A 72,089-nucleotide genomic window follows, 5' to 3' on the forward strand; every position below is an offset into this window, starting at 1 on the left:
CACGTGGCGGTAGCACGCCAGTAATTCTCTTGAATATTGTTCAGGGTCCTCAGAGGTTTAAAGAGAGAATTATTAGGGTGTTACACATTTACTACCTGTTTAATTTTTTATTTTTTTATTTTGCTACCACCCAAATCTCTAAAATATTTATTTCACTACCAATTGACTTACATTGTTATTATTTCCATTAGTTGGGTTTAGCCACCGTTCAACGAATTTAGGGTTTTGCTTATGGTGGTTTGGGGGTGGTGGTTTAGGGTTAGGGATGGCCGAAAAGGGTAGGGGAAGGGGAGGGGGGTCAATTTCGGTGGGGGGAACGGGGCTGGGGGGCAGATTCCGGTGGGGGGAAGGGGAAAGGGGGGTGGTTTTGGCTCGGGTTGGGGGTCGAGGCAGCAAGAACGTCGGGGAAAGGGAAGGGGGGCTGCGTAGGGTGGGGGAAAGAGAGGGGGGTGGGTTTGCGCCGGCGCCAGCCGAAGCTCTGGGCGTCGGCCGCCGGCAGGGGGGAGGGGGAAGGGGTGGTAGTTGAGGGGAGGGGTGGCAGGGTTACTTTTTTTTTTTTTTTTTTTTTTTGAATAAACATAACGGATTCCGTTAAGTGGTAGTGAAATTTTAATCATTTGATTTTAAGTGGTAGCAAAATAAAATAAAAAATTAAACGGATAGCAAATGTAATACAAGGTAATTTCGCCGGTAGTAAATGTCAATTTTTTCTTTTATTTATTTATTTTTTTAAAAAAGCTTTTTTCTCACTTGAGTGAGCGTAGCATTAGTGAGGCAGTGACCACCAATAAGGCAATAAGGCAGCTCCTCTCCATAAACTGAATAACCCAATAGAATTGCTAGCACCCTTTAACCGTCAGATCACACCTAAGAATTACAGGCGTCGTCTTCTCCGCCTATGATTATACTCTCTTTCATTTTCAATTTCAATTTCTATTTTTTGAATTGAATTGTAAAAACAAACACCCCCTAAATTTATTATTAATGGATGAACTTCAAATCCAGGTTGCACAAGCTGTTAATGTATTGAACCACGATTCTCAATCTTGTAATAGAGTTGCTGCTAATCAATGGCTGATTCAATTTCAACAATCCGATGCTGCTTGGGAGGTTGCCACTTCTCTTCTCACTTCTTCTTCTCACCTCCCGCCTTATTTCTCCGATTTCGAAGTCGAATTCTTTGCTGCCCAGATTCTTAAACGCAAGGTTTGTTTCTTTGTTTTTTTCATTCATTTTTTGGCTTTTTATTTGGTATTTTGATTTGGGTTGCATGGGTATTTTGAGGTATGAATTGGGTGTCTTTTGATTGCTTTTTTGTCAAATGGGTTTTGTGGAATTTGATTGTTTTAGTTACTTTATCAAAGATTTTTTTGATAATGAAGAAATTTTTCATAGCATTTTTGTGGGTGGAAGTAGGTGTAGTTACATTGTGGTTTATTAACTCAGAGTTGTATTTTAGTTAAGTTATTGGAAGAGTTAGGACATGCAGCTTGGTGAATTCGAATTCTTTTGTTATGATTATGGTGTTCTCTAAAGGAGTGGTTAGCTCCCACTTTAGACCTAAGGCAGAAAGAAGCGAATTTTTTGAGTTTGATTGGTGAATTGCTTTGGGTTCTTTCCTCGCCGACTGAAATTAGATGTGTGTCTGCTCTATCTTTACTTGGTGTTGTATTAAGGCCATATAGAAGAATGATTGTTCTTTTTTGTTCTAATTGGACTATTTGTGTGTTAATTGTGTTGTTCCCGTCACAAAAAATAAAAGCAAAATTGGCAGATGCAAAGAACTTTGGCTTGTACTTTATTTGGAGAGGTTTTAATGTTTTATCATAAGTTATAGTTTGCAAAAACATCGTGGCATAAAAGATTGCTTACTTCCCGGTATTTGTGCTTTTTACTAATAGTTGTGAGACGAGGAATACTTATATTGTACAATTGTTTGCTGGAAATGTATTTAGAAAGCATGGGTGCTTATTGGTTCTGTTGACCAATGCTTTACAAGCGCAATCACTTTATGTACTCACTTGGCTCTTTTTTGTGCTACTTCTTTGTATTTTGCGTGGTCTTCAACACACATTTTTGACCAATTATATTTTTAATTACTTACAAATGTAAGTTATGATAATTAGATGTTTGGATCCCAAGCATTGTAATGAATCTAATAAGATGCCAATTGATGATTTTCGTTTTGTGTGTAAGTAGCAATAAAAGGTCAAATCTTTTTAGTTTGACCCAATGAATAGTAAGTGAGTAGAAACAAAAAAAGAAAGGAGGTAATACCTTTAAGGAGGGGTAATATGAAAAACTTTTAGGCGTGCTTTCCTTTTATTTGTAGTTTGTGGCTGTAATGAAATTTATTAACATTCACATTCAGGATCAGAAGTTTAAAACTACATACAAGATACATCTATGCTTTGCTTCTTTTTGGACATACTTTGAAGGTGTGAGCAAAGTGTGGAAGGCAAGCAATGCTCTTTTACAGAGCTTCTCTAAAGGACTCTTTGCCCTCTACTTTTTTATACTCCCTTTCTCTCGGATTACTTACAACACTTTCCTTATAAAGCCATCCCAAATACTTGTAAGCTAACATAAGCTCTACTCAACCATTCAAACAAACTTTTCAATGTAATTTTAAAGGGGTGATAATGATCTATTTCCTCTATTCCAAATTACTACCTCCATTTCTTATTTATGTACAATATTACCTTAATTTGGTGTTTTCATCAATCTGAAGTTGGTCAATTATGGAGGGTGGTTGTATAGATGGTGGTGGTGTAAATTTTGTGGTGGCTGTGCAATCAATGCTGGACTGCAGGTGGGCTTAATTTGTGAAATATATTAATATGGGTAGTGGGTAGTGGGGTGATTTTTGTTTTTTCTTTTTCTTTGCCACCGCTCCTTAAAGGGTGTTCCAAAATAAAGTGTCATCTAATTTTGAATGGAGGAAGTAAAATACTTTAATTTGAGATTTTTACATGGACCAAGCCCCTTTGAGATTTTTGATTGAAGATTAGTTTAGGTGTGATGTTGGAGCCTTGTGGCTGGAATTAAGTCCTTGGAGTATATTGATAGAGTGTACCCTACCCATGGATTTAGCAGAAGTACCCATAGATTTAATCCAGGTTAAAAAGGTTGAAGCTGTTGAGCTGTTCGGGAATACGAGGTTCAATATTTCAGGATAATATACAAAAGGTATTATAATGTAAATAAGCCCACAGCCTTGTAATATCATTCCACTTCTTTCTAGTAAGGATCATAAGTATCCATTTAGCTCAAAATAAACAACTAGAAAGAAATTACGTAATGTCCACAACTTCAAAGTATCTTCCGTAAAGTGTTCACGCTACACTAGAAAGCAATGTCCACTAGAGTACAACTATTAGTGTTATGAGGCTCAATCACTTTCTTAAATTTGTTATGGGCGTAGACAATGCATGAAAAAGCACAAGCCTCACCAAGGTGTTTAGTTCCATGTGCCTTAGGCGTACCTTTGTGTGCTTTGGTGCAACTCCTTGAAGTAAGGCTCATATTATAAAGGATTGAAATTTGTGGAAAAATTGTTGTGCGCTTCAGCAAATTCACTTTCCATAGACCACAAAAAGCGCATGACTTTTAACTCATGGAGCCTTAGTGCCCAAGCGCGCAGCAGGCGTGCTTTTTCAAAACACTAGGCGTAGATAGTAAATGAATTAAGCTAAAGATAATATTTAAATGAACTAGTACTTCTATATAAACCAAATCCTTAATCCAAATAAGGATGGGGTCAACTACATTAATTAAAATTTTTATCTTCACTTCCGATGAGGGTTATATGCTATTTCTAACTCAGTTTCTTCATACCATTTTGATTTTCTTCTATCCAAGTCTTCTTTGACCTTTTTCAACTTCTTCTAAAATCTCTGTATCCTTTGCTCTCCACTTTCCAAACACACTAATCTCTTGTCTCGAATTGGAGATGCTAACGAGGCTACCAATACATTTTATGGTTATTGTTGCATATATCTAAAACCAATGTAGCCGGTTCTATCTTATCTTATCTGCTACATGTTCTACTCCAACCTACCCTAAATATATTCATTTTGATTTCTATACTTTAAGGTGCTCCCTTACCCATCTCAAATTCTCATCATACATTTCTATTATATCTGTGTTCTTTCTTTGATGCCCACATCCATATAGAATACTTTTCCAGTAACTCTAATGGTATTCCATGGTTGCTCATTCATTTGAGCCATCAACTAATATGAATAATTTCTTGGTGACTTTTTCAATCCTTCTACAACATCTACCAAGGGACTTAAACAGGGCTAACTCCCTTACCATCTTATGTCGCTAAATCCTTGTGACGCTTCCTTTCGCTATCTAATTGGCATTCAATGTACTCATATTTTCTTTGGCTCAATTGATCCATCTTAAAATTAACCCTGACTTTAGTCTCATCCATAAAGCAACATATACCAAAATATCTTATGCGGATAGACCATGTTAGTTTGATTTGAATCCACATATATAGAATCTAGAACCTTAAAGTTAGTTTTGCTAAAATTGATTAGACAACAAAAACTTGTAGGCTGGAATTTATGGTGGATCCGAAAGTTTCTGCTGTTTGATTACACTAATTTGAATAGTAATTTTCTTTGGCAGATACACAACGAGGGTTACTACTTACAATCGGGAGCAAAGGATGCGCTGTTGAATGCTCTTTTGGTGGCTGCTAGAAGATTTAGTTCAGGACCTCCACAGGTTTTTCATCTCTCTAGTTTGAATTTGTTTGTCTGTCTTGGTTCTCAAGGAAAATGTTAGGTTTTATCGAACAATTTTTGAAAGTTTCATGTAAATTTGCTCTTGGATATCTCTTATATTTGCTGTAAATATGTTTTTTTTGTCTTTTCTTGGCAATATTATTCACTGTCAGCCCTATTCTTCTTGGCAGCTTTTAACTCAGATATGTTTGGCACTCGCTGCACTTGTGCTCCGTGCAGCAGAGTATAGGCAACCAATTGAACAACTTTTCTACAATCTTCAAAATTTTCAAACACAGGAAAACGGCAATGTTGCTGTTTTGGAAATGCTGACTGTTTTGCCGGAAGAAGTAGTTGAGGATCAAAGTACTGATAGTAGCATAAATTTTGCACAGAGGTCTCAGTATACTAGAGAGGTGTTTCCTCAGTCTGAACTGGCATAGCATTAGCTTTGTGTACTTTCTGTCTTGCCTCTTATGAATTGATGAAATGCAGCTTTTATCACATACTTCAATGGTCCTTGAGTTCCTGAGGCAGCAATCAGAGATAAGGTTCGAAGATACCAACCAGATGCATGAAAGAAATAGGAAGATATTGCGGTGTTTACTCAGCTGGGTAAGATCAATGTTGTGAAATATTCCACCAATGAAACTTTGGTGACCGGACCAAGCTGCTCTATCCATTTTCTATTATATGTAGTTAATCTGACCATTGCTATTAAGCTGGGATTTCATGTCCAATTTCGGATGAGTTATTACTGGTTATTATTACATATAACTTCCATGTAGCTTTGCTTATTCATTGCAGTTAGTCAAATCAAGCCTTTTGTTTTTCACTTTCAGGTCCGAGTTGGATGCTTCTCTGAAATTCCTTCTGGCTCATTGTCTTCTCATCCTCTTCTGAATTTCGTGTTCAATTCTTTACAGGTTGTTAGTCAGCTCCTTAACTTTTCTATGTTTGGTGCTGTTAGATTATGTGCTTATTTATTTCACCTGTCCCTTAAAAAAAGAGGTTGGGGAAAAATAGACTTAACACAGAGGTTTCTACTAACGTCATTTTTCTTTATTTCTTAGGTTTCATCTTCCTTTGATCTGGCTGTTGAAGTTCTTGTTGAGCTTGTGAGTCGCCATGAGGTATTGCACTTGTAACTATGCTTTTTTTTTTTTTTACTTTTTTTTTAGACTGCTGAAAATTGTGTCGAAATCTAACTTGATTTTTTATATTCGAATTGGATATAACTTATTGGTTTTAAGACTATTTTTCTTGTTGAAAAATCTTGTTAAAATAACGTAAAAGTTTTGGTTGAAAATCCCATAGTACATAACTATTGTGTCAGGTTGACTTATAGAGGCTTGGTTTCGTATGTTGAAACCCTTGTTACAAATTTTTAAGTTTTGATCTTAAGTCATTGTAAGCTACTAAGCGGTGGATATAACTTTTGATTATGAATCTGTATCCAGAAGAATTTCATTTAATAAAAAATATTGATGTCCAAGAAAAGAAAAATTCACGAGATAACATGATGGTATTGCATAATATACAGGATAATCCAAGCCTGAAGTTTGTACTTAGGTAACTATGTGTTTTTTTGATGTGCTTACTGTAGGTTAGCATTGCCGTTTCTTATACAAGGGCAACTCTTTGCTTTATTTTAGGTGCTCTTCTGATATTAGTAGTTATCCATATTAAGTTTAATATATTAAAACCTCTATTATGAGAAACTGGGGTACTTAATAATATTTTAAATTTAATAGGGAATTATGGTTCTTATATGATTTGTTTTCTTTTTCCAGCAGTGGAAAAATCAGGTTACCATATCTTTTGAACCCATCATTGGGGTTAGAATTTCTTTGAAAAACGTTTATTGACATATTTTGAGTTAATATATTTCAAATAAGGTTACCCTATGATCTATGCAATACCACATCATTTGCCCATGAATTTCCCCCCTGGAAAATAGAACATGCGTTTTCTTGTAAAATTTCTTCTGAATTTTCCGTGTTCTCTTACATTTGGGAAATAAGTTAGAATGGACTAGAACTAACATTGACAGGCATATATGATGTTTTTGGCTCTCCCTTCTCTGATGGCTGTTGCTGCTTCTTTTGATGAACTCTGTGAAAGACTAGTACCCAGTTTTTGTAATAAACTCCCTTCCTGCCTGATTTTTTTTCCTACCAGCTTTAAAAAAACCTTTTCATGTCAAGAGAAATGGGGGCTCATATCCAACTGTTCACGCATGTGGCTGCTGCTGCCGACTCTCTCTAGTTTTGACAATGCTACTCTGGTTTTTATCATGTCAGTTTCATCCTGTTCTTCTGTCTCATAGGATTTATAATAGAGCTTCAATGTTAGTAAAATACCCCTTGATATATTTTTGATTAAGACTGCTAGGTATAGAGTGCCTAGAATTGTAGAAAGTCACCATTCGAAGATCCTATGTTACTTGGACTCTTCATTTAACCTCTAAGACATGGGTATGACACTTGGATACTTCATTTAGACCAATACTCCCTCCATTTTTAAATACTTGCTCCATTTCTCCACGTGCGGAGTTTAGGAGAAATCGGAGAAAGTAATAAAATATGGAGGTAGTGTGGTTGGTGAAAAAATAAAAAATTATAAAAAGCAAAAGTAGTTGAGAGAATTGGAGGAGAGAGAATATAAATTAATAAAATATGATTTATTTTGGGTCCACTAGTTGAGAGAAATTAATTAAATATTGTAAAAGCTTTCCAAATAAGGAAATGGAGCAAATATTTAAAAACAACCAGAAATGGAAAGTGGAAGTATTTAAAAACGGAGGGAGTATTATGGTATTTTTTTTACATTATAACCGAGTTGGACATTAGCAAAGGTACTAGTGTCAGACATGGGTATCCAAATTCGAGTAATCCTAATGTAGTGCTGTTCTAGCAATCGAAACATTTTTGTATTTTTTTAACGGCAAAATATTTCAGGCTGAAGGATTCAAAATGGAAGTGAAATCCTTACTCTCCCTTTTTTTATCACTAGAAAACATTAAAAAAAAAAACAAAATCCTAGACCTGACCGACCTAATTCTCTCAAGCCTCGCCTTTTTTGATTCTCTGTGTCAGTGGCCATGTTGCGGTCGATTTGCCCGGAAACTAGTCACCAACCTCCACTATTTGGCTGTCATCACTATTGTCAAGTGTACTTCCACAGTGTGTACTCAAACTTGCTGAAATTTTATCTTATCTTGTCATTTTTTGTAGTTCTTGTTTACGAGATTCAGCCTTCCTCTCTTGGGTGAATTTTACCCTCACAATTCTTTGTCTAGTTCTATTCTATATTCTGTACTTATATCTATGTGGTCCACAATAATGCTACACGCTGTAGCAAATAGGTTGGTTGTTAGAGTGTAAGACTATTATTAGCTTTTCTAATATTGGACTAGATATGTAAAGTGGACCATAAGGATTGTTTCTTTCACCTAATGGGCTATGTGCCAGCAATATTAGTTATTACCATAATATAATTGTCTATGTTCATGTATGGGCCTATTAGCGGGCCAATCAATCAAAGCCTTAATCCCATAAGTGGGTCGGCTACATGAACCAAAAATGATTATTCCGTGTAGTCATCGGCGAAAATCTTTCCCCTTCATCCCTTACTTACAATCTGATGCCCCATCCTCATGCAAATCCATATACTTCACGTCCTTCTTAACTCCTTCCAACCAAGTTATTTTCGGTCTCCCTCTCCCTCGTTTAACCCCTCCATGGCCCACTCTTCCACTCTTCGTGCCGGTGCACCATCGGGTCTCCGTCTTACATGTCCAAACCAATGCAGACGATTTTCTCTTAGTTTGTCTGCGATGCCTGCCACCCCTACTTTTATGTGAATAACCTCATTTCTGATTCAATCTCTTAGAGTGTTTCCGTACATCCATCTTAACATGCGCATTTCCATAACCTCCATCTTTTTAATGTGCTCCTTCTTAGAAGCCTAACATTCTGTAACACTAGTCTTATGGTATTCCTGTAAAATTTTCCCTTTAACTGGAAGGGAATGCTTCGGTCACATAACACTCCCGTGGCTGCTCTCCACTTAAGCCACTCTGACTTAATCCCGTGGGCCATGTCTTGATCAATGTCACCTTTTTTTTGGATGATCGACCCAAGATATTTAAAACATTCACTCAATCAGCTGATGAATTTTATTTTTTTGATAGTCAACGTGTGACTTGTATAATTTGCAATAAGCCAATACTGTTTAAAGCCTGCTTTAAGAAAATAAGCATCAGGATTATTAATGTACTTCCTATGATCTATATGTGCGAATATGTATCCTGTTTCCTGTTTTTTGTGATATGTTGGTCTTCTAACCCGCTTACTGATCCCTTGCACCTGGGCTGCAGCCTTAATAGCACAGTACAGATATGGAATTTGAGCAATTTTGCATAGTATCTTTGACAGTTTAATATGCTTATGAGTTATGACTGAAAAGATAATAATAGAATTCAGATTTATATGCTGTACTGCTGTGGATCTGGTTTTGATTGATCAACTTTATGGCTTGTTTTTCTTAATGCCATTGACTGCTGGGGGAGTTCTAAGAAGCCTTTTTGGCTGTCTTACATGCTTATATCTTGGTTCCTCTCGCTTTAATGAGCTTGCTTTTGTTACCTCTTTTTTGTTAAAAGGTCCTGCGGTCCTCCAGAATCGTATCTGTTTCTTTTATCAAGTTGATAGAGGCTTTTGTACTGCAGCTACTAACTATTACTCAACAATCCTTTCATGTCCAGTAATTCTTGGTTATTTTAATTAATTTATTCTTACTTGGCTTTGTAGGATCTACCTCAGGTTTTATTGTGTAGAGTTCAGTTTTTAAAGGATGCTCTACTTTGTCCAGCTCTAGACAACGGAGATGAAAAAATTATTAGTGGAATTGCATGCTTGATGTCAGAAATTGGTCAGGCTGTAAGTTGACAATATCTTAGTTAAAAGTCTAGACTTGTCTAATTCGAATTTTTTGTCTTTTTTTTTTTAAAGGTAATATTGTAGAAAATAACCACTGATACAAATTTTTTTTCTCCTCACCTTGTTTTCTGTTAGGCACCGTCTTTGATCGTAGATGCAAGTTCAGAGTCTCTGATCTTAGCAGATGCACTGTTAAGGTCTGGTATCATTTATTAACTTGTTTCTCTTAGAATCAAAGGAGGTGATTTGCATCTTGCAATTTACTTTTTGTAGTTGCATAATTGTCCCATCAATGACATCACTTGCTTTCTTCTTAAAGTTTACTCTCATCTTATCTTTCCTATCTGTTTTTGAATGCTGCACTTGTAAATCCTCAATTAGCAAAATTGACTAACTATGCCTTCAAATGAAAAAGAGCTTTTATGGTTATTAAGGTGTTGCAAGATAAGGTTATTAACAATTATACTTTATTTGTGTCATTTGTTGTCCTTTCCATTTCTGTATGTTTCAATTAATTATCCTAAGCATTCATTTTTTTATTCATTTAATGCACTGCTTGATCTATAACTATTCGTGATGGATTTTGTCCATTAAACCCCCCCCCCCCTTTTTTTTTAAAGTCAACTATGTTATTATGAAGTTTGAGATGGTGAATGCATAAATGCTAACAATACTGAAAAATTGAAAGGATTCAGCAAATTAGGAACAGGGTTTTAATTTAGGTGCTGTTGCTTTGCAAATTTAATGCTGAGCTTCTTTCTAGAGAAACATTGGGGGGTAGTTTCAGTGCCCTTTCATGATCGTAGTAAGCTCAAAAATCTTTATAATGCAATTGCGATGTGGACATGTGGTCATGCATTCGAGATTTAATTCCTTGGGTTGGAATGAACTAGAGCATGGAATGTCATTTTACTACATTTAGGTTCTGTACCACCAATGTCAATGCACACAAGACCTCTTAAGCTTCTTTCTTATTTTCCTTTTTTTCCCTTCTTAGCATGCATTCATTGTATGGAACAAGCTATAGCTCAAAGGATAATTGCTGAACAATAAGAGATGATAAGATGCTTGTTATGTAAATTACATGAAGAAAGGGAGCTTACTTTTTTTCTATTTCGTGTATATAGTGTCCGTTGGAATTGAAAGATTGTTTGAGGCTTAATACGCTTCTATAAGGGGGCTTATTTCAATTTGTTGTAGAATAAGCTTTTATATGGGTGCTTATTTCAGTTCTTTGTAGAATAAGCTTAATTATATGCAAAGCAATTATTTTTAAATTAGTAAGACATCGTAACCTTAGTCACTTAAATATTCAATCAATCAATCAGAGCCTTAATCCCAGAGTGTCGGCTATATAAACCAAAAGTGAATATTCTGTATAGTCATCCACAAAAATCTTTGTCTTCCATCCCTTACGATCAAATGCTTCATTCTCATGCAAATCCATTTGCTTCATATCCTTCCTAACTCCTGCCAACCAAGTTATTTTAGGTCTCCCTTTACCTCGTTTAAGGTCTCCATGATCCCACTCTTCCACTCTTTGTACCGGTGCACCCTTGGGTCTCCGTCTCACATGCGCAAACCAACACAGATGATTTTCCCTTAGTTTGCCAATAACTTCATTTCTGATTCTATCTCTTAGAGTGTTCCCGCACATCCATCTTAACATGCGCATTTTTATAACCTTCATCTTTTTTATGTGCTCCTTCTTAGAAGCCCCAAAATCCATACCATAAAGCAACACTAGTTTTATGGCAATCTTATAGAATTTCCCCTTCAACTATAAAGGAATGTTTCGGTCACGTAACAATCCCGGGGCCGCTCTCCATTTAAGCCACTCCGACTTAATCTCGTGGGCCACATCTTGATCAATGTCACCATTCTTTTGGAGGATTGACCTAAGATATTTAAAACACTCACTCATGGTCATATCCTTTTCGTCTAACCTCATCATCGCTTGCCCCCCTCTCTGTACCAAAGCGGCATACCAAATATCCAGTCTTACTCCAACTTAGCTTTAACCCACTAGATTCTAACCTTTGCCTCCATTGCTCCAATTTGGCATTAACCCCATCTTTAGTTTCATCTACCAAAACGATATCATTCAAAAACAATATACACCATGGGACCTCATCTTGAATTGGCATGGTTACTTCATCTAGAACTGTTGCAAACAGAAAAGGGCTTTAATGCAGACCCTTGACGCAATCCAAATGTAATAGGAAAATCTTTTGTCAATCCACCACATGTCCTCACATGTGTTGACACATCCCAATACATATCCTTAACCAGGTCCGCATACCTTTGCTGGATACCTTTTTTCAACATTACCCACCAAAGTTCCTCTCTTGGTACCTTGTCATAGGCATTCTCTAAATCAATAAAAACCATATGGAGGTGTGACTGATTGATTGATGTAGCCGACCCCACTTATGGGATTAGGCTTTGATTGATTGGTTGATTGAAGGTCTGTAGCTGTAGCTGCCATTAGTTTGTGGGTGTGACTGTGCGGACTGTGTAAGAAACCCTTTTGTTCAATAATGTAGAAGTTTATGTTTCTACATAGATTTACTAACATCGTTATATATTGCAGCTGTGTGGCTTTTCCTAGTGAAGAATGGGACATTGCGGATTCAACATTGCAGTTCTGGTATAGTCTCTCTCTCTCTCTCTCTCTCTCTCTCTCTCTATATATATATATATATATATATATATATATATATATATATATATATATATATTTCGTGTTTCTTATTTATTTTATTTGGAGGGGGAAGGGTGGGGGTGGGGTGGGTCAGTTTTGTTTGTGTCTAAAAAACTAGTCATTTTCCTTCGATACATTTCAGGGGTAGCCTTGCCAGTTATATACTTGCTATCAATGCGGATGAGAGAAAAAGAAGGGAGCATATAGATAAAATGTTTTTCCCTGTGTTCTCAGCCTTACTTGATGCACTGCTGCTGCGCAATCAGGTTTTATTTTATTTTTTTTACTTTTACATGCTCTCAGCTTATCTTCATCGTTTCATGTATCCCTATTTAGTCTGGATGACATAAAAGAAGGGAACTTTGGGAAATGTTTTTTCTCAGGTTTACTTGATACTCTTTTGCTGGGCTTACTACAAATTTAGTTACTTTCTGGCCTTATGAACCTCATGTTCAGCATGCTAATCACTTCTGTTGTGCTGTATTGAGGCTAGTGACCTGTGTTGCAGTTCACTTTTAGCTTCTTACAGGTTGGATTAATTATAATAATTTGCATGTACGTTATTACATATGCTTGGTTTTCTAGTCTATTCAATAAATCTATTGACACTTGGTTCTACTGCCTTTGGTTGGATGATCTTAATGGTAGTGCTTGACATAGTATGTTTTTGCACACTTAGGTCACGAACACCCCTTCTAGTATATGCTGATTTGGAATTGTCCAACGACTCCAATCAAAAGTGTCTTTTTGTTATCCACAGGTTGATGAATCTACTTATGATGGAGATGGTGGAAGCAGTGAGTTGCCTGATGGTCTTGCAAATTTCAGAATGAACTTGGCTGAACTTCTGATGGAAATTTGTCACTCTTTAGGACCAGCTACATACATACAAAAGGTACTCGAAATCATCTTGGCTCTTCATTTGCGCCTTTACTGTTATGCAACTATGTATAAACATTGTGTGCTTTGCTCTCATTTGTAAGATGCAATTGTTAAAAGGAAGTCTTTTCCTTAGTTAGCTGAAAGTTAAAGAAGTGTATCATATTGACGATTAAATAAGGTCTATTTTGCCTGTATATTCACAGGGAAATTGCAGCCCTACCTTAGATTATAGTTGTCATATGCCTTGTAAATTTTACAAAGTGCTAGTGCTTCAAGGCACAAGGTTCTAGCCAAAGCTGATGTGCAAGGATGCATGTTAAAAATTTCAGGCTCTTTTTTATAAAAATTGGTTTTATGTGTTCTATCAGAATGTGCTTTTGATGTGTGCAGATATGCTTTGGGTGCTTCAACTGTAAGTCATGATTGCGTCTTTGTAATTAGGCAAATGGATGGAGGCACTATACTTTTATATGGTTTGTTTGTGGTACCTGGTAGCTCTTTTTAATAAAATTTCTTTTTGATGCCCAATACGACTGGCTTGCTTGTTCAAAGGAGTATACGTTGTCCTCTTAGCAGTCGTTTGATTAACATAGGAACTAGAAACTCCCATGAAAATCTAATTTATGGGAATTAAATCCACAATCAAATTCATGGGAATTCCTAAGGTAGTGTTTGGTAATCTTAATTTCATCTGAATTCATTAATTTCAATTCTGGGAATTGGAATTAGGAAATTCGACTTTATATGTTGTGTTTGGGAAGCACTTCGATTTGGGATTCCAAAATTTCAAATTACACCCACTGTTTGAAGAGTCCGTGAAATTGAACTATGGAATTGACCATTTTCAATTGCAAATGGGAAAAATATCCCAGCAATTGCATCATTCCCAAATTGTGAAACATAGAATAAAAAGATTTATACTGATATCACACTATTGCATTTTATATTTTGAGCGGAAGTCTTAGATACGTTTGGTTTCATTTAATTACTGACTGAGTGAAACCATCATTGACGGATTTGACGCCATAGTGCCATACTCATTCACTCTTACCAATTTCATGCCTATTACAGGTTTCACCTATTTGTATAATAGATATATCTTTTATTTTATATATGTTTCCAATGTCATTATAGGTTTTCCTCGGTGGTTGGATGTCAGGAAACATGCCCATACCATGGAGGGAGATAGAAGCCAAAATGTTTGCACTTAATGCGGTGAGCAAATATTATATTGACAATGCTTGCATGTGTTTCATTTATGTTCTTTGTGGTTTTTACCTTTCTCTTTTTATTCCTTATATTGCTTTAATGGTGTTACGGAAACCAGAATATTTATAAAGAACCATAAAGGAAAGGTGAAGCAAAGCAAGCCAAAATATTCTAGAACGAGAATTAGTAACAAATTAGCTTAATTGTGGTAACTAGAATATAATTCAAGAACAGTACTGGAAAGTTGAAATAAAACAGACCAAATATTCAGCCAATAAATTAAAGTAAAAAAAAATTTCATTTACATATAATAATAAATTAAAATTTACTAGTCTTGCAGAACAATAAAGGAAAACTTATGTATCATACATTAGCTTAATATGAAGCCTCCAAAAATAAAAGCAATTGATAGGGACACTGTGCCTTATTTCGGATTACGCTAGTATCCAACGCTTAATTGTAAGGAGATAGGTAGCATGCTGATATCCAGTGCTTAATTGAGAGAAGACAGATACCATGCCGATATCCAGCACTTAATTGAGATGAGTTAACAATTATTTATATGAGAATAATTCTAAATCATATATTATCAAATCTGAGGGTTACAATGAGTTCATGTCATTAGTTCTCACCTTTCCCGTGTTGCATGATTTAGTCACTCGTCAATCTTTTTATCAAATTTCTACCTTTCATCTCCCATCTATTTGTTATTCTCGACTTGAATTATTTACCACCATTAATGGTTGCTCTCGACTTGTATTATTTAGTTACATGCGTCATTCATAAGTTCTGCTTCTTTTTCACATCTGTTTCATCAATGAATATTAGCAGCAAGCATCATAACCCACTCGAAATCATTTTTACATAATTTTTTGAAGAGAGATTTTGATAAATTGATTGGAAAAGAAAATAGTTAGATTTCAGGATATGGCAGCGAGAAAAGACGTGTGAGAACTTGGAAGGGAATTAATGTGCGGAGGAGAGAATTTTTTATGCTAGTGTTATAGATTGCTTTTGCAATTGGTTATGGAAATTGGCGATTGTTTCTCATTTTCCTTTTTAGGTTGTCCTTAAAGATTGCCCATAAATTTGAATATGATGTTATGATCATTAGGGACCTCCACTTTAATCTCCCATTCACTTTATTTGGTCTCACCAATTCTGTCTCTTATCAACTTTATTCAACCAAAATAAAAAAAAGTTATCCAACCCCAATGGAGCAAATTAAAGGGGAGAAAGGGAGTATGTACTAATATGTATTTACACTCACAAAGTCATTTTGGCATTTTCCATTCAAGAAAAATTGTTAAGCAGTGTCCCAAGTGCTATTTTTAGCCCATAGAAGTCAGCTTGAAGATAGGAAGGCAAAAATGTCACAAAAAGTTCTTTGTTTTGATGATATTTCTGCTTTATCAAGTCGCTTGATATAGAAAGCCAAAAGGTCTGAAATAGCTCTTTATTTTGCTGATTATTTCAAAATAATAATTTGGCATATGTTTGCCACTAAACTTGCATCCGCCCTAAAGTACCATTTTCGCTAATGAAAAGCAAAAGCACACTACATTCAATGTCAAAGTAGGCTTGGAAAACTTAGCTTGCATTCTGTATGACAGAAGTACAGGTTTCTGTGTAGGATTGGGATCCCATCCCAATCTCATATAACCAACACAGTTGCTTATTGAATTAAGCCTGAGGTGAGTTTAAGTTGACTTTGCCCTTTCTTTCTTTTTCCTCTCTTTTAAGTGCGAGGGTAGAAAGGATTTATTAATTGCTTTACTACCCAGCAAATACTCTCCTTGTCACTCTGCTTCTCTTCATGTATGTTGTCTCCTATCTGGGTATCTTCATCTTCCATCACCACTTTCCCTATATAACCACTGTTTTGCTCATCTTGTTTGAGGAATACACAGCTTCTATAGAGGTTTAACCTCAATAATAAAACGGATTCCAGACTGTTCTAAGGTGGATGCCCATTCGTCTAAAGAATCAAAATTGTGAAACCCAGGAATCATGTTGTTCCCAGATCACTATGTCTTGAACTTATTCCCCCTTATTGGATTTTGAAATCTCAGGAAGTTTTGATGGGTGGTGGTGGAGCGTTTTGTTAGAAAGAAAGTTGGAATTTTTTTTGGAGAATTTTCTATTGTGACAGATGAATCTATGAAGGTATTTTAGTTTTTAAAAAGTAAAGTATATACTTCGTATTAAATAGGCACCAAGGGGGTATCTTCTATATATTATACTTAAGCTGAGTCCATTAATTCAGGTTTCCTTGCCTAAATTTCCCTTCTTAACGCATTAATTAAGCTAGATGAATAGATTATTGTATTGGAATGATAAGCTTGAGTCTTATTGAACCATAATTATTTATCCAAAACGTGATGGCCAATGACAGCATACATTGCTTTTATTAATCTCATCTAAGTCTTGGAAATTGATATAGTATATAATTAAACATATTTTCTAGGCTGAGCCTCTGGTTTCTCATGCTCATGAGCTGGCTCCATTACATTTTCAGGCATCCTTATATGCTGACTATCATACCTAACTTTTTCCAAAGTGATAAAAACTACTTTTTTTCTTCTTCTAGGTTGCTGAAGTGGTCATACAGGAGAGTGTAAAGTTCGATTTCTCTGTTATTATGCACTTGGTGACAATTCTATCCAACAGGACATCTAATGAACCTAAAGGATTCATGTGTATTGTGCGTACAAATATCCTCTCTCTTTAATTTTTAATTTTCAAGGAATACGATGTGTCCTGAGGCTGTCTGCTTTTATAATTATAATTTTCTTAACTCGTGATCTTCTGTTATAGGTGTACAGATCACTTGCTGATGTTATTGGATCCTATTCAAAGTGGATATCCACTCTTCAAACAAATACTAGGCCCCTGCTGTGAGCTCTTTTCCATTACTCTACTGCAGTGTGTTTGATGTTTATTGCTGTGGAGATCTATGTTATACATATATAATGCCGATACCCCGTGGCATTAAAAATTTCATTTCCGTATAATAGCCCCGTTCATTATCACTAAGGAAATAATTATTAAAATTCCTAGCAAATCACTTCCAAAAATAAAAGGTCATGAAAATAAGGAAAATCAAATTTAACCACTTAAGATAAGAGTCATATCATAATTACCTGAAAATACAATGGAAGTAGGGAAAAGAAATAAATATGACTTCACATAAGGAGCTAACTAGTTAACTACTGGAAAAATTTAATTAAGATAATAGTATAAACACTTCATACCTTCCCAAAAAAAAAATACATATGTATTAAATGAATAGAGGGGAATGATACTAAAAATTAGTTCCCTCGCTCCAATTCATGTCACCTAGCTTGAGAAAAAAAAAAAAGCCCAGTGTTCCATATTAATACTGTTTAATCTCTTAACCCCTTTTAGTAGATCTCCTTTCTCACAATTTTTTTTTCCTCGGGCCTACTAACACAAAACCACTATTGCCATTTCCCACAATTCTAACAGTCACACAAAACTCTAACAAACCATGAATTTCCTTTCAGTAAGGCTCTTCAATGCATGGCTGCATCCATATGCTAATACCATCTCAAAAGCTTCTAGGTAAAACTTCCTTCGACATTCACTTTAATTTCATGCAAATAATGGGCTCTATCTATCGTAAAACAAAATATTTAGAGAACCAACAAATTATATCATTGTAATCTAACATGATATAAATTATACAAATTAAATATGCTCTTTAATTGCACACACATAGTGTGTGCTTCTAAGCTTGTGTCACCAATTAGAAATGTGAATCCTAGTACATTGGAGAGGCATACTCTTTTTTTTTTTTTTTTTTTTTTTTTTTTTTTTTATTTTTTTTTATACTTAGTATTAAAGTAAATGCAAAAACTTTTTCTAGTTTATGATGTTGATAGGGTATATAGTTGTGTGATTTTGTTCGAAGAAGCATATATGACTATGAATGTATGAAGTTTTTGATCTTTTTGGCACTTGTGCTCGTTGTTCAGATTGTTTCTTGCAGCTGGGATTTCACAGTCTCTCTCTGCTAGTGCATGTGCATCTGCCTTGCGTAAAATATGTGAAGATGCATCTGCAATAATGTTTGAGCCTTCCAATTTGGAGATATTAATCTGGATTGGAGAGGTGAGTTATCATGCTTTTCAAGGTTGCTCGTATTGCTTACTATTTTTTTTTTTGTTTGTGTGTGTGTGCAGATGAAATGGTGTTGCAATATTTATTAGGATGATATATTAGATAAAGTTGTCAACAACTACATACGAAGTATTAATTTTTGGAAAAATACTTTGTTCTCTATTGAATCACTAGAATCTGTCTTTCAAAGAAAATATCACTAGATCTTGACTTTTGCTATTCATATACTTCCTCCATTCCAATATATGTGACACTTTTCTTTTTGGCACACACATTAAGGAGTTGTGAGATACATTGACAAAAGACCACAATACCCATACCTACCTACCCCACTCCTTGGCCCTTCATCTACTAAAAACCAGTCAGCCACCTCAACCTCACCCCGCCTTCATATACTCCATTGCCACGGGAGACACCACTACCCGCCACCTTCGTTGCTACCTTCTTACTCACCACAAGACCTTTCTCATCTCTGGAAACTTACTACTACAAAACCAAAGAGATCATCCAGATTCTTCATTGCCGCCTTCTACATCTCCACCGTCGAAAACTTTGTTGTATAATATTATCAGCCCCACAAGATGGTGCATCCCCTTTTCATCTGAAAAAGTCTAGATTAACTTCAATGTATCAACATTATCTTTTATTCTTAAAATTTTCAGTTGGTTGAATTGCAACAATTCAGATCCATTTAATAGTAGGATATGAATTAATAATTAGAGTCAAATTCATAGAATTATCCTGACCTAGTAGGAACCAGGGGGTAATATAGCGAAAAATTAGTTTGGTGGTTTTCTTGAGCAGAATCTGTTGCTAGAAAATGACATAATTCATCTTGCATTCTTGCTGGTTGCAAAGTTATGGACATATTGCTGGAAACCTTGCCTATATGATTATGTTACATTCTTTTTTTGAGGTGCACTGTATCTTTTTGAGTTTCCTAATCCACCGTATAGTTTTTGTTCACAATTTTCCAATATGCGATTGCATCAGGGTCTGGAAAAGCAGCATTTACCACTAGAAGATGAGGAAGAAGTTGTTGGTGCTATTGCTCTTGTTGTTGGCTTTCTTCCTAGTAATGAGCTGAAGAACAACGTGTTGACTAGATTACTTTCTTCTTGCTATGATGTCATTGGGAAACTTGTAAGCTTCATATTCCTCATCTATCTATAATGAGTTGCAAAGTAGTTTATAATGAGTTGAGTCTTGCATTGTCTCTGTATGATATACTACCTCTTTATACAATGTATATATAAGTCTTAAAGTTCCACTCAATAAACTTATGATAAAAAACCTTAAAATGGAACAACCTTAATGCATTTTCCTAAAGACATTGTTTTGCAGAAAAACAACCCCGTACTACAAATGATTACTTTTTATTATTGGCCTGTAAAATAAGTAGTAACATTAAATATTTTAATCATAGGGTTCTTGGACTATTACTCTTGCAGTTTATATAGTAGGTCACATGTTAATACCGTGGATTAAAAAAATTGAGCTAATAAGCATATATGTATTCCCTTTGCACCTTTTAGTTAAGATAGGTAAAAAATGATATTCTCTTGGTGTTGGTTTTTTTTTTTTTTTTTTTAAATTTTTTTTTTAATTTTTTAATTAATTTATAAGGATGTTAGATGAGAGAAATAATAATGAAGGTAAGAGTGGGGACCATGGGGAAAGAGAAATAATCTAATACTTCTTATGTGTTTTTTATTTGCAACACTTCTCCTTTCATGGTTGTCGATGCATAATTTTAAGGAAATTTTAGAAAATAACACCACAAAAATCACAGAATTTTGATTATAACACTATAAAATTTTAAACTTTTATTATAACACCACCAAAAATCCCATAAATTAGATTTTACCACCTACTAACGGATTTTTGGATGGAATCCGTTAGTGGGACCACTAGGGACACGTGTCAATCAGGTATTAGTTTAAAAAAAAAATAAAAAAAGAAAAAAGAAAACAACACTAACTCAGCCACTAGCCTACAACCGGCTGCCCAATCCTAGCCGCTGAACGCCAATCCTCAACCGCCGGCACCCTATGTCCCACCATAACCAGTGAAATCAAGCTAACCACCACCCTCATAACCCGGCAACAACCGTCCCAATCCTATCAACCATCGCGAAAACGAAATCCACTGCAAAATTCGCCTCCAAGAAATTGATTTGGTTCTGGGTACGGGTTTAAGTATGGGTGTGGGTTGGGGTTTCGGCGGTTTGGCGACGATTTTGAGTAGGGAAGAGGAGTTCGGCGACAGTGGTGGGTGTGATGTTGTTTCGGCTGGTTTAGGTTAGGGTTACGGTGGTTCGGCGACGGTGTAGGCTGGGGTTTGGCTGGTTTAGGTTGGGGTTATGGTGGTTCGGTGAAGGTGTGGGTTGGGGTTTCGGCTGGTTTAGGTTGGGGGTAGTTCTGGTTTCGGAGCTTCAGCGTCGATTTCGGCGGTTCAGGGGTGTGTATGGCTGACGGCAGTGGGACCGGCGCCGGTGGTGGAGGTGGTGGCTGGGTTAGCATTTTAGTGTTTTCCTTTTTTTTTAATTTCTCTTTTTTTTTTTGTTTTTGTTTTTTTAATCCAATATGTGATTGACACGTGTACAGTGTGGAACCCACTTAACGGTTTTTTTGGACGGCAAAGTTAAGTGGTGGTGAAACCAAATTTTTGGTTTTTTTAATGGTGTTATAATAAGAGTTTTTTTTTTTTGGTGGTGTTATAATCAAAATCGTGACTTTTTTGTGGTGTTATTTTCTATAATTTCCTAATTTTAAGGAAATTTTGATTTTTAACACCACAAAAAAAAAAAAAAAAAAAAAAAAAAAAAAAATTGGATGTTAACACTATAAAAAATAAAAGTTTATTTTAAGACCACCAAAATTTTTAAAAAATTGGCTTTTACCACCACTTAACTGATTCATGGATGGAACCCGTTAGTGGGCCCAACAATGCCTACGTGACAGCATATTATGTTTTCATTCTTAATTACTATCATTTATATGTATGCAAAAACTGAGTGGGGAAAAATTTTCAGGTTAATGATGAGAAGCATGGATTGAGGCACAACCCAGCTGCTTATACACAAATCTTGAATTCTGCCTCCAGGGGATTGCATAGGTTTGTCCTTGTCATTTAGGATTAAAGTGCCATGTTGAATGGAAATATTTTAAAGTTTAGACACAAACTAGTTATTAGGTTTCTGGGCCATTGAGGTTTTGTATTATTATTGAAGAGTGTGAGCTGAAACTTGCTCTTTCCATCTATCATATATATTAATCATCACAGGTTATTTCCCTTTTTCCCTCCTTTTTGTTGGGATGGTTTTGAAATCCACCTCTTTGGGGTGTTGAGGCCGGGGGGGGGGGGGGGGGGTTATGAGTAGCCTTTTTCTCCTCTTGTTTGTAAAAGGATCAGTGGTTCCTGTTTATTGGACTTTTCCTATTTGAATGGATTTGAGGGAAGAAAATAAGCTCACAGTATTGCTTTTGACCTAGTTCTTCAATGACAAGAATCACACAAGTGAGATTCTAATATGAATCCTTACAACATAAGTCTGAAGATCTCAATGTATGCTACCTTGTCCAATACTCCAAATTATAGATTGAAAGTGTGTCTTGGTGCTTGGAGCAAGCCTCATTGCCTCAAGCAACCCTCCACACGTTGAGGACAATGTTGCTCACCCGAGGCATACAGGAGGCACATATTCAACTTAATAAACATCTTTGTCCCCAGTCCTATATGTTTCAACTGTCCTTAGAAGATAACATAACATGCAACTATGTAAAAGTGTGCCTCATGTGCATGATGCACACACCTTTGCTCGTGTCTTGGCACCAGCAAGGCAAAATTATTTTGTCAGTTATAGTGCCATGATCCATTTGAAATTAAAATTCTAATTAATTATAAGTAGGTTTTTTATTAAGTATTTCGTTTTACCTGATGAGCAGGATAGATAAGATTAGAAGCATTTAACAAGTTCCTTTAAAGATGGATTCATTAGGATTTATGTGACTTCTTGGGTAAATCATACGAGGATAGATCTCTGTGTTTGTTCGGGAAAGGTAGATGTAGCTGTCAGCTTTTAGTTTTTTGAGTAGTTATTAACTGTTGGGGTATTGGTTTTCTGTCAACTAGTGGCTGTTAATGGCTAGCTGTCCAAGTAGCCATTGAAGGTATTAGTTTTATTTGTAGAAATAGTGTTTGGAATTCAAAAAAGAGACAAATGTGACTCGCATATTATTTAGCTGTTTGTTAATATTATTGACAATTTTTATTTCCACAAGAACCAAGAAAAGATGAATAAAAGAATAGTATGGGAATCTTACATTATAAACGATTAAAAGGAGCAAACTCACAGGAGCTAAAACCTTCTATTCATATTGAATCTTCAAAGCAGCAAATTAGAGAAGATTTGAGATACGGAGGAACCACAGATCAATCCCATTTGTAACTTTACCTAATTTATTTTCTAAAAGACAGAATTTTCCGTTTTATGCCAAGAACCGTGAAAGAGAGAGAATTTTGCAGAAGCCTGCAGCGTGTTCTTGGAAGAAGAAAATTGATTTATAATTTGGGTAGAATTTTGAAGGATTTTGGGAGTGCTACCCCAGACTATGAACATTGAAGTTTAGATTGTTTGTCAAACACTTTCTATACTGCTAGAAGATACGTCAAACAATACAGTACTAAACACTGCTATTTCTCATCTATTAGAATTTTGACATGGTCAAAACTCTAAATAGATACTACTAGCAAACATGGCCTGTCGATAGAATACGGAATGACCATAGGTGTTCTTATTGTTGTTAAATATCTAAGATATTAATTACTGGTTACATGATTAGTCAGATATAGATCTCATTATTGTGTTGAGTAGTTTTGGTATAAATAGGTGAACTTTAATGTGTATCCTATTTATTGCTATACGGAGTGATATGTGCTCCCTACTCCTTATTTTTATTTACCGTTCTTTAGCCTGTGCATTATTGACATGTCTTACTTTGACCATATTTTCCTATTAATGTATCAAAATAAATGTTATTTTGTGATATGCATTGGAATTGTCTCAATCTATAATTTCAAATTTTCAACTTTTTATAACTTTTACTTTTAGGCAATAAAGATACTAATGGTCAATACTAAACATGATTTTTAAAATGAAAAGAAAAAAAAAATCAAGGGAGTAACAAACATGCCTTTTGTCTTTTAGTATAAATGGTTTATGCTTAGTTTTAAAATATTTCATGTAATACATAGTTGATTGATTAATAAAATTCTTCTACATGTTTGTGCATAGAGAGTGCATTGTGTTTTAGGATAATTCTTAGGCAGGGGTGCAACACTACAACCATTTAAATGCTTTTGCTCCTCTCTTTATTGTTTGTTGATTGCACATCATTGTCCTTTTTTTTCTATTCTTGTGGGTGAGAAGGAAGAGTGGCAAAATCGATTAATGAGGTTTTGGTCCAAGTTTTATCTTCAGTTTTGAATTATTGAAGTTAAAATGAAGATAATTGTTGTGATGGTGGTAACTTTTCTTGGAATTTTCATTTGTGGGACTAACTTTAATCCTAGAATCTATTTCCTTGCAACTCTCATGAAAGGGGAGTGGAGGTATATTGTTGGTGGTTAATTTTGTATTTGGATTGAAATGCTGGGATTTCTGAGATTTGGAATCTTCTGCCGTTACTTTATGGGATTGAGTGGTTTATTTGGCTTTCCTTTGGGCTCATTCTCATGTGGGGCTCTCTTACGTGTCCTTTTTTGATATACTGCATGATTCAAATCCTTTTTCTCTTGCCTTATGGATTCTAGTCCCCCACTCTGTATCATCTCTCATGTTCGAAAAAAAAAAAATGATTCTTCTAAAAAGCTTTTCCACATGATAGCAAAAGCTTGATTTATAACTTTCTTCATTAAACATTGATTATTTGAAATTGTAAATTTTGCAAAAAATCACCTTTTATGAGTGATTTTTTGCAAGAAACCACCTTATAATTTTTTTTTTTTTTTTTTTTTTTTTTTTTTTTTTTTTGGCAATAACACACCTTAATCAAATTTTTTTTTTTTTTTTTTTTTTTTTTGCAATGCCACACCTTTGACTGGAAAAGAGGGTTTGAACTTGTTTCCCGGCGTTGCCCGATCACGTGTGAGGCACGTGACCTCTTAAAACCACTTTGCCACCCACCAGAACGCCACCACAGAGAATGGTTTGGTGGTGGTGGGGTGAGTAAGGCGGTTTCGGTGGCGTTCTGGTGGTTGGCGTAGTTGGAGAGTGGTTTAAGAGGTCATGTGCCTCGCACGTGGTCAGGTCAACGCTGGAAAACAGGGTCGTTTTCCGGCCAAAGTTGTGTCATTGCAAAAAAAAAAAGAAAAATTTGATTAAGGTGTGTCATTGCAAAAAAAAAATTGATTAATGTATGTCATTGCAAAAAAAATTTATAAAGTGGTTTCTTGCAAAAAAAAATCTTATAAAAGGTGGTTTTTTGCAAAATTTCCTTTGAAATTTAAAGTTAATGGCTAGATACAGACTATGGAGTGAAGACTTTTGAGTTATATAGTGAAGAATAAGGAAACCTTAAAGTTTACTACACATATTCAGAGATGAAGTGGTTAATAACTTGCAATGGAAACTTTGAATGATTCTATGTGGTACCTATATGTCACGTACCTTCCTTGTGACATGACATGAACATCCTCACTTGGCTTAATCATAGAGTTTTCTATCATCATCAAACTCGTCATTTTTTATCATTAATATTAATGTTATCTCTCCAGCCTTTTTAATCCTGGTTTGTTTTAAAAAGGCCTTGTGCAAATTTACCTTGTTACTTTCTGCAATGCTGCATTCCTCTAATATGTGCTATTCAAACAGGATTGGAACACTGCTTAGTCATCTGGCTGCACCACTTTCTGCTGGCTCTACTGCAGATGATCCACTTCTTGTAATGTTAAGCATATTTTGGCCAATGATTGAGAAACTATTTAAATCAGAATACATGGAAAATGGCAGCTTGTCAGCAGCTGCTTGCCGAGCACTTTCCCAAGCTATTCATTCATCAGGTAATTGTCTTATTAAGGAACTTCCCATGTTTCCCCCACCACATAGTGGGGAAAAGGGCAGCTTTTTAATTTAAAAGTGAGACACACCTGTTGTCTAAAGTCGCTCTTTCTTTCTTTTGCCAGGCGAACATTTTACGGCGCTGTTGCCCACAGTTTTAGACTGCTTATCTACAAACTTCATCTCTTTCCAGAATCATGAATGTTATATCAGAACAGGTATTCAATATCAAATATGTTTGTTTGTGTATGGCTTGTTTAGAATTGGGAAGTATCCGTGAGCAGTCTACAACAGTGTAACAATTGCTGCATCTAATTGGATCATTGTATTATTGTAAAAGAGAGTTATGTGAGTAGGTCAAACTTCCATTTTGTTTTGACTAATGCTTTTAGTGGCTTGATTTGATAGTTTGATTAAAGTTTATTTAAAACTATGTGTCATAATCCAGTTTGAAAAATTAAATTTTGATGTGTAATGCAGGCTGTTTGTACTTTCAACTTTTAAGTCACCCAAATAATATCTACTCTTATTTACAAACCATAAGTGGGTACACAATTGTAATCTGTCCTTTATCTTTCGTCAACCTAAGACATGGGAAATTGGTAATGGAGTTTATCTGTTCCTGTTTGAGCATCATTGTGTTACACAGACTTGTTTGCAAGTGTCAAACATGGGAAATGTTAATGTAAAATGGAGTTGAGGACGCACTTCATGAAATGCATTTTTTTTCCCCTATGGTGAACTTATGAAGTATGAATGTCCATGTAATTGTTTGAGTTTCAAGTATCATGGATACTAGTGGTTGATGATGAATTTGAATATCAAAAGAGCTCAGCATTAATTGCTCGGCAAGCAGGAATGTGAATAGGTATGATTCTTAAAATTAATTTAGAATATAGTACTCTGTACAAGACTGTTGCTATTAAAAACAACAAATTATAACCCACATTGCCATCAAAAAGTATTCGCGGTCTCCTTGTTTAGTATAAACTTATTGCAAGCTTGGGGTTACTGGGTTATATTTATAAACGCCCTCCATAGTTTTTATGAAACACTTATGGGCTACCTCATTTCCGTATGTGATGACTGTAATCATTATGGACTATGATAAATAATTTCAGCAGTGTCTTATGGATAATGGCGAACTTGAGCTTTTTTCAGTTGCTACTTCTGTTTCTGATGCTTAATGTTTAACCAAGGGGTGTCATCATATTCAAAAGGAGTGATAAGGATTAATATTGCATGCCTTCCGGCAATCACAAAGCTATTTATCCATAATATCCAGACATGTCAAAAGTCACTAAGATTCCATTATATGACTGCAGCTGTACAAAAGCCCTAATAAACTGAACTTGAAGTCTTGGCAAGGCTACTGGTTTCTTTATCTCCACATGCACCGTTAAACTGCTAATGTACCATGTTCTGAAACCGAGCCAGTCTTTCGTCATCCTTCTTTTCCAAGCTACAAGACATCCTTCACAAAACAGGGCTGGACTCAACTCATCCGAAACAAAGCTAAAGATATGAGCCAAAGAGAAAGAACTCAAGTGCAGAAGATTAAAACATGATTAACCGACTCATAATCATTAAGACAGAAACACTTACAAAAATTCCTTCTTTTAAGATTATCATATGCTCAGATCTTTTATTTGGGCAAAAAAGTTTTGGGTGGGGAGAGGGTGGGGGGGGGGGGGGGGGTTGGGAGGGTTGTAGGAGGAACTTGTGTCATCCAAAATTCCAAATATCAATAGCAAAGAAGAATGGGATATTTTTTATTAGGGACATTTTAAAAGGTCATAGTAGAATAGGGAGTCATTCCTTTTTTTCGCCGTACCATGTTGCATCCCCCCCTGTAAATAGACCCTTTTCAACAGGAAGACATCTCCATCATTAGAAAGTCTCCAAAAGAAACATCGCAAAGCTTCTGAATACTATTCTGCTCTAAAACTTATGAATTAGTAGCCTTCTTAAGGTAGGTAAAATATGATAATCGAGCTTTTAGAAATTGATCCCCATGCCAAATGTCAGGCCAAAACAAAGGCCCCTCCTCAATTGGATTTTCTTATGCTTACATTATGAGAAGAAGAGATCTTGCTTCACTAAAGAGGTATATCAGTATATGCACTGCATTTGAGCTTCATGATGTTCATTCTCAATGCTTCACTTTAAATCACAACCCTCCAAACCTGTTTCCTCCTAAAAACTTTGTTCTACTTTAGATGGTCATAATGCCAAGCCCTTCAACATGCTTGAGGCAACACAAATCTTACTACTTCACCCAATGAAATTCTTTATCCAGTTCATCGTGAACCTGTAGGAAGTCATACTCAACATTTTCGTGTTTTGTAGCCACACTGGCCATCAAAGTGAACCAAACATGTAGTAATGTGCTTCTGCTGTACATAGAGATACAAGTGCTGTTTATCGTCTACTTTGCTTTAGGAGGCAGCTGGTGTTTCCTCCCCTTTTTTTTTAGACACAATTGAAGCTTTCTTCATCTGAAAGTGACCTTTTGCCAATGATGAAAGCTGTTAAAATTCCGTGCTTCAATTTCAAGTTAATATATGTTCTGAGTTGCCCCTTGATTCCTCTATCTTGAAGTTCTGTATTATATCTTCCAGCTTCCATCATAGTTGAAGAATTTGGTCATAGGGAGGAATATGGATCTCTATTCATCTGCACACTTGAGAGATTCACCAATGCAGCATCAGTCACTGCACTTAATTCGTCTTACATATGTGATCAGGAGCCCGATCTGGTGGAGGCCTTTGTTAGTTTCACATCTAGTTTTGTTCGTGTATCTCCTAAGGTACAGTCTTCTCCTCTCTCTCTCTCTCTCTCATGTCATTTCTTATTATTTGTTTTTTCTAACAAAAATAATCTAGACAATAATGTTAATGTTATTAAATTTTATATATTCTGCAGAAGGTATTGGCAGCATCTGGTTCCTTACTAGAAGCATCCCTACAAAAAGCAGCAATATGTTGCACAGCCATGCATCGTGGTGCTGCTCTTGCTGCTATGTCGTACATGTCATGTGAGTTAAATTTTGCTGTAACTTTGCCCAAGATTTTGTTACTATTATTGTGTTACTGCATATAAAAAGTTTGTGTTATTGTAACTTTTTTTTATCACCTCTGTTCTGTAGAGAATGTGTAATTCAAATTAAAAATTTTATGGAGTTTAGGCTATTACATAGTTGTGTAGCGCATTCTGATTGGGTCTAGTAATTGGATTTTAGCCATGTTAAATCACTTTGTCCATGTGGAATGAATTCAAGTTTGGGGCACTTCGGGTTTAATTGGGTCGTTCCTGGGTGAGGTCAATTTTTACAGCTCTAAAATTATGTTATATACTTATACTTCCAGTTTATGCCATAATGGCCCATAGCGTAGACTGACCTGCATGTACTTTGTGATGCCTACTTATTGTTGAATCTTTTGAATCTATTGTGCAAGAATTTATTGAAATAGGAATTATCTCCCTAAAGTAACTATTCGTTATAGCGTATATTTTATCTTTGGCACCCTTACTGAGCTCATCTTTATTTCATTTTCATTGCATTTGCTTTTATATATATTTTTCTAATTTGTTCTATTATGTACCCTTTCCCATGGTATGACAGGCTTATTGGAGGCTTCTTTGACCTCATTGTTAGAATCTATGACAAATATGTCTGAAGAAGCTTTCAGTGGTGTGGCCATTCAAGTTATATCCAATAGTGGTGAAGGAATTGTCTCAAATGTGTTGTACGCTTTGCTTGGGACCTCTGCAATGTCAAGGGTAAGAGACTGATTGATATAAGATTGGTAAATCATGTTAACCTTTGATGTAGTTTTAAGGTAAGAATTGCTGGGGTGTGGTTGTTTAGGAACATAAAAGTTGTTTTTATTAAAAAAATTTAGGTGCTAGGTTCATAATTTCGAAACTGGGTATATTTTGGTTGTTTATGCATCTCTTAAAGTAATAGAAAATACTTCAGAAGTAATGTAGGATTTTTGAGGAGGATGAGTTTTGTTCTCCTGATAATAGACTAGCATATTCATCCAAGGGAATTAGCCTGATTTTGTAGATCATGTTAAATTGTCCGGTAACTAAGAGTATCATATCTCAGATAATTCCTCTCCCATGCCATAATGACTCCCTAAAAGGAAATAAAGAAAAATAAAGGGTTTAAGATGAAAAAGTCAAGATTAACATGTAAATTTCTTTTCATATATTGCATGTTTTACAACTTATTGCATCATAATCAAAGGTTAGTAATCCGTTTCATTTTTGGTACAGGTTCACAAATCTGCAACAATTTTACAACAATTAGCTGCAGTTTGTTGTTTAAGTGAGAGAACATCTTTGTCATCAATCCTTTGTTGGGAAACCTTGCATGGATGGCTTCATTCAGCGGTAACTTTTCCCGTTATGCTCTCACATTATCTTGCTTGGGCTGCATACAGAGCGCTCTTTTTTTTTTTTATTTATTTTTTCCCTTTTTGTTCTCCAAATTAAATTAACATTAACATTAAACTGACCTCTTGTACCATTACCCAGAAGCTTTTAAATTTCTTATGACTGTAATGAGGCTTTTATGTTAAATGAATGAGGAGTCTTAGTAGCAGTCTTACCTATATTATTCCATTGAGGATGTTTTATCCTTACCCTATGAGAGGTTTATTTAGAATGAAAAACAATAATCCAAATTATAACCATTCTTCCCGTATTAATCCCAATTATAGGTTTTTATACTATTATCTAAACTATAGGGGACAGCTTCCCAAAATAATCCCTGGTGATTGTGACCAATAACCTATTGAGCCAATTATTATTATTTTTTTTTTAATTGCATCTCTTTTTATATTTCCCTACCTCTCTCGTCCTCTCCAGCCTAGCCAAGCTCCTCCCATGCCACCACCTTAGCCACCATAACCCGACCCCAACCACCACTGCCATCATGAGCACCAGTTACCTGCCACCATAACCCAACCCCTAGCACTAAAATTGGCCTATAAGCCCCATTACTAGCCACCAAATATAACAGAACTTAACAGAATAAAGCACAAGACATGAGATGGATAAAGAGTATCTTGATAACTTTTTTTGTGTGGGTTACTAAAAACAATGAGTTATATTATTGTCCAATATCTTCTAAACAATTTCACCTTTTAATTAATGGTAACTAATCGACTAACTAGTTATTGGCCCGGGCGATGCCTTGGATCACTATAAATTTGTAAGTTTGATCCAAATTAAATTTTAAAGGTTAGTGTTCAACAATACCTATAAGTGAAATAAAAATATAATTATAAATTTAAGATTAATGGGTGCTAGGCTTTTATTCATTTAACTTTACATAATAAAATTAAACTTATGTAAATATTACTGACTTTGTATAATTGCATTGAATCTAGAAAATTAGAATCTAAGGAATCAATTACCATTAGTGTGTGATTAATGTCTTACAAATTAAATTGTAGATTATTGTGCAATTACATAGGAGTTACATTGTATGGGAAAATTAAAACAAAGTTACACATATGAAGAGTTTAGGGTGATAAGTGATGACACATAGCGCTCATATGGCGCTAAATAATATTGAAGAAATGCGGACACATGAGTTTTAATAATATTATAGATTGGTAATTAATAGGTAATTTATTTTCGTCTTTGTACTCTTCCACCTCATTAAGCCATTCCACCTCCTTCCACGACCACCATAACAAGGCCTTGTTTGGAAAAATCTAGTTGAAGAGGTGGATGTTATTTGTGGTATTAGTTGTTAGTTGTGTGAGTAATTATTAATTGTCAACATGCTATTAGGTATGAAGAATTGAAGATAGATAATAAAGTACGGTTTTTTGGTAAAGTAGCTGTCAACTGAGTTATCTCCACAGAGACATTTTTTTCCTAAAGATGTAGAAAAAAAAAAAAAATACTAACAGCTACCTTTAATTTTCAAACGCTAATAATTTTGGCTTTTGATAAAAGTTACCCTCACCGCTACATTGCCAAAACCCTCAAATTTTAATTGTAGTGAATTGGCATGATCAAATCACTGATTTCAAACTACCAAAAGCACCTAAAAGCTGATCAAAAGCTATTGCCAAACGCCTAAAATACTGTCCATCCCTATCTTAGTTAACCATACCCTCACAATGCCACTGATGTATGCCTCAGTCGGGCACCACCTCACCAACTCCCCGTCAATGCAACCTCAAGTCCACAAACTGCGAACACCCTCTCGTTCTTTAATTCTCATCATCCCTCCCCAACTTTTTTTACTAACCTCTACTACAAGTCTACCCTCAACCACCCACTGAACCATCTCAATCTTACTGCCGGTCAAATTCTAGCACTGTCACCTGATATCTGCTAAGTTGTTACCACCCACTGAACCATCTCAATCTTCTTCTCTCTCATTTTTTGCCTATACGACTCTAATACACCCCAAAGTTTGATTTCAATTCCCTTCTGAATTTCTGGGGTCTAAATGACCAAGTGTCATAATCCAAAATGCACATGACAACATCTCCATACTTTTAAGGTCCCTATACTTCCTTCTCTATCCTACCCTCATGTACCTACATTCATAAATATTCACAATATAATGCCATGTCACACGAATGTTGCTTCATACAACTAAAACAACTTCAATGGAGGAAAATAGATAGCTAGACCTCATAATTACCAAATTGAACAACTCATCAAATTTTGGATGACTACATATAAATCTCCGCTCTAATATTTTACAATTGAAGCATACATTGGAATTGTATCATATTGTTACTATAAAAAGTAATCAGTTACATCATCATTACTTTTGGGGATTTGTATTCAGTGAGGAGATGCGGGAAGGATGGGGAAAGATAGGGAGCTGGGTAGGAGGAGATAGGATAATATATTATGTATGCTTTTAATTTTTTTTTCGTAAAGCTGGTTGGTCAATATGAAGAGAGGACACTACACGTTTTACCTGCTGTACTGGTCACCTAAAGGTTAAGGATCAATTTGAGAAGGTACGGACTGACTATTGGATTATTCATTATTTTTTAAAAGGTGGGAATGGTTTGTGTCCAGGAAAAGTTTGGATTATCATAATGATTTTCCATATAGAACTTATATTAGAACTTCTTGTATCTTGAAACTAGTCAAGAGTATGGAGAATGGTTTAAATCTCTAATGTACGACATGGAGATTAAATGACATGGAATTAACAGACAGCTGAAAACAAAAACTTTATTTCATTTAGATCACCAGTAAAATTGGGGGCTAAATAATTCATTTGTACCATTTCTAGTAATTGAAATATCTTTTACATGAAAATATTTCAAATAAAGTGGGTCAATTGATTACCCAGATTTTCAAGTTGAGTTATAAAGTAGAGATATATTGTTCCAGTAAGAAAAATTCTGACATATTTTAGAAAGCATGCAGATTGATATTGCTGCTCATCTAGAAGAACTAGAACACGCTTTTTTATTGGATTATTTCTTCATACATATTGGATGTGAATGTCTTTGTAACCGCTTTTAGTCACCAGGTTCATGGGATGCCTGCTGAGTACTTGAAGCAAGGTGAAGCGGATACTTTAGTCCCAAATTGGCTGAAGGCCCTATCAGCTGCAGCCTCTGATTATCTAGAAAGTAAAACATGCAATGGAATAAAGACAGATTATGGGCATGGCCATATGCAAGGTAAAGGTGGAAGGGTACTGAAACGTTTGGTACGTGAATTTGCAGATAGTCATCGTAATCTACCAAATTTTACTTGAGATGGCCGGTGATGTTGCCAACTAAACTTGGGTCTGTGAAGCCTGGATTATTGCACCAAGACTGACCCTTCCTTATAATGGTGATACTAGTGCTTCAGAAAGCTGTCATATCTTCAACGCAAAATGAAGCAGTGATCCATGTATATTTCTTCCTTCAGAATTCCAATCATTGTACAGCATTATTTCCCCGATTTTTGTATTCTTTGGGGGTTCAGCAGCCAAATTTTGATCCTACATAATTCAACATCAATTTCCCTCGGTTAACATCGTGTAATTTTGGGTCTTAGGTAAGGATGCATACATGAAACCACCCCGAGCCCCTATCGTTGGAGCTTTGAGAGGTGAGTTGTGAGATTGTATAAACTAGTGGAAGTACTCAAGTACTGTCCACAAATGAAGCACTTACCAATGTAATGAGGGCATTTTTTTTTTTTTGGATGTTCTGAGAGAGCATTCCAATGGAGAATTGTGATATAAAGTATAAACGGTATGTTTATTTATATTTTTGTAAAAGAAAAAATAAAAAAAGGTGGGGCAAGGCCTCAAATCTATATAATAAATCTAGAGTCAACATTTCACACAATCCTCCAAAATCCCTCTCATATTCTATGCAAATTATTATTATTTTTTTTTTTTTAATTTTTAAGGAAAAAAACTATCCATCATACTATCCCACTAACTTTTCCATTTTTTTTTTTCCCAAAGGACTCTATTTTTTTATTTTATTTTATTTATTTATTTATTTTGAAACAAGGGGACTCGATTATTTAATACGAGTAATTTGTATGAGTATTTTCTTTCACAAATTATATATCCTTGTATTAGTACGGGCATATAATATGTTTTAGTAAAATAATGATCAAGTCCTTTCAAATAAATTCTAGTAAAGCCACTCTTACTATCTTACATGATTATACCAAGTTCCACAGGGTGATAAAAGATTTAATCACTCTAATTGCTTGGCCAACACCTTTAGCAAGACGTTCTTGATGAAGTAGTGCAAAAATTCAACAATCCAATCTTTATTGGGCCTAAGAATCTGAGATCTCTGTAAAATTTATTCATACGAATACATTCACTAAATTAGAGTGACAAGTATCTTTGACTCCAGATACATTATGTTGAAATTTAAAGGATTTTATCAATCAAATGGTGTAAATGCATGTTAAAGCCTTTGCATGCAACGAACGCGGTGCTCAACAAACTGCCCTCCTCTATCAAGACCAGTGCCTAGGCCAACTGAAGTTATCCAGTCCACTAGCCTTGCATAGCTACATTACCAATTTATCTATGCCAAGAGCCATCCAATATGAGCACCATCATTGATGCTTGCCAAAGTACATTAATGATGGTTTCTAGTTTCCTACATATACTAGATCACGACATTCTTCTAGACTATTAAAAAAACCCTAACTTTGCATACATTCAATTGACTTAACATATGAAGCTACTATTGGGACAAAGCAATCTTAGATGATCAATGTCATTCTTAATAATACTTCCATTTCTAACGGTCCATAAATCCATAATTCCTAGAGAATGTTAACAAAAATCTGGATTCTAGCTATACAACTCCATCCTCGCTAAAACAAAGTGATATATTCATATAATTTGAAATAAAAGTACATTGTTGCTAGCATTTTGTTTTAGCAAAAATGTAAATTGGCGTATTTTAGGGTAAATGTATTTTTTGCTCCCTTTAAACTTCTGAATTTTTCGTAGTATGATAAATTTAGGCTAAAGGTATTGATCTTTTTATAAAGCCTATTACCATGAGAAGATAGGGGTGAAAGTTTGGTTTGCGGTGTGGTTTATAGCCCAAACTGAAACCAAACCACAATAATTCGGTTTTAGGATTTTTTTCAAATCACACCATACCATATTACTATTGAAACCGAACCAAACCACACCGTTTTAATTTCGGTTTTTAAAAAAAAAACCGATCCACACCGAAATTTTTCATCCTCCTCCTTTTTGCTCCATCTGGTCATTCACTCCAACATCGCCCACATTGTTTGATATGCTAGGACATAAAAAAACACAAGTTTTATTATTTTTTGGCTTTATATATGCAGGATAAATTAGTACTGGGCTAAGGTATAATTTGGATATGGGTCATAAACTCATAATTCAATTTGGATTTCGGTTTTTGGTTTTCCAAATCTTTTAACCGAAACCAAACCATATTAATTCAATTTTGGATTACGGTTTTTGGTTTTTTAAATCTTTTAACCGAAACCAAACCGTTTTTCACCTAATCTTATTCTACTAGTTAACTTGTGTGTATTATTATTGGAAAGAGAACTTGGTGTAAAAGTATACGAGTACATACTAGACATTTGTTTTGGCCAAGTCCATTGTCCTAAGCCCATTGACCTGAAATTACGATAATACCCGTAGGGAATATTTCAAGCATCCCACACTTGAGCCCCACTATGATCATACACTTAAATATGGTGGCGTCCAAAGGAAAGGAAGCTAGATCTAAAGAGTCACCAACAAATTTTAGGAACTTGTAAACCGTTCACAGGGTGAAGGTTACAACCCTTCACGATCCATGAGATCGCTAACTCCATAGTGGTCTGGAACCATGACTGGATATTCAGGGATGAAGGTACAAATCCAACCTAAAAGAGATTGAACCTGCCCTAAAAATAGGCCTCTACTCTATTTTTCTCATATTCATGTGCGCTTTATGACTAACATACAATCAATATATTAATCCTAAACCTGTTTAATCTATGTTGGTTGAATATTAATGCACAAACAAATCTATTATTGGCGATCACTTGAATTAAAATCATATTAGCCTAAACAATATTATTAATTATCTTATTAAGCGTGATTACAAGTACAAATTCCCTTTAATCCTGCAAGAGAGGGCGCGATCAAGCAATAACAATAATATAATATCAAGCAACATAATAACAAGAAATCATCATCATTATAATATTCACTAAAGCTTAATAATATTAGCAAGATCCTAGGCATGATACTAACAAGATTAATAAAAAAATCCAAGCATGTCACTAAACATTAAAGATCAAAACTTTAGCCCTAACATGATACTAACATGATATAAGAAATAGGAAGCAACCTAATCATGATACTAGAAAGTAATAAAAGCATCCTAACATGATACTAGGAATTAATACAATATAAGCATGCCTTTCTAAAAATATATAGCAATGAAATTACTTACTTTGTTACCTCGTATCTCTTTCTAATAACAAAATACACACGTTAGTAACTTCAAGGAAAATATTAAATCAAACACTTAATTTAAATAAGGAAAAATTACTCCCATTAATCCGAACTTTGCCTCGTCCGCCGAAAATAATCCCAACTTTCGTTTATTATCTATCACTCCCAACTTTAAGGGGTATTAATTTTTGTTGCACCCAACAGGTCATCTAACCTGATGTAGCAAGTTACCTAGCCACGTGTCAGCGTATGATTGGCTTAAATTTTTTTTTTCAAAAAAAAAAAAAAACAAAAAACAAAAAACAAAAAAAAAATAAATAAAAACCCCACAAACCACCCATGCCCAGCGGTTGCCACCACACCCCTACCCCCACCCCGCCGGAAAATCACCCCCACCCCCACCCCCGAAAAACCCCTCCCCTGCTGCCGGAAACCGCCGCCCAGCCTTCCCCCTACCTCGAAACCCACCCTTTCCCTTCCCCCACCCCCGAAAACCCCTCCCTCGCTCCCGGAAACCGCCGCACAACCTCCCCCTTCCCTTGAAACTCACCCTTTCCCTTTCCCCACCCCCGAAAACCCTTACCCCACCCCTGTTTCCTCCGTCACTCCCCTCTCCCCCACCGTTTTCCGACCCGAATCCCCTTCCCCTTCCCCTTCGTTTTCGCCGTTTCCCCCTCCCCGTCGTTTCCGCCCCCTACCCCTTCGTTTTCGACCCAAATCCGGCCTCCCTTCCTTTATCCTCCCCCAATCCCGCTGCCATTAACGGTGGCTGCCATTAAGGGGTGGCTGCCGTTTTGGTTGGCTGGGTTTTTTTTTTTTTTTTTTTAAATTTTTTTTTTAAAAATTTTGTTTTTTTTTTAAATTTTGTTTTTTTTATTTGACCATTCATGTAGTGACACGTGTCCAAAAAAACTAACACATAAATGTTGACCGGATTAACCGGTTGCAGGTAAGTTGGGTGCAACAAAAATTAATACCCCCTAAAGTTGGGAGTGATAGATAATAATCCAAAGTTGGGATTATTTTCGGCGGACGAGGCAAAGTTCAGATTAATGGGAGCAATTTTTCCTTTAAATAATTGAAATAGAGATTTGGAACCAAACCCTCAGAAATTATCAACCTTTCCCGTCTAGGGCGAAGGCAACTTCGAGCTTGGCTAGGTGTGTCTAGAACTCGTGAACGCTGTATTTTATTTGAAAAGGCTAGGCTTGGAAAAAGGGAGAAAGAAAAGCTATTAGCTTGAGAGAGAAGAGAATAGAATATTGTTGATGATCGTGGATGATTAAAAACGGGAAATACGACCCTATTTATAGAGAAAATAGCTCGAAAACGATCAGAAAAAGACCGAATCCTATTAGGAATAAAACTGCCCCTATCGCAGAACGACAGGGTCCAGCGCGACGCGACAGCCTTGTCGTGGCGCGCTAGCTTCGTCGTCTCGCGCTGATTCACACGTTTTCTAAAAACCTGTACGGAATCCTTAATCTAATTAAATTCGATTAACAACGTCTGTACTTATCTTTGAAAATCACATTTAATCTGTTTTAAAACACTTGTTTTAATCCAAATAGAATTCTTTTCTTTCATAAAAGATATAGTTATCATTCCTAATCTCATTAGAACTCAAAACAACCTTCTAGATTATTCTAGAAGATTAAAATCAATCCTAATAAAATTAGGAATATTAATTAATGGGCCCTCCACTAGATCATTGGGCCATAAAACCATTTCAGGCCCAGTTTAGTATTTTAGCCATAACTTCCTCATTATTCATTGGAATTGGGCTTATAATATATCGCTGGAAAGCTCTTTTCGAGCCCAATCCAACTACACTATTATTGGACCCTTATCATGGACCAAAACTAAATTGGACTAGACATTTTCAATAAATAAAGTAAATTTTCGAAAGCAGAAAGAAGAGTTATTTTATTAAAACAACCGCATCACAAGACTTTTCACACTTTCACTTCGTTCGATAATCAAATGACGTGAAAGGTACTCCTCACTGGGTTTGTTTTTGGGGAGACACAATTAGGTGTCTACAGAAGCCTCCACTTTGACTGAGTTTGGAGAAATGCATGTTTCGAAAATAAAAGTCAAAGTAGCGATAGGGACGGAGAATGACTCAGAACGTTCTGTGATCCTAAATCATTCTATTAATGCCGATACTTGAAAACTAGCGTTAGTTAAATAGATAAAAGAGTTAAGAAACGCGTATCTTGCACAGTCGAGCACACGTCTGTGAGGTAATTGCTTTTGTTGTTACATGTTGTTGTGACGACCTCCACAAGCTAGGGGACATCGCCTGAAGATTGCTATGCTTGTAGCACTCTTCTGCCGTTTTGTGACTATCTTCCGCAAGCCAGGGAACACGATCGAAGATAACTCTGCTTGTAGTCATCCTTAGACTTTTGACAATTTCTCACATTCTAGGAAATACTGTCGAAGATAGCTTTGCTTGTAGCCATCTTCATCCTTTATGACGATTTTCCACATCTTAGGGATTATCGTCGAAGATCACTCTTCGTGTAGCAATCCCCTATTTGGCGTGATAACTTTCTTTGGAAAGCTATCGAAGATCACTGCTTGTTGATCCTTAGTTTGCTGGTGCTCTGTTGTAATCCTTGTTGTGTTGTTGCTTGTATTTTTTCTGTGCGTTTGATGTTTGCGTTTGTTTTATGAACCAATATCTTGGTGCTTGAGATGAGCCAATGCTTAGGCGCTTAAGCTAAATGAGACGATCATCATCAGGTCGATCACTTACCGTGATTGTAATCAAGCTGACTACTAATCATGTCAATTTGCTTATAGGGGCTAACTGGCGTACCAAGGAACTCAAAATGGCTGCATGAGGTCCGTATAAATCAATATGGGGCCACAAATTGTGTCGCTGAGGAAAGGGAACCAGCGCGCACTTCACGCACTGTCGCAGCGCGACATTCCTGTCGTTTCGCGCTGGAGTCGAGTTTTCCGGATTTAAACCCCTTCTCCTTCATTTCGCTGTTCGTGCTTTATTTTCTTTCGTTTCGCTCGAAAACTTCCCTTTGCTCGTTCTCCTTCGTTTCTCAACGAAATTCGTTCAAATTTTTTGCAAATCAAAGCTCTTGATCTCTAGTTTGCCTATCTATGTAAGTTTTTCTCAAACTCACTTTATTTTGTGCGAATTTTGTGCTTGTTTGCTCGCGGTTTTTCGGAAAATTCGAAACTTATATTACTTAATTCGCTTTGTTTGTTGAATTTTATGCCATGAATTTGCTTGTTTATGTTTGTATATCACCTTAGGAGTGTTTTGAGACTTGTTTGATTCAATTTGGTGAAGAAATGAGCGATTCACCATTGTTGAACCCCTTGAGTTTGTGAGAACAATTTGACTTAATCTTCATGTTTTTGCTAGCTATTCATGCTCAATTTGTCACAATATTCGTCCTAGTATTGCAAGAAATTGTTTGATTGCTTGAAAATGCTATTTTTGTTCGAACCAAAATCATGCTCTGTTTTAGTACTACGTACTCTGTTTTTTGACGAACATAGTATCATGCGGCTAGACGAACCTTAGATACTATAGGACCTTTGATTTATTATTTGCTTGCATAATTAGCATGTCTCGACGATGCGGTTCCAGCTCACGCTCTCGTGGGGCTCACCGAGAGGACGAGCCTGTCGACGTCGGCGAGGGTACTTCCACCAGTCTGGGGGAGTTCCTTGAGTGGGATGCGCGTACCTTGTACTTTGCGCCCTTGTTTCACATCTCGGAGCGAGTCCGTCTCGGGATGATTGACGAGGGAGTTCGTTGCCATGGCTCAGGCAACGACACGATCGGGTAACTGTACGAGTCTTACTTTCGCAACAACGAGGAGTTGCGTGGGCTATGGGAGTCTTGTGGTTTGACTCCACTATTGCAGTCCACTTAGGCTCTCTATTCTTTGTCCTTGAGTCATTTTCTAATTTGAGCCTTGGTGGAGTTCTTTTGGGACACCACCAACACTTTTCACTTTCCGTGGGGTGAGATGATTATCACTCTTGTCGACTTCAGTCTCATCACAGGACTCGAGTTTTGGACTGCTGCGATTCCATTTGGCAGCAATATCACCGTTTTCTCTCTCGAGGTAGAGGAGCTACTCGGTCCTATCGCTGTTTGAGCTCATGGTGAGGCTCGACCGTTGTAGATTAGTAGCCGATGAATTCATCGGACCATGCTCGTAGAGGCTTTCCGAGATGATGCGACCACCCCGGAGTAGCGGGTGCACATCTTTGTTTTGATTCTTTTGTCAGGGACTTTCTCTCCTGACAAGGGTAGCCGAGTGCTACTCTACTACCTGCCTGCTCTTCGTGACCTTCGTATGGTCGGGACATATGATTGGGCCAGCTTGGCCTATGCTGACTTCCTGCTTGGATTGTGACTCGCTTGTCGTCATCGCAAGTTTGAGGAGGAGGTCACTCTTTCAAGTTTCAGGAGGATCGTAGAGGTATGCTGATCATGGTGGAGTAGCTCATTGAATCTACTACCCTAATCAAATTTACTATTTATAAACCTAGACCTTCACTAAACTAGTTAGTGGCAGCAAGTATACAGTCGAACCCAAAAGGAAGCACATTAGTTAAACACCAAATTCACTAAAGCAAGAGTAAACGAGAGAATATTTATTTTTTGTTGGTTTATTTGATTAAGGACACTAAAGCAATAAAGAAAGAAAGATAAAAAGGATTAAACCAAAGATAAACAATGCTAGGGGTACGGGGGTGTCAAACATGATCAAATAAAGATGGACAACGATGATTATCAAGAAGAACATGCCATAGAATGCTAAGTTCTACTCAAACAACTCACTTTCATGCAATTGTTTAAGCAAATCAATGAATTAAGTCTTGGCCTAATTGAGATCACTTTCAGGCATCCAATTAGTCACTAATCAAGGCAAGAGATTAAGAGTTCACAATACTTGAAACTCTACTTAAATAATTCATTTTCATGCAATCATTAAAGTAAAGGTGATCTTAATCTAATTCAAATCACTCTCATGCATTTAAATTAGGGAACATCAAATAATGTGGTACTAATAATCTCAAGCTATCAAAAATCATATCTTTCATCAATTTATGGCATGAGTTCAATCAAATCATCATCAATCATCAATATTAACACATGTTTTTCACCCCCTTCCCCTAGCTAAAAACTTAGCTTAGGCAAGAGAAACTAACCATCATAACAAAACTAAATAAGGATTCAAATAGCACAAAACTAAACATGATTAAAAACAAAGTGAACAAGTCCAACAAGTTTAACTAAAGAGATAGATGAAAATAAACAATAACAAAGCAAATAAATCAAACTAAAAGAAAGGATTAGAGATTACTAAAGAGGAACTTGATTAAAGATGAAAACTTGAAGCTTTTGCTTTGGATTGAAATAACCTTGACCAAATGTTGAATACAATAAAGAAACTTGAAGAATAAGCTACTTTCTCTCTCTAAAATATTAGGTCTAATGTTGATTGAAAATAAGATAAGATTACAAAATTTAATAAGAAGGCTATTTATATGCATCTATGAACCGGAAATAAAAACCCAAGGAGCGACATCTCTCGCATTGCTGCGCCCTCATGAAAGGGTACGGCTCCATCTAGTCCGGAAGGCTGTGCACGCGGCCTGTGGTGCCGCGCCCGCGGGTCGAAGGTGGAAAGGCCTCTCCAGCTGAGGAGAGGTTGCGACTTGAGAATAGGGGAGAAGCTAGCCTCGAAGTGCCGCGCCCGCGGCCTGTGGTACCGCGCTCGCGTGTTAGTGAGGAGAGACCTCTTCCAGGGCGCGGCTAGACATCTACTGAAAATCTGAGCATTGGCAGACCAGTGCCTTGCGCCCGCGGTCCTTGGTTCCACGCCTGCGGCTCCTTGTATTGCTTCCACCTTCTCCTTGAGCATCTCTTTCCCCTCCATAGCTCAATATGCACTTATAGGCTTCTTCAAAAGGGCCAACAATCTACAAAACAACGAAGAAAAACTAAGAGAACATAAGAAAAGGGAGAAAATGAAGGGAAACACGAGAAAGGACAAAACATCACAAAAACAAAGATAAAACGCTTTGAAAAGGATCAAACAAGTGCAAATAAGGGGAAAAATCCTTAGAGAAAAAGGATAAAAGAGTGGCATAAATGCCACTCATCATATACCTTGTTTCTCCTTACTAAAGTTTACATTAGATATGTGTTAGCACTTGCTGATGCTTCTCTGTCATTTATAGGTCTGGTTCTACGAGTACTTCCTGTCTCTTTCACCGGCGAGGCCCTCGCCTCGTGGGCTCCCTATTGCTGCTAGTTGCGGAGGCCGTTATAATGACTAGACTGCTACTGCCTGTGTTCGAGAGTTGATTCTCTCGGTATGCTTTGCTTAACCTTTTCGTTCTTTTTGCTCCTTAGTAGGAACCTATCTCATGGGTGTTCATTTTGTAGGGGCATGATGTCCAATTTTGGCCATGGGCCAATTTCGACCTTCCTGCACGGGCTGTCAAGTATACAGCTCAACGTCGCTATTTTCAGGGGACGTATGACGTTGTGGTTTATCTGGGCGAGAGAGTTGAAATTCAGCACTCTTTCGAGTCCTTTGTGGTTCCTGCTCGTCCCCCACGGCATATGTTGGACCTGACGGACATGAGAGTCCATTTTGGTAGTTCGCCAGCTGGTACAGATTGGCAGCGTCATATCCATTCAAGCCAGAGTTATGACGAGGGCCACATGCCGCATTTTGCTCCACCTCCTTATATATCGGAGGAGGCGCAGGTACATTTCCTGCCTTTGATTTATTCTCTTGATAGCCCCCTAGCAGATTTTTATCGCCTAGATTTTATTTCGACAGGCTACAACAGCGGTTAGGGAGTTTATCCCTCCACCGTTGTCTATCACCTACCAGGGGTCTTTTGGCCCGGTCGAGGAGATGATTCATCTAGCCCCTGAGCCCTGGCGCTTGATAGAGGATTCGATACCTCGCCACCAAACCTGGGTAAGTCTTTCATCATTATTTTGTTTGCATAGACGTTACTTTATTGCCTGACAGTTCTCCTGCGAGGTGGTGACGAGGATGGCGAGAGGCATGGATGCCTTCCGTTATCAGCTTGTGAGATTGAGTCACCGAGCTAGGTGTCGTCGTGGTGATGATGGCATGGAGGTATTTCTTTCGACCTTATTGCTTACTCTATTTACTTATTTTTACCATGCTTGACTTGATTTGTTTTTCTATTTCAGCCTGTTCTTGCGACACGCACTCGTACGAGACCCGAGGATCGGAGGGAGAGATCCGGATCTGGCTCGAGGTGCCGTCGTACTTCGGCAGGGAGCTAGGGTGGTCGAGCGGAGTTGGACCACACCGCAGTACTGGAGGATTCCGGCTCTTCGTCTGAGGGTGCTTCGAAGAGGCCGACTGGCCAAGGAGGCGAGACATCAGCTCCTTTAGCGGGTGGTGGGACGTATGAGGTTGGCTCATCGTCGCAGCAGCCACAACAGCCTCAGCAGTTGGGGGTGCAGTAGCAGGATGAGGCAGGATGGACCGACCCCACTCTTTCGATCCCGATCACTAGCGATCCTAATGCTGGTGAGGGGTTGACTCCTCGGACTGCACAGTTCTTTGACCTGTTTGACGTTCCTCCACATTTGCGTGCTTCGCCATCATAGCTGTATCTGTATATATTTTGTATTTTGACTTTGTAGGACATTACTTATTTTGACTTGACACTTATGTTAGACATATTGTATATATATCCTATGATTACTATGTTATTTTATCTTTGCATTTTTATTTTTCATATTTTGCTCTAGTCCATATTTAGCTCCTCATATCTTGCTCTAGTCCATTCGACTTAATCGAGTTTACTTTCCAACGCGATGCGTAGTGAAGGTATTTCTAGTTTTACAGGTTGTACGACATCCATTCCATAGACTAGGGAGAATGGCGTATTTCCTGTGGATGAGCGAATTGACGTGCGATAACCCTAAAGAGCAAAATGGAGTTTGTCAGGCCAATCCTTGTACTTTTCTGTCATTTTCTTGATGATAGTCTTTAAGTTCTTATTGGCTGCTTCTACTGCACCATTTGCTTGAGGCCTATATGGGGAAGAATGATGCTGTTGAATACCATACTTTTGAAGCAATTCTTCGCATTTCGCTTGAAAGTGAGTTCCATGGTCACTTATCATTTCATGTGGGACTCCATATCGACATATTATGTATCTTTCGATAAAAAGTGGTACATGTTTTGCGGTGAGTTTTGCATATGATGCTACTTCAACCCATTTTTTGAAGTAATCAATTGCCACTAAGATGTATTCATGACCTCCTGTCCTAGGAGGGGTGATTTTTCCAATGATGTCTATACCCCATGTTGAGAATGGCCATGGTGATGTATAGGTGTAAAGGAGTGATGGAGGAACATGTTGCAAGTTAGCATATATTTGGCATTTAGGGCATCTATTTACATATTGATGGCAATCCCTATTCATGGTAGTCCAATAGTATCCTTAGCACATTACTTTTTGGGCTAGCATTTTACCATTCATATGAGTTCCACATACTCCTTCATGGGTTATTCTCATTGCTCTTTGAGCTTCCTTTTTGCCTACACATAGGAGAGCTCTACCTTTAGGTGCCCTTTTATGAAGCTCATCGTTTATGAGTACATATTAGGAAGCCAAAAGCCTTAGAGCTCGCTTTGTTCTTTTTTCGGCGTGAGGTGGGTATTCTCCTTTGGTGACATAGTTGAGGATATCAGTATACCAAGGTTCTTCCTTTTCTTCTTGTTCTTGAACTACCTCTTCATCTTCTATAGCTTAGATGTAAGCTGGTTTATGTCTTTTCTCTATTGTTAGAGGCATTTGCTCAATTTCCTTAGGAATTCTAACCATTGAGGCTAGTCTTGCCAAGGCATCAGCAAATTAATTTTCCTCTCTTGGTAGATATGTGTATAACACCTTTTCGAGTTGATCAGTAAGAGTTTCCAAGTATGTTTGATAAGGGGCTAAACTTTCACTCCTAACTTTCCATCTTTTGGAAATCTGATTGATGATTAAAGAGGAGTCTTCGAATATTCGAAGTTTCTTTACTCCTAATGCCAAAGCAGTTTCGAGGCCTACCACACATGCTTCATATTCCGCAGCATTGTTAGTAACGTCGAAGTCTAGCTTTATAGAGATTGGGACGTGTTCCTCTTTAGGTGATACTAATAATACCCCTACGCCACAACCCTTTTGGTTTGAAGCTCTATCGAAGTATAATGTCCAAGTATCATCTTTTGTAAGCATCAAGTCTTGGTCTGGAAAATCATTTTCATGCATTGGCTTCGAATCTTCTATTGGGAAATCTGCTAAGAAGTCCGAGACCACCGATCCTTTGATAGCTTTTTGAGGCATAAACCTTACATCAAATTTGGCTAAGTTGATTATCCATCTTGATATTCTACCATTAAGTGTATATTTCTCGAAGAGATACTTTAGTGGGTCCATTCGAGATACTACATAGATTGTATGAACGAGCATGTAGTGCCATAACTAGGTTGTGGCCCACACTAATGCGAGGCACAATTTCTCAAGTGGTGTGTAGCGCAATTCATACTCAAGCATCTTTTTACTTAAGTAGTAGATGGCATTCTCTTTACCTTCTACTTCTTGCGCAAGCATAGCTTCCATTATCTCTTTAGTGACTGTTAGGCATAATCGAAGAGGAATTCCCGGAAGTGCTGGCGCTAATGCAGGAGGATTAGCGAGATAGGCTTTGATATTTTCAAAGGCTTTTTGGCACTCATCGTCCCATATCACTTGTACATTCTTTTTAAGTTTCGTGAATATTGGTTCACATATCGTGGTCAGCTTGGATATGAACCTACTTATATATTGCAACCGGCCAATGAATCCTCAAATTTGCTTCTCAGTCTTGGGCGGCGGCATTGACATGATTGCTTTAATATTAGTTGGGTCTATCTCTATTCCTCTAGAGCTAATGATGTAGCCCAAGAGTTTTCCTGAGGTGACTCCAAAAGCGCACTTAGATGGGTTTAGCCTCATATTGTATTTCCTTAATCTTTCAAAGAATTTCCTTAAGGCTACTAGATGTCTTAGACGATATTTTGATTTTACAATCATGTCATCCACATAGACTTCTACCTCTTTGTGCATCATGTCATGGAGTAAGGTAGTCGCTGCTATTTGGTAAGTGCCCCCCGCAGTTTTCAACCCAAATGGCATTACCGTGTAACAGTAAGTGCCCTATGGTGTTATGAATGTAGTATTTTCCATGTCTTCTTCTGGCATGAGAATCTGGTTGTACCCTGCGTATCCATCCATAAATGAGAGAAGCGCGTGGTTCGCTGTATTATCTACCAAAATATCGATGTGTGGTAAAGGGAAGTCGTCCTTTGGACTTGCCTTATTTAAATCTCTGTAGTTGACATACATTCTTACCCTTCTGTCTTTCTTGGGGACTGGTACCACATTTGCGACCCATTCGGGGTATTTAGATACCCTTATAAAACCTGCTGTTATTTGTTTTTGTACTTCTTTTATTTTTAGAGCTACGTCGGGTTTCATTCGACGTAACTTTTGTTTTACAGGTTTCATTGTTGGGATTAGTGGTATTGTGTGTTGAGCTATTTCTCTATTTATGCCCGGCATATCTTTGTATGACCAAGCGAAGACATCTATAAATTCCTTTAGTACGATTATTAAATTGGTATTTCTTCTTTATTAAGAGTTAGACCAATTTTAACTTCTCTTTTAATGGTTGGATCTTTTGAGATATCAACCGTTTCAGTATCTTTAATTACCGGTGATGTTTCAGGGTTTTTTGGAATCCCTCGGGACACTGGTCACGTACTGCCGGCAACGAGACTTGGACACCTGCAAAACAACGGATATTCCGTCACCGGAATATCCGCCTCCGACGGTTAAGTTAGTAACCGGAAAACGAAAAGGCTAGAGAGAGAAAGTAGAGAGAAGCTGGAGCTTTTAGTGCTCTATTGATTGGTATGTCCCATCCCCCCCCCCCACATCATAAATGATTGGGGTATTTATAAGAGTGGGAGTTTGTGCCTCTTTAGGGCTTGTGCCCTAAATTTCCGTATCCTGATTGGCTGCCAAATCAGGTATTGACACGTGTCAAATGGGGGGGCCATTTTGCGGCTTTTTACAGTAATCTCGAGATTTGGGCTTTGATGTAAGAAAGACCTTTTTTCTCTCATTTCAGGTGCTCTTTGTGAGCTTTTTACACGTGTTATCTTCCCATTGGGACACGTGTCACCCTTTGATTGGGCCACGTATAAGGGGTATTTTTACCCTAAACAGGTGTTTTATTCTCAAGTGTTTCCATTGCCTTAATTATTTCTTTGTCATTTTCATTGTTAGCTAAGCAATGCTCATCATCTTGAGTAAGGGAATAGCACGAAGAGTAAGCGAAAGAAGACATATTATTAAACTTGGAAATCATTACATCAAATAAAGAGATGTCCGTTGGGACTTGACTACTAACTATCCTAGGGGTAGACTTTGAAATAGAAGGGAGAGAAGAAGATGCTACTACAGAAGGTTTAGAAGACTCGATTAAAGAAGACTTGAATTCAGAGTCAGACTCTGACTCGGACTCAGATGACTCAGACTCGTCGAACATTGGTCCTTGTCCTATTGTTATGGAGATCCTTCTTCCACTTGGCGTAGTCACTTTCATGGTCTTTCTCCATCCTTAGACTAATCCTTCTGCCAGAGTAATGAGATTTGTAGGATAGAAGTCTTCGCTTTGCAAGACTGTTTGAATAAGCGCCGAATTGTTATCGATACGCTTAGGCTCGTTTTTCTCGTAGCCAAAGAGTAATCCCATGACATTAAAGTCAAAGCATGGAGGTGCTTTCTCCTTATGGATAGGATTTGGGATATCTTCTAAGAAATTGCAATCTAAGAAGATCTCGAACCCAGGTTTTCTTATCCCATATTTGACAAAGGGTTCAGGAAATTCGTAACAAGGATAGTCCTCACCCTCTCTTATGAATTGACCATTTAGAGTGAGAGGATATGGGTCCATTGGGATTGATTTCTTTTGAGTACGAGCATTCCTCCGTGCATTAATATTTTCCCGGGTTTGCTTATAGTCTTTCAGAGTCAGTTCAAAACCAAGTCCAAAAGTATCTAATTTAGGAAGGCCAGGCGATCCCATTTGTGTTGCTACTCCTTTCTTCTTTCCTAGAGTCATTCCAGGAAAATTTCCTTGTTTTGGAGTATACCATTGACTATCATATTCAAATGGAGGTCGTAGTAAAGAGGGGTCTTTTCATCTTCGTCGATAAAATAGACCTCTTCTGCGTTAAAGCCCCATAAGTCTTCATAGTTTTCATCATGCTCCACATTTATAATAGGCTTATCAATTGCCTTAATTCTCATTAGAGAAGCATCGATAGTGACAAGAATTCCTCCAACTATGGCCTTCACTTGTTGATGAAGGGACGGCCTTAAGGTCACGATGCCAAGGGCGTCCTAACAACAAGTTGAAAGAAGCTTTGATATCTACCACTTGGAAAGTAGTAGCATGTTCAATGACACTTGCCGTGATATTCTAGTGATAGTCCCAAGAGCTTAGTGATGAGTGTTGTCATAATCCCTTATTCCTTGTGTAGATGGAGATAAATCTTCATCTTTTATCCCTAACATCCTCGCAGTTCGAAGTGAGCAAACATTGATTGCTGACCCATTGTCTACAAGAGTCATTGGGATATTCATTCTCTTGCAGATTACTGTGAGGTTTAAGGGCTTATTATGCTTATCACCCTCTGGAGGTAGATCCTTGTCAGAAAAGGTGATTAGGTTGATGGGACTTGGAAGATCACTCGTGAGAAAATTAGCTAACCCCTCAGGAGTGGTTTCAGAATCTATCCCTACTTTAGCCAAAGCATCCATTACTGCAACTCTATGTGTTGTTTCAATGAATACTACAAGAAGAGGGAGGGGGGGGGGGGGGTTAAATTGTAGTATGACCGACTAGTCAAACTTTTTACAGAATTTAAACTAAGTAAGCTAGAGGAATAGAAAGATAAACTAAAGGAACTAAAAAGTGCAAGAGAGATTTTTACGTGGAAAACTCCTTGGCCCTAACAAGGAGAAAAACCACGACCACTTGGGATTTTAAGAAAGGAATCTTCACTAGAATAGGGAAAATGGTCCTATTACAAACTAAAGACTCTAACTTCAAGTTCCTCAACGAACTCAAAGCCCCGAGGAACAAGTCACCCAACTTGTTACTCTTCTCTTCTCTTTCCCTTCTCTATCTCTCTTTCTATTTCTCTTCTCTTTCTCTTCTCTTTCTCTCTTCTCTTTCTCACAAAAAAGAAGTTCACTCAAACTTACCCATTCCCCAAAATACAACTCGAATGAAATAACTCTAGTATAAGAACATAAGAACACTCTATTTCACTAATGTGGAATTGGACTCTTAACTCGAATAAAGAAAGCAAAAGCTGAAAACTTAATTAAGCAAGGGTGAGTTTTTCCAACTTAGATCGAAAATTATTTATAGAGCAATAAACGCTTTGGAAAACTTTCTTTGTGCAGCAATCCCATTACGCCACTACTCCAACCCACTAAGAAGATCATGTTCCTTAATTCAAGGAAACATAAACTCCTCAATGTGCTTGGCCATGACATGAAGATCATGGGGAGTAGGCCGCAAGTTTTGGAAAACATAAAATCAGATTTTATTTGTTAAAAAGTTATTTTTGAAAATCAGAATAAAATAAAATCCTTTTTGTTAGAAAAGATAAACGTTGAAAAACTATTTTCCTAAAAACATGCTAGCACTATTTAGACTAATTCCACACAGCTTCTCTGATGAAGCTTCTACTCCGAGGCTTCTGTTCATCCAGGGGAACTTCTCTTCTCTGGTGAAGCATCTGTTCTGAAGCTTCTGTTCCCTGAGGGGAACCTTCTCTTCTCAAGTCTTCATTTCTGAAGCACCAGTTCCTGCAAAGGAACTCTTCATTTTGGATAGCTTTGCTTCTGGCCTTCTTGTTCCTCATGGTATCTTTACAAGACTCTTAGTTCTCCTGGTCTTTGCAACTTATCACACTTTAACAATCAAGCACTTATTAGTCTATAAGTAAGTGAGGTTGTGTCATCATCAAAATCATTAAGTCCAACACTATGCTCACGGGATGTGGCTAGTAATTTCCATATGTTCATCTCGACCTTAGTCTTCTTGAGTTGTTTCACAACATCATTGTCTTCAATGATGGGTATGGGAATTTGTTAGGTAGTAGGACTAGGTTGTGTTGTAATGGGAGGTTGCATTCTCCCTGATTTGGTGAGGACATCTATGGGCGAGTCTTCTTCATCCCAAATATCATCTACTGGATAGATTGTGGAAATTGGAGTTTCTTCCAAATACTTGAGGTAGACATCCTCATCATCGGTTTCCCAAATTCCATTGATACTAGCATCTTTTTCTAGAGTTATTTGGACTAACTTCTTGCTATCAATTAGTCCTTAGACTAGATCCTTGAACTTGAAGCAATGTTCAATGGTGTGTCCCCCAGATTGATGGTATGGACAATAGAATCTGTTTTTCCTTTTCAGCGATTCGAAAGGTCTTGGCTCGAGAGGTTTAATCTTCCCATTCTCGAAGAGCTTTTGAAACATGTTTGCATAAGAGGTTCCAATTAGAGTATAAGTTTTATTGCTCCTTTTGGGTTTTTCGACTACTTAGAGAGAAAATGGTTTTCTCTCACTAGTCTTAGCAATTGTCATCTTTTCCATATCGTTATCATTTTGAACTCTTTTTAGACGGTCGAGGAGTTCGCGACATATATCAATTGCCTCCCTCAGCTTGTTTATGAGGTGCCATACCTCTTCTTTACTGGCCGGCGAGTCACCTATAGTGTGCTTCTTGGCATCGAAAAAGATTTCATCTTCTTATTCAATTGCATGAATTTCTTCAACCGGTTTAATGAGGGTTATTGGATCGACATGATCTTCCTCATCAGAAATAGCCAAGGAGTCTGAAAGTGGAGCATTATTGATACTTGGCTTCTTTCTTGCAGGAGGCAATGGAAGTTTGTTATTATCAATGAGATCCTGAATAGCATCCTTTAACTTCCAGCAATTCTCAATAAGATGGCCCCTGCCTTGATGGTACTTGCAGTGTGCATTGGGGTTCCAACTAGCCGTCCTCTTTTCGATTGGTGGATCCCCAAATGGTCCAATAAGAGTTATAAGACCTTTCGCGTGAAGGTGATCAAATGCGGTGTCATAACTCATGCCAATAGGTGTGAAGTTTCTCCTAAATGGCTTCTTTTGTCCTTGGTTGATAGCCAGGACCTCATTCAGATTAAAGGTGCGAACATTATACGAGTGGGTAGTTTTGGAAGAAGAAAGGATTGTCTCTCTTCTTTCCTTTCTAGCCACTGTTGGAGTTGTTAGTAGCTTTTTTCTTTGCAAGGTCGTCTTTAATGTTGATTCCTACGTCTAGACGGCCTTGAAAGTGTTCAAATTACTTTGATATTTGAGATACTTAGAGTATTTTTCCTGGAGATTCTTAATGAACATCCTTACATATTCTTTCTCAGTGGGCACCTCAACCATTTTAGCGGAAGTTTCCTTCCACTTATTAAAGAAAGAAGTAAAGCCTTCATTCTCTTTTTGTTTCAACATCTCAAGTTCTCTTTGGTCAACTTCGACTTGGACGTTACATTTGTATCTATCTATGAAAGCGTTTATTATGCCATCCCAAGAAGAGGTTTTCTCCTTTTCCAGGGAGAAGAACCATTGTTGGCAAACGGTCTCTAAAGATAGTGAGAAAAAAGTGTGGAAAACCTTCCTATCAATCCCCTTGATATTCATTATAGTTTCAAAAGATCGTAAGTGAAAATAGGGGTTGTCAGTTGGTTTAAACTTAGGGATGTCATTGGCATTGAACTTCTGCGGAAGAAGTTCCTTGTCCACTAAGACCCCTTGTGAGCTAATCCCTTGGAACTTATAGTCATTGGAAAGCTTGCTCAAGCTTTCCTCCATTCGCTCCATTTGTTGTTGTTTCGTAGGGTCATTGACTTGAAGAGCAAGGGTCTTCGTCATTTCGGTCAAATTAACAAGGTTTTGCCTAAGCTCATCAACTTCTTATTGGGTTACCTTTAGTATGAATTTTTTTTCTGTGTCTGATGGGCTTATCGAAAAGTAGAACTTGAACGAAGGTGTTTTCCTTGATTAATCGTCCTTCTCTTCTTGACCATGTACTGTAAATTAAACCATATTTGTTTTAATGACTTGACTCAAATTGACTTTGACTTTATTGGTTTTAAAGGCAAAAAGGCAAAAATAGGGTGCATATTTTGGGGAATCAAGTATAGGGTTCAAACAACATGGTTATGTTTGGAGGATTAATATCCGACTTACCCCCCTAAAAAAATGACGGAAAACACGCGCACACAAGACTCTCTAGATATGGTCAAGGTGTAACATATATACAAAGTGTGTGCTTCAGAAGTGGGTGAAAGTGACATGATTTGACTCTTGTGTAAGACCATGGGACTATGTGCTTAGACTCAATTAAGGACTCAATATGGTTTATACCATTAATAAATTGATTAAATAGACTCGGCGTGAAGAATCAGGCACAAAACTGGACCATCGCACGAACGATGGAATTGTCGCGATGCGCCAGCCCTGTCGCGGCATGAAATTGTTGTCGCGTTGCGCCGGATACTGGCGTGTCGCGCCACTGGCCAAACTTCGGCGTCATTGTTGAAACGTCAGTCTGGGTATATTTTCAGTGTTCTACTTTAGAAGGAAAATCTTATAGCTGTACAAAGTTAGGTTCGATCAATTTATTTAGACTTTAAAACTCATATTAATTGGTTAATTAATTAAGCAAAGTCCTTTAGTCATTAATCAATTTAATTAGACTCAAACACAAGTCAAACAAATGGTTAGTGTAAATATACACAAACAAGAGATGCACAAGTAGTCAAGTAAGCACAATATGATGCAATGAGTTTGCAACCTAATCATGGCTCTAGTTCTCTAAAGTTCAAGGATAAGGGTTAGTCAAAGAGGGTCCATGGCTATGAGTCCGGATGCACCGCGCGGAAGCTTTACCTTTGGAAGTGTTGGCGCGTATGGATGGGACCCCGCAAGTTAAACTTGCTTCCACAGTTTGGTAAATTCACAAACTCGGATGTACCCTTCGTTGCCATGAGCGTTGGATTGGGTAGATGGAGCGTGAATTCCCAGAGGGTTATGGCCATATGTAGAACATATATGAGTTAAAAAAAAGTAAGAAAAACTTAATCAGGAAGTAGAATCGAGCAAACAATACTAGAACTGGTCGAAATAAGAAGGTAGATTTCTGGCTAGGTATTGGAAGAACATAACGCGAGACAACAGAGTCTGTCACGAGACGTTGACTCTGTCGCTACGCGACATTGCTATCGCACAGCGACAGAGCCATCGCACTGTGACGGGCTCTGTTTTCTCAGTGCCAGTTCCTACATGCCTCAGCAGCTTTCTATTCTTAGAATTTTCCAGTTTTTCGCAGCATTATGTCGATCCTAGTTGTGAAAGATATTTCGATCCTAGTTGTGAAATCATTAATCCTATGTTTTTGACGCATTACGAATGGTCTATCCAATGCAGACCTTTTTATGCATATGCCAATAATGTCAATCAAAATTACGCACATGAATACTTAGAACGTTTCGAGTCTCATCCACTCATTCTAAATTTTTGCCAAAATAAATTTCAGGAATTAAAATAGAAATCCTCCCCAGTGAAGTCGCCAAAAACTGTAGGGAATATTTCAAGCATCCCACACTTAAGCCCCACTATGATCATATAGGCGTCCAAAGGGAAGGAAGCTAGAGCAAAAGAGTCGCCAACAAGTTTTAGGAACTTATAAACCGTTCACAGGGTGAAGGCTACACCCCTTCACGATCCATGAGATCGCTAACTACATAGTGGTCTGGAACCATGACTGGATATTCGGGGATGAAGGTACAAATCCAACCTAAAAGAGATTGAACGTGCCCTAAAAATAGGCCTCTACTTTATTCTTCTCATATTCATGTGCGCTTTCTGACTAACATACAATCAATATATTAATCCTAAACCTATTTAATCTATGTTGGTTTAATATTAATGCACAAACAAATCTATTATTGGTGATTACTTGAATTAAAATCATATTAGCCTAAACAAGATTATTAATTATCTTATTAAGCATGATTACAAGTACAAATTCCCTTTAATCATGCAAGAGAGGGCGTGATCAAGCAATAACAATAATATAATATCAAGCAACATAATAACAACAAATCATCACCATCATAATATTCACTAAAGCATAATATTATTAACAAGATCCTAGGCATGATACTAACAAGATTAATAACAAATCCTAGCATGTCACTAAACATTAAAGATCAAAGCTTTAGCCCTAACATGATACTAACATGATATAAGAAATAGGAAGCAACCTAATCATGATACTAGAAAGCAGTAAAAGCATCCTAACATGATACTAGGAATTAATACAATATAAGCATGCCTTTCTAAAGATATATAGCAATGAAATTACTTGCTTTAATGCCTCGTATCTCTTTTTAATAACAAAATACACACGTTAGTAACTTCAAGGAAAATATTAAATCAAACAATTAATTTAAGTAATTGAAATAGAGATTTGGGACCAAACCCTCAGAAATTATCAACCTTTCCCATCTAGGGCGAAGGCAACTTCGAGCTTGGCTAGGTGTGTCTAGAACTAGTGAATGCGGTATTTTATTTGAAAAGGCTAGGCTTACAAAAAGGGAGAAAGAAAAGTTATTATCTTGAGAGATAAGAGAGTAGAATATTGTTGATGATTGTGGATGATTAAAAACGGGGAAATACGACCCTATTTATAGAGAAAATAGGCCGAAAACGATCAGAAAAAGACCGAATCCTGTTAGAAATAAAACTGCCCCTGTCGCAAAATGACAGGGTCCAGCGCGACGCGACAGCCTTGTCGTGGCGCGCTAGCTTCTTCGTCTCGCGCTGATTCATGCGTTTTCTAAAAACCTTTACGGAATCCTTAATCTAATTAAATTCGATTAACAACGCCCTTACTTATCTTTGAAAATCAGATTTAATCACTTTTAAAACACTTGTTTTAATCCAAATAGAATTCTTTTCTTTCATAAAAGATATAATTATCATTCTTAATCTCATTAGAACTCAAAACAACCTTCTAGATTATTCTAGAAGATTAAAATCAATCCTAATAAAATTAGGAATATTAATTAATAGGCCCTTCACTAGATCATTGGGCCATAAAACCATTTCAGGCCTAATTAGTATTTTAGCCATAACTTCCTCATTATTCATCGGAATTGGGCTTATAATATATCGTTGGAAAGCTCTTTTCGAGCCCAATCCAACTACACTATTATTGAACCCTTATCATAGACCAAAACTAAATTGGACTGGACATTTTCAATAAATAAAGTACATTTTCGAAAGCAGAAAGAAGAGTTATTTTATTAAAACAACCGCATCACAAGAATTTTCACACTTTCACTTTGTTCGATAATCAAATGACGTGAAAGGTACTCGTCACCGGGTTTGGTTTTTGGGGAGACACAGTTAGGTGTCTACAATACCCCTCCATGATTTAGCCCATCATTAATCATTATAGAGTACAAATTTACCCCTAATCTGTCCAATTAAGTACAGCTTCTGCCACCTGAAAGTACATCTATAAATAGCACTCCAATCATTAATGATGGTAACTTTTTCCTAATTCTTTCTCTTTCTCTCTCTACTTTCACTCTCTAAGTACACTCTCTCTACTTTCTCTCTACAAAATACTCCTGTTGACTTAAGCATCGGAGGGGTTTTCCTGGGTCACACTCCCGGGGCAGCTAAGCTTCTCGGTTTTGTAGGCCGAGCCCTCGGACGTGCAAGCGGAGCCCTCAGGCATACCTTTGTTAGGCAGAGCTGAAGGACATTTGGACAATCGGACATTAGCCCTCAGACATCTTGATACCTCACTACCCTAAGACTCCTAGGAGCATTTTGTTTCCGAAAACAGGTGGCGCCGTCTGTGGGGACAACAAACAAAAAGCCATGGTGAACACTAGGCGTCCCCGCAGCACATATCAAGAATCCTGTTAGACAAGTTTCGATTCTCTTGGCTAGGCATGCGCATGTAGTCGAAGAGATAGTACCCTAAGCTCAAAGCGAGCCTACGAGAGAGGCGAACAACCCTCAGGTAGTCATCCGCCGAGATTTAGATCAGTTGACAGCCTATATCAACAAAATTTTTTGAGGAAAGCATAAGGGAAATTGTCAACCAGGGTGGGGGGCAAAGTAAGTTGGGGAACGCTCCACAGCCTAACCCTTAGCCTCACTTGTCCTAGCTCCATCAAGCCTCTTCCCGGCCTTAACGCTAAGAGTTCTGTCGTTCGTGATTGATCAATCTCTCAACTTCCGACGGGAGTCAAGATAGCTAAGCCGACGAAGAGATGCTAGAGAGATAATCAATAACTGAAGGCCGAGGGAAGGAACTTTAGATGCCTATCAAATAATCAACTCTAGGCGGGAGAACTCCAAGAAAGAAGATGATCCACCCCAGAGAGGTCGAACTAGAGTTCACTCTCAGCATGGTTCAACTAGATATCGGGATATCTTGGCTAACTCAACTACTTCAAGGAAAAGAAGAAGGTCCTCTCCTCGGCCTGCCCGCTTAGCAAGTGGAAGCCTCGAGCGTCCTCCCTCCCCCAGGCCGAGAAGGCTTGGGATTGTCAAGAATATCACCCTCTTCAGCCAGGAGATAATGAATACACATATCCCCCTGAAGGTCAAAATCCCTACATTAGAGCCGTATAATGGAAAGACAGACCCAACGGACCTTTGAATGCTTACAAGCACAAATAGGAGTCCAAACCGGGTGTGAAGCCTCTTGGTGCAGATTCTTCCCCACCACTCTCAAGGGCATAGCCCAGACATGGTTCAACAACCTTACCCTAGGGAGCATCAGAACATTTGACATGCTAGCTAGCCAATTTTAAAAGGATTTCATCACTGGGAGTAGGCAAACAAAGACTAGCGTTCACTTGATGACTGTGAAGCAAGGAGAGAATGAAATTCTTAAAGAATATATCGAGGGGTTGAACACTGAGTCTCGGCTTATCCCTGACCTCCAAGATAACGTTGCTTTTGCAGCCCTTCTCTTCGGGCTCAAGTCTAACAAGCTGAAATTTAAACTTGTGCATGATAAAGTTACTACCTTTTTCGAAACCATCGAAAGAGCTGAAAGGATCATTGAAGCGAGTTGTGCAAGGCATCCTTGTCTAAAGACAAGCGGAAAGGAAAGCACAAAGACAAGTATCATGAGAACAGAAACAGAAAGCCAAGAAAGGCCGAGAGTGACGATGAAGGACTTAGATACAATGATGATAGGCGTGAGATCTATATGGACATAAAGAATAAGGCTATCCTTCCCAAGCCGAATCCAATGAACACGCCAATAGAGAAAAGGAACAAAAAACTCTGGTGCGAGTACCATCGGGAGTGTGGTCATACCACCCGGAATTGTAGGGGACTCAAGGGAGCACTTGATAAACTAGCAGATGAAGGCAAGCTTAATCGATAGCTACCCCCCCCCCCCCAAAAGACAAACAAAGGAGCAAGGCTTCCAAAGTTTTACAAGAAGCTCATAGCTCAGTTGACACCAACATGAGCATCAATGTCATAGCTGGAGGATATGCCTCCGGGGACTTGTCCAACAGAGCACGCAAAAGTCATTTGCGGTCGCTTGAGAAGCCTATCTACAATATTGGTACCCCCTCATCCACCCCGAAAGACCCTCTCATGGTCTTCGAGGATGACGCTGCAAAGAAGATCCAAAGGCCCCATGATGACCCTCTAATGATCCACATGAAGGTGGCCAATGCCAATGCCAAAAAGATATTGGTGGATAGTGGGAGTTCATCTGGCATAATTACTTGGAAGTGCCTTGAACAAATGCATTTCGGCAAAGGAGACCTCACACCCCAAGACAAGTCGTTAGTCAGCTTCGGAGGGCAGCATGTTTATGTAGGGAATATTTCAAGCATCCCACACTTGAGCCCTACTGTGATCATACACTTAAGCATGGTGGCATCCAAAGGAAGAAACCTAGAGCAAAAGAGTCGCCAACAAGTTTTAGGAACTTGTAAACAATTCACGATTGCAGAGATCGCTGACTCTATAGTGGTCCTAAACCATGACTTGATATTCGGGGATGAAGGTACAAATCCAACCTAAAAGAGATTGAACTTGCCCTAAATAGGCCTCTACTTTGCTCTTCTCATAATCGTGTGCGCTTTCCAATCAACATAGAATCAATATATTAATTCTAAACCTGTTTAATCTATGTTTGTTGATTAATAATGCACAAACAAGTCTATTATTGGCGATCACTTGAATTAAAATCATATTAGCCTAAAATCAAATTATTAATTATCTTATTAAGCGTGATTTCAAGTACAAATTCCCTTTAAACCTGCAAGTGAGGGCGTGATCAAATAATAACAAATAATATATCAAGCAACATATAATAACAACAATCATCATCATAACAATAATCTCAATCTCTTCAAAGCATAATAATAGCAAGATCCTAGGCATGATACTAACATGATTAATACCCAATCCTAGCATGTCACTAAACATTAAAAATCAAATCTTTATCATAAACATGATACTAGAAAGCAATAAAAGCATCCTAACATGATACTAGGAATTATTAAAATATTCTAAACATGATTTCTAAAGATATAGAGCAATTGAATTACTCACTTTGAAGCCTCGCACCTCTTTCTATCAAAACAATACACACGTTACTTCAATAAAAATATTAAATCAAACAAAAATAATTGAAATTAGATTTGGTACCAAACCCTCAGAACTATCAACCTTTCACGTTGAGGTCTAAGGCAATTTCGAGCTTGCCTAGTGTAGACACCTGATTGTGTCTCCCAAAAAACCAAACCTAGTGATGAATACCTTTCACGTCATTTGATTATCAAACAAGGTGAAATGTGAAAAGTCTTGTGATGTGGTCTTTTTAATAAAAATACTTCTTTCTGTTTTCATAAACATTTCTTTTCTTACTTTATTTATGAAAATGTCCATTCTGGTTTAGTTAAGTCCATGATAAGGGTCCAATAATAGTGTAGTTGGATTGGACTTGAAAAGAGCTTTCCAACGATATATTATAAGCCTAATTCCGATAAATAATGAGGATGTTATGGCCAAAATACTAAATTGGGCCTGAAATGAGTTTTATTTACGGCCTAAAGATCAAGTGGAGGGCCCATTAATTATTGTTCCTAAAGTCATTAGGATAGATTTTAATCTTCTAGAATAATCTAGAAGGTTCTTTTAAATTCTAGTGGAATTAAGATAAATAATTATATCTTATAGAAAATAAAGAGTTTTATTTGTAATAAAACAAATGTTTTGAAAGATTGAATATGATTTTAAAGGATAAGTACGGAGTATAATTTAATTAGATTAAGGACTCCGTATGGTTTTAAGTTAACGCATTCACCATCACCAAACGACAGCTCCATCGCGTCGCGATGGAAGCAGTTTTACTCCGAATCGAATTCGATCTTTTTCTAATCGTTTCGAGACTTTTTTCTCTATAAATGGGGTCTTTATTCCCCGTTTTCAGTCATCAACAATCATCTATTCTATTCTCTTCTCTCTCTTAAGAAATAACTTGTTCTTTCTCCCTCTTTCTAGCGTAGCCTTTTCAAAACACAATGCCGCATTCACGAGTTCTAGACAAACCAAGCCAAGATCAAAGTTGCCTTCGCCCTAGACGTAAAATGTTGATATTTTCTGAGGGTTATGTCCCAAATCCCTATTTTAACTATTTAAATTAATTTTTGATTTAATATTTTTATTGAAGTTACTAACGTATGTATTGTTTTGATAGAAAGAGGTATGAGGCAACAAAGTAATTTGTTTATTGATTTATTTCTATAGAAAGCATGCTTAGATTATTTTAATTCCTAGTGTCATGTTAGGATATCTTTATTGATTTCTAGTATCATGTTTAGGTTACTTCTTATTTCTTCTATCATGTTTGTATCATGTTAGGGCTAAAGGTTTGATCTTTAATGTCTAGTGACATGCTAGGATTTATTATTAATCTTGTTAGTATCACGCCTAGGATCTTGCTAATGTCATTATGCTTTGAGATTGAATATTGATTATTATGACGATGATTTGTTGTTTTCAATATTATATGTTGCTTGATATTATTGTTATTGCTTGATCACGCCCTCTCATACAGGTTTAAAGGGAATTTGTACTTGAAATCACGTTTAATAAGATAATTAATAATTTTTTTTGGGCTAATGTATTTTTAATTCAAGTGATTGCCAATAATAGATTTGTTTGTGCATTAATAATCAACCAACATAGATTAAACAGGTTTTAGATTAACCTAATGATTGTATGTTAGTCAGAAAGCGCACATGAATATGAGAAGAATAAAGTAGAGGCCTATATTTAGGGTAGGTTCAATCTCTTTTAGGTTGGATTTATACCTTCATCCCTGAATATCCAGTCATGGTTCAGGACCACTATGGAGTTATAGATCTCATGGATCGTGAAGGGGTGTAACCTTCACCTTGTGAACGGTTTACAAGTTCCTAAAACTTGTTGGCGACTCTTTTGCTCTAGCTTCCTTCCCTTTAGACGCCAGCATGTTTAAGTGTATGATCACAGTGGGGCTCAAGTGTGGGATGCTTGAAATATTCCCTGCAATTTTTGGCGACTCTACTGGGGAGGATTTCTATTTTAATTCCTAAAATTTATTTTGGCAATAATTTAGAATGAGTGGATGAGACTCAAAAAGTTTGAAGTATTCATGTGCGTAATTTTGATTGACATTATTGGCATAAGCATAAAAAGGTCCGCTTTGGATAGACCATCCGTAATGCGTCAAAAACATAGGATTTTCACGTATGAAATTTGGGAAATATCTTTCACAACTAGAAACGAAAAAACGCTGCGAAAACTGGAAAATTCTAAGAACACAGAGAGCTGCTGAGGCATGTAGGAATTGACGCTGAGAAAACAGTGCCCACCGCAGTGCGATGGCTCTGTCGCGACACGATAGCAATATCGCGGCGCGACAGGGCTATCGTCTCACTATGGTCCCTGTAGTCTCATGGTCGCGGGTTAATATAGGTCGTTGGGACTACTAACCCTAACCAAATTAGAAATTTATAATACCTAAACTTACACTAAACTAGTTAGTGGCAAGTAAAGGATCGAACCACGAAGACTAAGTGTATCAATCTATGCTAATTAGAATACTAGGATGATCGAGATCTAGAGAGAGGTGCAACTAAACACTACTTACAGCAAACAACTAAAATTAGGGAAAGTGGAGTCCAATTTCATTAATGCATTCAACAACAACAGTGCAATTAGATGAAAATGACCTCAATTAGGAACAATCAATACACTCAACTCACTCTCGCACAATTAAGCATGCTAATTATCCTACTAAACTAATTCACTCTCGTGCAACTAGATTAGCATAGGTATGGAAGAAATTAGACTCTCAAACAACTCACTTTCGCACAATTGATTGAAAGCACAATTAAGAACATAGAATCAATTAGCTAGAAAGATTCTAATCTATATAAGCATCATCCATACACAATAATCAAAAATCAATTTCATAAAAATCACAATAAATCATTCAATTCATCAACATAATCTTCATCCAATCCCCTAGAATAAAATCTAAACTAACATGATAAAGAGAACATGAAAAACAAGGTAAAACTAGAATTAAAGCTAAAATCAAACTATTAAACTAATTAAAAATTCTAATCAACAAGAAAATAAACCAAAACAATAAATAAAGGAAAACAATAAAAATGAGAGAAAGTTAGAAATGCTCATTGAATAGATGAGAAGATATTCCACATAGTTGCTTCTTCAATCTCTCAAAAACTCCATGAAAAATCCAAGCTTTCTCTCTCTAAAACTACTCCTAAACTAGAGAGAGAAACTCGTAATCTAACCCTAAGAGAGAGAAGATAAAATAGACTAAACTAATCTCCAACTAGGTGAATAATTGTTATTTAAAAGTTGGGAGAGAAATAACCCCAAAAGGTGGTATTTATATACAAGCTTAATAAAAGAAAGAAAAGAAATAAAACTAATCAAATTAAACTAAAATAAAATAAAGTAAAATAAAAAAGAAAGTAAAAAGGAAAAAGAAATTAAAAAGAAGAAAACCAAAAAATCCCCATGAAATACCAGACCTCCTGTTCTTCTTTTTTTTCGTTTAGGCAGCTCTGATTTCCTTCAATCGCAACCGCACATCCACCATCATCATCAATCATCACCGTCAATCACACACCCAAAAGACCGCGCCCGCGGAATTCTTTGCCGCGCCTTCTCCCAGGCAGTAACAGAGTTGAAGCAAAGGGGCTTTGCTAGATCGAACGAAGCCTTGGGGCTCAGTTTGAATTAAAACTCGTGCCTTGACCCGAACATTCCTACAAACAAACCAAACGCAAGGGAGAATCGACATATAAAATAAAAATAAAGTAAAACAAAGTAAAATAAAATGCTAAACTAAAATAAAATAAGGATAAAATTAAAGTAAAATAAAATATTAAAACTAAAAGAAATAATAAAATCAAATAAAATTAAATAAAATAAAGAAAACAAACATGAAAATGAAAGGAGGAAAACGAGAAGAAAAATATTAACAAGAACCCAGACTAAGAACATTATAAATTAAGAATTATAAAATAAATTAGGAAAATAAACTAAAAACTATTAAAAACTACTAAAATACACAAAATAAAGATCAAATAAGGAAAATAAGAAAAAGAGAGAAATAAAGCCAAAAACTAAGGGAAATTATTAGAAACTAAACCGAAAAATAAGCATAAAAATACCTTAAAAGTGACATAAAAGTCACATATCAAACTCCCCCAAGCTAATGTTTCGCTCGTCCTCGAGCAAATTAACACGAAACACAAGATAAGGAGAATGATTTATTCAGCAAGAAAAACTAAAAAGAGAAGGAATATACACTAACTCACTTTCGTAGGAATCACGGTTAATTTTAGCAACAAAAGACGAGCCATTTAAACCCCTAGATCGCCCTAGAGGACGAGTGTGCTCTCGTGAGGGTTTCCTAAGAGCTTAACCCACAACTCTTGACAAAAAACCAAGGCACGACAATTAAAAAAAAAGAGAGAGATAAAAAGAAAAAGAAAAACAAAAGTTCATATTTGGACGAGAGGTAGGAACAAGCACCAATGAATGCAAACCTTTCTAAATAGACAAATGTATGCACGTTCCAAGATGTCAATGGTTGATTGAAACATAACATATGCTAAGTATAGAGAACTAATGAGGACTTAATTCACCCTAGCCCCAAACAATCGGGCCGCGTTCTCTCCACTAGCTTCAAATCAACCCTTAAGCTAGCTTCTCATGATTCCTTGAAGGAACCGGAAAAAGATAAAGAAATGAAAAACTTTGAGAAGGTTATCCCGACGTCTTAGCCATGCACACTCTCTCCAAAGGCTTGACAACTATCTCCCTCCACCGATATTGACTCAACCCTCAAGGGTCTAAGGGTCTTTTATTGGTTGTAACGTAAGGCTAGGGGTCAAGGAGGGGTAAAAATTTGAAAAATTTGGAGATATTTCCTAAGTGAAGAAAAAGGGTGATCAAACCTCAAAAACAAACTCAAGGAGTAATCAAACATCAAACAAAAATACCAATAATGACATCTCCCCCAAGCTTATTCAAAACCAACACATAATATATACAAAAACGAAGGAACACTACCCCTCCCCCCCCCCCCCCAAGCTTGAACGAAACTTTGTCCTCAATGCTTAAACAAGGGAAGGAAAACGAAACCAACTAAAATATTTTTGTGTTTTTGAATCTTTTCTAATTTTTATGAATTTTTCTTCTCTTTTTTTTTTTATTTTTTTAATTGGTGTCCTTGCCTTTTTTAACTATGGACGGCTTTTTCTTGAATGCATTTGCTTTATAAAACACAATATATACAATTTACTTTCTTGCTTGGTCCAAAAGAGCATATTGCTTTCTCATTTTCATTCAAACCATCACAACACAAAACAAACTCTCAAACCAAAATGCTTCACAAAACTAAGGGTTAGGGAAACGAAAGGTCATTAGGTTTGTAATGTGGCTCATAATCAAGAAAGTGAATAGGCTCAAAGGGGTAGCAAGATAGGCAAATGCAAAATAAAAACAAAATATGTAACAAAACAAAAAGAAGATAAAGAAAATGAACAATGCCCTTGTCCTCCCCTAGAGTGGCTCGGTCACGGTCTCGGGAAGCTAGAGGTCAAACCAAGGATTAAGACATGCATAGCTAAGGATCCTTAATTGCCGGTCAACAAGGTGATGAAGGCTAGAACAAATGAAGCTCACAAGGGATATAAAAAAATTACCAACTAAAGGGCTTCAAATCCACTATAAAGAGCAACTCCATCTTACCATATTCCCGTGAACTAAAGCTTCATGGAACCCAAAAGTTCTTAAACCGGCTACCTTAGCATATAGTATCCTAGAGTCAACAATGACACTCTCAAACCGTGCACACATTTTCCACTTAGGAAGAAAAACATTCAACAATACAAGTTCCAAAATAGAATGTCCAAAACAAGAACTAACAAGATACATTTTGCCAAAATTAACTTGAAAGTAAACAAAAATCTTTTGGATTTTTCGAAATATAAGAAAAGACATGGAAATGCATATACTCAAGTGCATGGAATATATGAATCAACATCCCACCAAACATGATAGAATACCCTCCCCTAAGCTTGAATGAGACAACATGCTCAATCATAAACCAAAGAATCCATGGGGGGGGGGAAGAGAAAGAAATTAATCCAACAAACCAACACATGTCCAACAAGTCACCAACCATTAGAGAAAGAGCTAAGAAAGATATTACCGTATATTGGTGGGTGTAAATACCCGCAAATGAACCAATTTAACCTTTCAAAGCCAATTTCCTCTTGAATTGAATCTTGGTTTCCATATGCTAGCAAAAATAGGCGTCAAACTTCCTTGATTCTTGATCCAAACCATTGCATAAGAGTATATCGAGTCATGTACCTAGCAAGGGGCACACAAACATTTCCATGAGAGAAAATCTAATCTAAAAAGAAAAGAAAATAAAAGCAATAAAAACTTGGGTTACTTCCCGAGAAAGGCTTGTTTAACGTCCAAGCGAGACCGCTCTGGTAAATAATATTGCAACGAACGCAAGAGCTTGTCAAACGCACTACTAATCATTTCATAAGATAACAAGTACGCAAATGACGAAATAAGAACGTGCAACAAGATTATTGCACGTAAGTGAGGAGGAAGATGCCAAAAGAAAGAAGAAAAATCAAAAGAAAAATCAAGAAAATAAGAAGAGAAAGAAGAAGAAAAAGAAAAAGAATAAAAAGGCAAAACCTCCTTAAAATCTTTTTGGGTGGCACAATCACCCATTTCCTTAATAATGGGAGGATGAGAAGAAAGAGTCTCATCAAAGAAGAGAGGGTCCTCAATAGGTTCTTTGAGAAAAGAAGGAAGGAACTTAGGATAGTAAGGGATGTGGTCAAACTTCCTTGAAAAAGGGACATGAGGAAGGGAAGGAGAAACAACGGTCTCACAAAGCCACACATCACTAATGAGGGCATGAAAATCAATCATAGAATCCTCAAAAGAACACTCATGACTCACATCTCCCTCAAACAAAAACTCTCCAAGAGAATCAACCTCATCATCCTCTCTATCACACCGATGCACAACAACTCCCTCAACAAGCTCAAATCCTAGAGTCTCTAAACCATGCATGAAAGGATAAAGGTTTCTCTCAAACTCATCCCTTTCCCATGAAGCATTGCCAATGAACTCTCTCAAAAGGCTATAATGCTTTGTTACTCCTTCAATGAATATACTAGAAATAACCTCAAAGGAGTCTAAAGACTCATAGATAGAAGGGTCACAAACATGCAAGGTAGACTCATCAAGATGGGGAAGGGACTCTCAATCTCTCTTGATTTCTTAAATTCATCATCATCATCCTTATGAAATCCCTCATTTAAAATTGAAGATGGCTCACTCACATCCTCACCAAGGGAAACTCTCAAATGGGGTGAATAAGGGGAAGGATGGTACTCAAGGTCAAAAGGGGAATGAAAAGGATCAAAATCCTCAAAAATCCTCTCATCACAAGAAAATAAATCTCCGCTCACCTTCACACCCTTGGCCCACATCATCCTTAAAAACACTCTCACACTCCAAATGAGGTGTCTCACATCCATTTGCATCAACTCTAGCACTTATCACTTGGGCAAGTCTCACTTCTCTCAATTTTTATTCCTCTTGAAGCTTTGGACTTGTTGGGTGAGATATTGTATTTGAGAAAGAATTTGGGCATCAATGTTATTGGGTTGAGGTTCCTGGTCAAAATCAAATTGCATGTCATCAAAATTAGCACAAACCTCATCACGATGAGTATAAGAGGGAAAGGGGTCAACATGCATATTTGGATCATCACAAGGCATATTAGCAGCATCATGAGAATTCATACAAAAATTAAAAGAATCTTGACATTGAGAATTAAAACAAGAAACATGGCATTCTCTATCATAAGAATCTTTAGCAAGCTAAGTGAAGAAGTTCCAAGCATCATGCATAGACAAAAGATGGAATCTACCATTATACATATTCTCAACCATTCCCCTAGTATACTCATTCATGCCCCAATAAGCTATACTATAAGCATCACTAAGAGAACACCCATGGGAATTAAGAAAACCATCTAATCTATCAAAGTAAGCATAGAAGGGTTCATCATCAAATTGAGGAAAAGATAAGCATGCCATTTTTATACAAAGAATAAAGAAAAGAAAACAAAAATCAAATAATGTACAAGAACCTAGCTAATCCAATCAACACATATTAAAGGACGCCTTAGTCCCCGACAACGGCGCCAAAATTTGGTCGCGGGTTAAAAGAGGTCGTTGGGACTACTAACCCTAACCAAATTAGAAATTTATAATACCTAAACTTACACTAAACTAGTTAGTGGCAAGTAAAGGGTCGAACCACGAAGACTAAGTGTATCAATCTATGCTAATTAGACTACTAGGATGATCGAGATATAGAGAGAGGTGCAACTAAACACTACTTAGAGCAAACAACTAAAACTAGGGAAAGTGGAGTCCAATTACATTAATGCATTCAACAACAACATTACAATTAGATGAAAATGACCTCAATTAGGAACAATCAACACACTCAACTCACTCTCGCGCAATTAAGCATGCTAATTATCCTACTAAACTAATTCACTTTCGTGCAACTAGCCTAGCATAGGTATGGAAGAAATTAGACTCTCAAATAACTCACTTTTGCATAATTGATTTAAAGCACAATTAAGAACATAGAATCAATTAGCTAGAAAGATTTTAATCCATATAAGCATCATCCATACACAATAATCAAAAACCAATTGCATACAAATCACAATAAATCATTCAATTCATCAACATAATCTTCATCCAATGCCCTAGAATTAAATCTAAACTAACATGATAAAAAGAACATGAAAAGCAAGGTAAAACTAGAATTAAAGCTAAAATCAAACTATTAAACTAATTAACAACTCTAATCAACAAGAAAATAAACAAAAACAAGAAATAAGGGAAAGCAATAAATATGAGAGAAAGTTAGAAATGCTCATTGAATAGATGAGAAGAGATTCCACATAGTTGCTTCTTCAATCTTTAAAAAACTCCATGAAAAATCCAAGCTTTCTCTCTCTAAAACTACTCCTAAACTAGAGAGAGAAACTCCTAATCTAACCCTAAGAGAGAGAAAATAAAATAGACTAAACTAATCTCCAACTAGGTGACTAATTGTTATTTAAAATTTGGGAGAGAAATAACCCCAAAAGGGGGTATTTATATATAAGCTTAATAAAAAAGAAAAGAAATAAGACTAATCAAATTAATTAAATAACAAAACTAAAATAAAATAAAATAAAATAAAATAAAAAAGAAAGTAAAAAGGAAAAAGAAATTAAAAAGAAGAAAAACAAACAAATCCCCCACGAAATACTAGACCCCCTATTCTTCTTCTTTTCGTTTTGGTTGCTCTGATTTCCTTCAATCACAACCGCACATCCACCATCATCATCAATCATCACCGTCGATCACACACCAAGAAGACCGCGCCCGTTGAATTCTTGGCCGCGCTTGCGGTGGCATTAGTCGCGCCTTCTTCCATGGTCCCATGGTCCAGTTTTCTGCTGGAGTCTTCACGCTGAGTCTAATTTACTAATTTATTAACAACAGAAGCTGTATTTAGTCCTTGTTTGAGTATAAGCACATACATAGTCCCATGGTCTTACACAAGTGTCAAAGCATGTCACTTTCACTCACTTCTTTAAGCACACACTTTATAAATATGTACACCATGACCATGTCTAGAGAGTCTTGTGTGCGCGTGTTTTCCGTCATGTTTTTTAGGGGGGTAAGTCGAATATTAATCCTCCAAACATAACCATGTTTTTTGAACCCCACATACTTGATTCCCAAAATTATACACCTTATTTTTGCTTTTTTGCCTTTAAAACAATAAAGTCAAAGTCAATTTTAGTCAAGTCATTAAGTTAAATATGGTTTAATTTACATCTCTTTAGTAAGAAAGGAAGGGCGACTAATCAAGGACAACACTTTCGTCCAAGTTTTACTCTTTGATAAACCGATTCGACAAAAGAGAAAAGTTAAGAAGAAAATGGCAACTCAGGAAGAAGTCAATGAACTTAGGCAAAACCTTGCTAGTTTAACTGAGATGATGAAGACCATTGCTCTTCAAGTCAATGACCTTGCAAAACAACAACAGATGGAGCAAATGGAAGAAAGCTTGAGCAAGCTCTCCAATGACTATAAGTTCCAGGGGATTAGCTCACAAGGGGTTTCGGTAGACAAGGAATTTCTTCTGTAAAAATTCAATGCCATTGACATCCCAAGATTCAGGCCAACTGACAACCCCTACTTCCACTTAAGAGCATTTAAAACAATAATGAATATTAAAAGGATTGATAGGAAGGCTTTCCATTCGTTGTTTTCACTATCTTTAGAAATCGTTTGTCAATAATGGTTCTTTTCTCTTGATAAAGAGAAAGTCTCTTCTTGGGATTCAATAACAAACGCTTTCATAGATAGATACAAATGTAACATTCAAGTGGAAACCGACCATAGGGAGCTTGAGATGTTGAAATAAAAAGAGAATGAAGGATTCACTTCCTTCTTTAACAAGTGGAGGAAAACTTCTGCCAAAATGGTAGAGGTCCCTATTGAAAAGGAATCTGTAAGGATGTTCATCAAGAACCTCCAATAAAAGTACTCTAAGCATCTCAAATACCAAAGCAATTTCAGTACTTTCAAGGCCGTCTATGACATAGGAATCAACATTGAAGACGACCTTGCAAAGAAAAAAGCTGCTAACACTTCTAACAATGGCTGGAAAGGAAAGAAGAACGACAATCCTTTCTTCTTCCAAAACTACCCACTCGAATAATGTTAGCACCTTTAATCTGAATGAGGTCCTGGCTATGAACAACCAAGGACAAAAGAAGCCATTTAGGAGAAACTTCACAGCTATTGGCATGAGTTATGACACAGCATATGATTGTCTTCATCCAAAAGGTCTCATAACTGCTGGACACAGAATCCCAATGCACATTGCAAATACCATCAAGGCAGGGGTCACCCTACTAAAAACTGCTGGAAGTTAAAGGAAGCAATTCAGGATCTAATTGATAGCAATAAACTTCCATTGCCTCCTGCAAGCAAGAAGCCAAGAATCAATAATGCTCCATTTTCGGATTCCTTGGCAATTTCTGATGAGGAAGGTCACGCTAACCTATCACTCCTCATTACATGCCAGTGAAGAAGATGAGGACATTTTCTTCGATGCCATGAGTGACTTTCCTCCAAATAAAGAACCAGCTTCTAAAGAGGATACATGGGTGCTCATAAACATAATGAGGGCAGCGATGACCCAACTTCACTATGCCCTCCAAGAAGAAAAGGAGATGGAGAAAAGGCGCATGGACGACACCCACTAAGACTACTGAATGAAAACCCTTTCCTCTCAAAGTAGTCGAAACACCCAAAAGGAGTAACAAGTCATACACCTATTAGGACCTCTTATGCGAATATGTTTCAAATGCTCTTCGAGAATGGGAAGATCAAACCTCTCGAGCTAAGGTCATTTGAATCACTAAAAAGGACGGGTAGATTCTATAGTCCCTATCATTAATTAGGAGGACATACCATAGAGCACTGTTTTAAATTCAAGGACCTAGTCCAAGGATTAATTGACAGTAAGAAATTGGTTCAAATTCGACCAAACAAAGAGGTGTTTTCAGAATTGGTTAATGGAGTGTAGGACAGTGATGAATGAGGATGTTTACCTCGAAGATATAGAAAACACTCCACTTTCCTCAATTTATCCGGTCGATGACATTTGGGATGAAGAGGATTCTCCTATCGATGTCCTCACAAGATCAGGGAGAATGCAACCTCCTATCACAACGCAACCCATTCCTACGACTCAACAAGTTCCCATACCAATCATAGAAGACAATGATGTTGTCAAACAACTTAAAAAGACTAAGGTCGAGATGAACGTATGGAAACTACTAACCACATCCCATGAGCATAGAGTCGTAGTAACGGATGCTTTGGCCAATGTAGGAATTGATTCAGAAACCACTCTTGAGGGGTTGGCTAACTTCCTCACGAGTGATCTCCCTATCCCTATCAATCTAATCACCTTTTCTGATAAGGACTTACCTCTAGAAAGTGATAAGAACAAAAAAGCCTTAAATCTCACAGTAATCTGCAAGAGAATGAATTTCCCAATGACTCTTGTAGATAATGGGTCAGCGATCAATGTTTTTCCACTTCGAACTGCGAGGATGATAGGAATAAGAGATAAAGACTTGTCTCCATCTACGCAAGGCATAAGAGCTTATGACAACACTCGTCGCCAAGCTTTTGGAACCATAACAATGAATGTTACAACAGGGGTTATTGAGCATACTACTACTTTTCAAGTGGTAGATATCAAAGCCTCCTTCAACTTATTATTGGGACGCCCTTGGCTTCATGACCTTAAGGTCGTCCCTTCATCAACAAGTAAAGGCTATAGTTGGAGGAATTCCCGTCACAATCGATGCTTCTCCAATGAGGATCAAGGCAATTGACAAACCCCTCATAAATGTGGAGCATGACGAGAATGATGAAGATTTATGGGGCTTCAATGCTGAAGAGGTCTCTTTCATTGAGGAAGATGAGAAGACCCCTCTTCACTACGA

The 72,089-nt window shown here is 37.1% G+C and overlaps 1 protein-coding gene across 1 annotated transcript; it reads left to right on the forward strand.

The window, feature by feature from the left end:
* The first annotated feature begins 799 nt into the window (after positions 1-799).
* On the forward strand, positions 800-34,289 carry LOC145562448 (transportin MOS14-like). Its single transcript, XM_081622733.1, has 24 exons — positions 800-1,206; positions 4,642-4,740; positions 4,931-5,155; positions 5,235-5,354; positions 5,582-5,665; positions 5,813-5,872; positions 9,554-9,682; positions 9,818-9,879; positions 12,276-12,332; positions 12,529-12,652; positions 13,147-13,281; positions 14,403-14,483; positions 17,068-17,181; positions 17,295-17,374; positions 18,476-18,611; positions 19,614-19,763; positions 21,655-21,737; positions 25,495-25,682; positions 25,806-25,898; positions 28,302-28,489; positions 28,606-28,717; positions 29,306-29,463; positions 29,965-30,081; positions 33,212-34,289. The coding sequence occupies exons 1-24, from the start codon at positions 985-987 to the stop codon at positions 33,440-33,442; spliced, it is 3,048 nt and encodes a 1,015-aa protein (XP_081478859.1). The 5' UTR covers positions 800-984; the 3' UTR covers positions 33,443-34,289.
* The last annotated feature ends 37,800 nt before the right edge of the window (positions 34,290-72,089 follow it).

The sequence above is a fragment of the Chenopodium album genome, chromosome 10 (assembly GCF_948465745.1).
Source record: "Chenopodium album chromosome 10, dcCheAlbu1.1, whole genome shotgun sequence".
In the NCBI taxonomy this organism is placed as follows: Eukaryota; Viridiplantae; Streptophyta; class Magnoliopsida; order Caryophyllales; family Amaranthaceae; genus Chenopodium; species Chenopodium album.

Excerpts from the sequence above, each read along its gene's own strand:
- LOC145562448 (XM_081622733.1), top strand. The coding sequence starts at position 985 with ATGGATGAACTTCAAATCCAGGTTGCACAAGCTGTTAATGTATTGAAC. Across the intron at positions 19,764-21,654 it reads ATGATGTCATTGGGAAACTT|GTTAATGATGAGAAGCATGG; the intron begins GTAAGCTTCATA and ends AAAAATTTTCAG. Across the intron at positions 29,464-29,964 it reads GGACCTCTGCAATGTCAAGG|GTTCACAAATCTGCAACAAT; the intron begins GTAAGAGACTGA and ends TTTTTGGTACAG.